Source organism: Jaculus jaculus, chromosome 8 (genome assembly GCF_020740685.1).
Source record: "Jaculus jaculus isolate mJacJac1 chromosome 8, mJacJac1.mat.Y.cur, whole genome shotgun sequence".
NCBI lineage: Eukaryota > Metazoa > Chordata > Mammalia > Rodentia > Dipodidae > Jaculus > Jaculus jaculus.
The window spans coordinates 1,396,031-1,457,500 of record NC_059109.1 but is presented as its reverse complement, the minus strand read 5'-3'; the positions used below and the strand labels follow the sequence as shown (position 1 = coordinate 1,457,500).

Genomic DNA, 61,470 nt, shown 5'->3' with positions numbered 1-61,470 from the left:
GTGCCTTTAACCATGGAGCTCTCTCTCCAGCTTCAGGATGACTTTTTTCTACATTTGTAAGCTGAGTATTAAATGAATAGAAAATATTTTCTATCCAATCATTTCCCAGCCAGTTTCAATGTCCCAAAGCTTAATTGACAGAGCAGGGATGATCAGGATGACTTTATTTTAATAAATATTTTATTTTTGTTTATTTTATTAGAGACAGAGAGAGAAAGAATGGGCACACAAGGGCCTCTAGCCACTGCAAACAAACTCTAGATGTATGTGCCACCATGTGTATCTGGCTTACATGGGACCTGAAAAAGTGAACCTGGGTACTTAGGCTTCGCAGGCATGCACCTTAACCACTAACCCATTTCTCCAGCCCCAGGATGACTTTTTATCACACATTTAATCATGCTGATCTGGTGGCCTCATTCCCTCCCATTCTAGACAGAAACAGGCTATGGTCAGACAGAGCTCCCCAGTGGGTGTCCTCTGGGCTTCTCTGGATGCCCAAGCCTGGGTAACATACTCTGGAATCTTTGCCCCAGCACTTGTTGAATACGTTTTGTTAAGACACATATCTGGTTCTGAGATAGTTCTCTTGGTAAAACTGGGATAAGATCTTTGCAAGGTTGCTGTGAGAACCAGATTTCAAAGAGCTACTAGATCACACTTAACCTATGTGAAGCACTCAACAGTTGATAACTGTTAATAGCAATAGCAGGAAATGATCACCAGACCTTTACTGATCACTTGAGGGGACCCCAAAACATTACCCTGGCTCATAACACAATGCTGGCACCTTGGGGCTCAAGAAACAAATAAATGCCCAGGCATGGTGGCACACACCTTTAATGCCAGCACTCAGGATACTAAGGTAAGAGGATCACTGTTTGGGGCCACCCTAAGACTACATAGTGAATTCCAGGTCAGCCCGGACTAGAGCAAGAACCTACCTCGAAAAAAACAAACGAAGGAAAAAAGAAACAAATAAATGCACAGACCAACAAATGAATATGTCAGAATAACATAAGCTAGGAAAAACAATGATAAATGGAAAAGATCAATTGACAGAAAATGGAAAGGCCAAAGGGAGTGAACCCAAGAGAATGGCCCACTTAGAAATGCAGAAAGTTGATTTCAGTCAGAGTTGATGGCTGAACAAGAGACCGTTGGCTGTCATTAGGTTACATATAAAGCACTATGTATTACAAAGAAAACTAGTGACAGTAGCTGCTGCTATAGCGCTTCTCAAGGTAGATGGTATTGGCTGCAGAAATGGTGAATATACTTAAAACTATACTTCAAAAGGGTGAAATTTATGGTCGATTAGATATATCTCAAGTCGGACGTGGTGGCGCATGCCTTTAATCCCAGCACTTGGGAGGCAGAGGTAGGAGGATCGCTGTGATTTCGAGGCTACCCTAAGAATACATAGTGAATTCCAGGTCAGCCTGAGCCAGAGTAAGACCCTACCTCAAAGAAAAAAAATATATATATATATATATGTGTGTGTGTGTGTGTGTGTGTGTGTGTGTGTGTGTGTCTCAAAAAAAAAATAAAACAGTAGCTGTGCATGGTAGTGCATGCCTTTAATCTCAGTACTCAGGAGACAGAGGGAGGAGCACTGCTGTGAGTTTGAAGCCACCTGAGACTACATAGTGAATTCCATGTCAGCCTGAGCTAGAGTGAGACCCCACCTCAAAAAAACAAAATAATTACACGCCTGTAATCCCAGCACTTGGGAGGCAGAGGGAGGAGAATCACCATGAGTTCTAGACCACCCTAAGACTACATAGAGAATTCCAGGTCAGCCTGAGCTAAAGTGAGACCCTACCTCAAAAAAAAAATAATAAATAAATAAAACAAAATTGCCACCACCCCTGTAATCCAAGCACTTGGGAAGGATATGCAAGAATATTGCAATGCGGGCTGGGGAGATGGCTTAGCGGTTAAGGCCCTTGCCTGCAAAGCCAAAGGACCTAGGTTCTATTCCCCAGGACCCATGTTAGCCAGATGCACAAGGTGGCACATGCTTCTGGAGTTAGTTTGTAACAGCTGGAGGTCCTGGCATGCCCATTATCTCTCTCTTTCTCTCTTTTAAATAAAAATAAATTTAAAAATTTTTAAAAAAGAATATTGCCGGGCACAGTGGCACACGCCTTTGATCCCAGCACTCAGGGAGGCAGAGGTAAGAGGATTGCCGTGAGTCCGAGGCCACCTGAGACTACATAGTGAATTCCAGGTCAGCCTGGGCCAGAGTGAGATGTTACCTCGGAAAACCAAACCAAAAAAAAAAAAAAAAAAAGAATATTGCAATGTATTCCAGGTTGGCCTGAGGTACAGAGACCCTGTCTCAGGAAAAAGCAAGCAAAAGAAAGAGAGAAAGAAGGAAGGAAGGGAGAAAGGGAGGGAGGGATAAAGAAAGGAAGGAAGGAAGAAAATAATAAAAGAGTAACTCATTTAAAGTTCAAAATTGTAGGAACTGGGGAGATGGTTCAGTGGTTACAGGTACTTGCTTGCAAGCCTGCCGACCTAACTTCAATCTTCCTCAACACCCATGTAAATCTGGACATTAAGTAGCACATGCATCTCTAATCACAATGCACCTATAGTAATGGGAGATAGAGCCAGGAGAATCCAGAAGTTCATAAGCAACAGCAAGAAAGGCCCTGTCTCAGAAGAGAGACGGCTTAGTGGTTATAGTGTTTGTCTGCAAAAGAAGGTGGGGGAGAAAACACCCTGTTTGTGCTTTGACCACTACATATGCACCACCAGGGCACATAAAGTCCATACACACACACACACACACAAATAAATAATAAAAATGAACCAAGCATAGTGGTATGCATCTATAATCCCAGCACTTAGAAGGCTGACGTAGGAGGATCACTGTGAGTTTGAGGCCAGCCTAGGCTACAGAGTGAGTTCCAGGTCAGCCTGAGCTAGAATGAGATCCTGCTTCAAAACTTAATAATAGCCAGGTATGGAGGTCCACACCTTTAATGCCAGCACTTGAAAGACAGAGGTAAGATTATTGTGAGTTTGAGGCCAGCCTGGGAAGACAGAGTGAGTTTCAAGTTAGCCTGGACTAGAGTGAGACCCTACCCCCCCCCAAAATAATAATGATTATGATGATATATAACTAAATAATAACATAGTACAAATTTTAAAGTTCAATATGGTAGTTCCATCTGTGGGAAATTGAGAAGTCAGGAAGGAGCACACAAGGCCTTTCAAGACACTTGAAATGTTCAGTTCCTTCACCAAGCTTGTGGACATGCTGAGCTTAAGTTCATTATTCTTTTTTTTTAATATAGATATTTATTTATTTATTTATATGTTTATTTATTTGAGAGAGAGAAAGAGGTAGAGAGAGGGAGAGAGAAAGAGAGAAGTGGCATGCCAAGGCTTCCAGCCACTGCAAAACAAACTCCAGATATGTATCCTTATGCATCTGGCTTACGTGGGTCCTGGGGAATCAAATTGGAGTCCTTTGGCTTTGCATGCAAACGTCTTAACCACTAAGCCATCTTCTCTCACCCCTCATTGTTCTTTATACTATAGAGATTTGCTTTATTTGCACTATTGTTTGAATATAAAATCATATCTAAATACTGAAGAAAATATCCCAATGGGGGAAAAGAAAGATCAAAAAGTAGAGGGGCCAGATGTGGTGGTACATGCTTTTGATCCTAACACTCAGGAGACAGAGGTAGGAGGATCACTGTGAGTTTGAGGCCCTAAGACTACATAAGGAATTCCAAGTTAGCCTGGGCTACAGAAAGACTCTTCCTCAAAATGCTAAAAAATAAACAAATAAATAAACAAATAGAAGGCTGGAAAATTGGCTCTGTCTCTCTTCTCTCTAAACTTACAAATAAATAAATAAAAATATTAAAAGGGGGCTGGAGACATGGCTTAGCAGTTAAGGTACTTGCCTGTGAAGCTTAAGGACCCAGGTTCAATTCCCCAGTACCAGGTAAGCCAGATGGACAAGGTGGTTCATGCATCTGGAGTTTGCAGTGGCTAGAGGCCCTGGCATGCCATTCTTTCTCTTTCCCCCTCCCACCCCTCTCTCATTCTCTCAAATAAATAAATAAAAATTTAAAAAGCAGAAAATTACCAAGCATGGTTGCTCATGCCTTTAATACCAGCACTCAGGAGGCAGTGGTAGAAGGATTGCTGTGAGTTCGAGGGTAGCTTGAGACTATATAGTAAATTGCATAGGTCAGCCTGGGTTAGGTTAAGACCTTACCTCAAAGGGGGGGGGGGGAGCTGGAGAGATTGCTCAGTGGTTAAGGCACTTGTCTGCAAAGCCTAACAACAAGGTATCCATGTAAAGCCAGATGCACAAAGGGGCTCCTATATCTGGAGTTTGTTTGCAGTGGCTAGAGGCCCTCATTAAAAAAAATAATTTTAGTTGGGCATGGTGGTGCATGCCCTTAATCCAAGCACTTTGGAGGCAGAGGTAGGAGGACTGCTATGAGTTCGAGGCCATTCTGAGACTACATAGTGAAGTCCAGGTCAGCCTGGGCTAGAGTGAGAACCTATCTCAAAAAAAAAAAATTTTAAGCCAGAAGTTTTGGAGAAAAGTGGGATATACTAACCATAGTACATATCTGTAACCCCAGTACTTGGCAGGCATACAGGAACTCAAGGCCAACCTGAACTACATGAGACCCTGACTCAAAACAAAACTGGTGGTTTGGCTGAAGAGATAACTCGGTGATTAAGTGTACTTCCTGAACAAGCATGAGGGGGCATGTGACTGCCAGAGTTCAAATCTCCAGATCCCATGTAAACAGTTGGATGTGATCAAATGCCCTGGTAACCCCAGACCCAAAGTGGAGCAGAGACATGAGAATTGTCAGGGATCCTAAGCCCCAGAATCAATAAAAAGACTCTGGCTCAAAACAAAACCAGACTACCCTCTCCAAGAGATAAATAAGGGATAATATGATCAGAAAAGCACTCATGAACATGCAGGTCCCCAATGTGTTTATGCTGAATGAGTAAGTTGGTTAACCCTTGCATAACATCAGTCTCTTTGCCCTCAACCAGGAATTCAGTGTGAGATTTTTTTTTTTTTGAGAAAGACACACACACACACACACACACACACACATACACACACACACACACACACACGGGGGGGGGGGGGATTGGCACGCCAAGACCTTAGACACTGAAATCAAACGCTAGACGCTTGCGCCACCTAGTGGGCATATGCGACCTTGTGCTTGCCTTGCCTTTGTGCATCTGGCTAAGGTGGGATCTGGAGGGTCAAACATGGGTCCTTAGGCTTCACAGGAAAGTGCTTTAATTGCTAAGTCATCTCTCCAGCCCTCATTGTAAGGATCTACCCATTCTCTACCACATTCCTGGTTTCCTTACTGCCACTAGACATCATTTGACCAGGAAGAGCAGGGAAAGAAAAGTTGCCACTACTTAGTGATGTGCCTGGGAAGGGAGCCTGGGAGAGCAAAGACATAGGAGAAATGTCTACATAATATGCCTTGACACAGGGTGACCTTTCACAAAATACTGGAGCACGCTGTCTGAAAGCCTCATCTCTCCAGTTCTAGACAAACACAGCATATGGTCAACCAAAGCTCCCCAGTGGGCTTCATACTTCTGGGCTTCTCTGAACATCCAGACCTGGCAAAGATTCTCTCTGTGGTTGTCTTGTGTTCCTACCTCCTGACCCTGGCAGGCAACACACCCATTATACTGCTGTCCACGCTGGACTCCAGGCTCCATTCTCCAATGTACTTCTTCCTCTGCAACCTCTCCTTCTTGGACCTCTGCTTCACCACAGGCTGTGCCCCTCAGATGCTGGTCAACCTCTGGGGCCCCACAAAGACCATCAGCTTCCTGGGCTGCTCGGCCCAGCTCTTCATCTTCCTGTCCCTGGGGACCGCCGAGTGCGTCCTCCTGGCAGCGATGGCCTTTGACCGCTACGTGCCGTCTGCCCACCCCTGCACGGTGCCGTCGTCCGTCCCCGCTTGTGCTGGCAGCTGGCAGCTGTGGCCTGGGTCATGGGGTTGGTCCACTCCATGGTCCAGACGCCTCCCACCCTCCGCCTGCCCTTCTGCCCCCACCATCAGGTGGATGACTTTGTGTGTGGGGTCCCTTCACTAATTCGAATCTCCTGTGGAGACACAACCTGCACCGAGATCCAGATGGCTGTCGCAAGTGGCCTCATACTCGTTGTGCCTCTGAGCCCGTCCTTCTCTCTTAAGGCGCAATTGCCCTGGCGGGCGGTGCTGAGGATTGACTCTGCAACAGGGCGCAAAAAAGCTTCCGGAACTTGCTCCTCCCATCTCATTGTGGCCACCCTCTTCTACAGTTCAGTCATTGCTGTTTATCTGCAGCCCCAAAACCCTTATGCTGGAGAGAGGGGCAAGTTCTTTGGTCTCGTCTATGCAGTGGGCACTCCTACACTCAACCCTCTTGTAGATACCTGGAGGAATAAGGAAGTAAAGAGGGCGTTCTGGAGGTTGCTGGGGAAGGAAGTGTAGCCCAAGCAAAGTTTATAGCTTCTTAGTTAGCCTTAATACTCAAAGGAGATTTTGCATATCTTTTTAACTTTCATTTTAAATTTTTATTTAGTTATTTGCAAGCAGAAAGAGATAGAGAAGAGAAACAGAGAGAATGAGAATAAGCATGCCAAGGCCTCCAACCACTGCTAACAAGCTCCAGACACATGTGCCACATTTGCATATCTGGCTTACATGGGTACTGGAGAATTGAACCTGGGTCCTTAAGCTTTGCAGGCAAGCACTTTAACATTAAGCCATCTCTCTAACCCTCTTTTAAAACTTTTTTTATTAACAACTTCCATAATTACAGACAATAAACCATAATTCCCTCCCCTCCCCCACTTTCCCCTTCACAAATCCACTCTCCATCATATCCCCTCCCTCACTCCATTAGTCTCTCTTTTAGTTTCTGCATGTCTTTTTCAGAAAGTTTTTCTCCTTCCCTTCTCCAGACATATCATGCCACAGCAATAGATGGCAGTTGTGTGAAGTTAAGAGACTAAAGGTTAAGTCAAACAAGAAAACAATCTGCATGTGAAATATGAATCAAATGTAATATTCTTTTTTCTCTATATCAATAGACAAAATACCTCCACAGTCATATTCCTAATTTCATCATGTCCATTTCTAATTACCTCCCTTATTGTATTAATTTTTCACCTCCAATTCTTTTAAAAAAATTTATATTGATTTATTTGAGAGCGGGAAAGAGGCAGAGAGAGAGAGAGAGAGTAGGCACTCCAGGGCTTCCAGCCACTGCAAACGAACTCCACATGCACGCATCACTTTGTGCATCTGGCTTACGTGGGTCCTGGAGAATAGAAGAGGTCCTTTGGCTTTGCAGACAAGTGCCTTAACCGCTAAGTCATCTCTCCAGCTTGTCCAATTCTAATTTCAACTGTTTTTCCCTGCATCTCCTTTGAGTTTCATTGGACTATCTTATTTGCATACTTTGAATACTTCTCATGTTTTATCTTCAATATCAGCAAGGAAGAGAGGAAACTGAAACTAAATTCAAAAACTGGCCTAAATGGACCTATGAGATATCTGTAGAACATTCCAACAAATGCTACAGAATACACATTCTTTTCAGCAGCACATGGAACATCTTTTTGTTGTTGTTGTTTTTGAACATTCGTTAAAATAGACCATATATTAGGTCACAAAGCAAATCTTTTTTTTTTTTTTTTTTTTTTTTTTTTTTGGTTTTCCTAGGTAGGGTCTCACTGTAGCTTAGGCTGTCGTTGAACTTACTTTGTAGTCTCAGGGTGGCCTCGAATTCATGGCATTCCTCCTACCTCTGAGTGCTGAGATTAAAGGCATGCAACACCACACCCAGCTTACAAAGCAAATCTTAACAAATACAGGAAAATTAAAATAATTCCTTGAACTCTATCTGACCACAAAGGGATTAAATTACATAAAGGAGCAAGAAAAACTATAGAAAATACACAAAATCATGGAAACTAAATAGTACACTATTTAGATGATGAATGGGTCATTGAAGGAATCAAAAAGGTAATCCAAAAATCCATAAAATTAAATGATAAAGATAACACAACCCACCAAAACTTGGGAACCAATAAAGGCAGTCCTAAGAGGTAAATGTATAGCTTTAAGTGCCTATATAAGAAGTTAGGATACTCAACAGTGGGCACTGCAAGCCTTATATTTGGCCAGCCAGGCCAAATGAGCCAATACAATAGTGGCAGGTCTGTCATGGTGGAAACCAAATGCCCTCTAATTGCACTAGAGGCCCGCTCCATGGGAGAGAATACATCCTTGATACTGAAAACTTAAACAGGGGTAGTCATGAGCCCTAGGGGTGTAATGTCTACTGCTATCTGGCTAAATGTATATATTATGCTCATCAAACTGCCCAATAAACACTTCTCTTAATGTCCATGCCCTTATATTAATGCTACTCTCACTTTTGGCAGAGACAGTTTTCTTTACAGATAACAGTGACCTTGGGATGACTCAGAAGGCATCATAGTGCTGGAAAGAAGTGACAGGAGTACTCAGCACTGCAGTATCTCTATCACACCTTCCAAGGCTTAGGGTCTATTGTGGAAGAGGTGGTGGAAAGAATGTAAGAGCCAAAGGAAGGGTAGGACTACTTACAACATGCTCCTCCAGACACAAAATGGCCTGGATATCCATGACCTCACAGTGCCTGACACTACTTACACAAGACCATCATAAGAGGAGGAAAAGATCATGACATCAAAATAAAAGATAGGGTGGGGAGGAAGGGAATTACCATGGGATATATTTTGTAATCATGGAAAATGTTAATAAAAATTTAATAAATAAATAAAAGATAGACTGATTGAGGAGGAAGGGACATGATGGAGAACGGAGCTTCAAAGGGGAAAGTAGAGGGAAGGAGGGAATTACCATGGGATATTGTTTATAATCATGGAAGTTAATAAAAAATAAAGAAGTTAGAACCGTCACAAGTAAACAATTTAATGCTTCACCTAAGGGCTTGGAAAAGAATATGGCAAACCAAAAATCAGTAGATGGGAAAAAAATAATAAAGATTAGGGGAGAAAGTAATGAAATAGAAACAAAAAAAAGATACAAAGAATCAGTGAAATAATGAGTTGGTTCTATGAGTAAACCAGATTGACAAAACCTTAGCAAATCTGACTAAAAGACAAAAAGATACAATTTACCAAAATTACAGATGAAAAGGCACCATTACAACAGATATCAATGAAATTCAGAAAATCATAAGGGCATACTTTAGGAACATATACTCCACTAAGTTTGAAAATCTAAAAGAAATGGATGATTTTTTTGATGTATATGACCTACAAAAATTAAGTCAAGATGAGATAAATCATTTAAATAGACCTATAAACCAGGCGAGGTTGTGCAGGCCTTTAGTCCCAGCACTTGGGAGACAAAGGTAAGAAGATAGCCATGAGTTCAAGGCCATCCTGAGACTACATAGTGAATTCCAAGTCAGGCTGGTCTAGAATGAAACCTGCCTCAAAAAAAAAAAAAAAAGAAAAGAAAAGAAAATATGGAGAGAGAGAGACCCATAACAAGTGCAGAAATCAAAAGTTATTAAAAAAAAAAAAAAAACCTGGGCTGGAGGGATGGCTTAGCAGTTGCCTGCATAGCCAAAGGACCCAAATTCAATTCCCAGCACCCAAGTTAGCCAGATACACAAGGGGGTACATTCATTTGGAGTTTGTCTGAAGTGGCTGGAGCCCTGGCACGCCATTTCCTCTCTCTCTCTCTTTCCTTCTTTCTCTGTCAAATTAAAAAAAAAAAAAAAAAAATCTCCCAACTAAAAAAGTCCAGACCCAAATGGATTCACTGGTAAATTTTACCCAGACCTTCACAGAAAAACTAAAACCAATGCTTCTCAAACTTTTCCATGAAATAGAAGAGGAAGGAATACTACCAACTCCTTCTATGAAGCCAGCATTACCTTGATATCAAAGGCTATTTATGACAAACCTATAGCCAACATAATATTAAATGAGGAAAACTTGAAACTTTTCCACTAAAATCACAAACAAGGTTGTCTAATTTCCCCATTTTTATTTATTATAGCACTGGAAGTCTTAGCTATAGCAATAAGGCAAGAGACACACATAAAAAAGAAACAACTTGGAAAGGAAGAGATGAAATTATCATTATTTGCAAATGATATAATTCTAGATGTTAAAGATCCTAAAGACTCTACCAGCAAACCTTTAGACTCTAAAGACCCTAAAGATTCTACCAGCAAACTTTTAGTAACATAGTGGGATGGTTGAGCAAGTATCTCTAAGGTAGTAAGAAAAGTCCTTAGGATATATGCCTAGGAGTGCTATAGCTGGATCATATGGTAAATCTATTTTTAGATGTCTCAGGAAACTCCACACTGATTTCCACAATGGCTGTGCCAGCCCACATTACTCACCTACATTTATTGTTTTTTTGTTTTTGTTTTTTGATGATAGCCATTTTGACAGGAGTGATATGGAATCTCAAAGTAGTTTTAATTTGTATTTCCCTAACGGCTAAGGATGTAGATAGAATGTGGTTTTTTTGATGTCTATAGGCCATCTGTAATTTCTTCTTTTGAGAACTATTTAGTTCCATAGCTTTTTTGTTGTTGGTGGTGGTGTTCAGAAAGTATTTTATTATTGTTCCAAGTTTTAGGATTTTCTCTGGTAACAGAAAGCCAAATCTTTCAGGCCAACTCTTGCATAGCCTTGCTCAGTTTCTGAATCTTAGTTTTTGCAGATATATCAACATATTTCTCCCCCATAAATCATTCCACCCATGATTGAAGGATCAGTCTTAACCTTCAATTTCAATGTTTGGTCTTGCCTCAGGAAGCTCTTCAGGAATTTCAATTTTTCTGTATTTGTTTAGATTTGCTTTATGTCCTAATATATGGTCTATGTTAGAAAATGGTCTTGGGCTGGAGAGATGGCTTAGCGGTTAAGCACTTGCCTGTGAAGCCTAAGGACCCCGGTTCGAGGCTCGGTTCCCCAGGCCCCACGTTAGCCAGATGCACAAGGGGGCACACGCGTCTGGAGTTCGTTTGCAGAGGCTGGAAGCCCTGGCGCGCCCATTCTCTCTCTCTCCCTCTATCTGTCTTTCTCTCTGTATCTGTCACTCTCAAATAAATAAATTAAAAATTTTTTTAAAATGGTCTATATGCTGCTGAAAAGAATGTGTATTCTGTAGCATTTGCATGGGATGTTCCATGTGTATCTGTAAGGTCCTTTTTTTTTTTTTTTTTTTTTTGAGGTAGGGTCTCATTGTAGCTCAGGCTAACCTGGAATTCACTATGTAGTCTCAGGGTGGCCTCAAACTCATGGCAATCCTCCTATCTCTGCCTCCCAAGTGCTGGGATTAAAGGCATGCACCACACCTGGCTTTAACGTCCATTTTATTTATTTTATTTACTTATTTATTTTGGCCAGGATGACCTGTCAATTGACGAGAATATTTAAGTCACCAGCTACAATTGTGCTTGGTATTATCTGAGACCTTAAGTCTAATAGTGTTTGTTTCATAAAATTGGGAGCCCCCATGTTAGGTGCACATATGTTAAGAATTGTAATGTCTTCCTGTTCAATTTGTTCATCAATACAAAGTAACTTTTTTATCTTTCCTACTGTTGCAGTCCGGTTCACGTTGTTGGTAGAAATCACCCAACCAAGAGCAGTTTCTGGGAAAAAGAGATTTATTTTGGCTTACAAGTCTCGAGGGGAAGCTCCACGATGGCAGGGGAAAATGATGGCATGAGCAGAGGGTGGACATCACCCCCTTGCCAACATAAGGTGGACCACAGCAATAGGAGGGTGTGCCAGACACTGGCATGGGGAAACTGGCTATATAAAGTCTATAAGCCCACCCCAACAATACACTCCCTCCAGGGGGCATTAATTCCCTAATATCCATCAGCTGGGAACCTAACATTCAGAACACCTAAGTTTATGGGGGACACCTGACTCAAACCAGCACATCTACTAATACTGGTTTGAAGTCTATCCTGTCAGATAGAAGGATAACAACACTCGCTTTTTCTCTAGACCCATTCGTTTGAAATACTATTTTCCATCATTTCACCCTAAGATAGTGCCTGTATTTTATGGAGAGATGAGTTTCTTGGAGGCAACAAACAGAAGCATCCTGCTTTTTAATCCAGTCTTCAAGCCTGTCTTTGGTTGGGGCATTGAGGCCAGAGTTGTTATTGAGCCATGGTGCCACACACCTTTACTCCCAGCACTTGGGAAGCAGAGGTAGGCGGATCACTGTGAGTTCAAGGACACCTTGAGACCACATAGTGAATTCCAGGTCAGCCTGGGCTAGAGTGAGACCCTACCTTGGAAAACCACACACACACAAAGTTATTGAAAGGTATTTATTCTTGCCATCCTTGTTTTGTAGTCCTTTCTCGTATTTCCTTTAGTCTCTTTATTAACTATTATTTAAGTATGGTTTATTTTTTCCTGTTTCTTCATATGTGTCCTTTCCTTTCTCTTCACTGTGAAGGATTCCTTAAAGTAATTTCTGTATAGCTGACTTAGTGGTTATATATTCCTTTAGCCTGTCTTTGTTGTAGAATGTTATTTCTTTCTATTTGCATGGGTAGCTTTGCTGGATAATCTTGATTGACAGTTATCTTTCAGAACTTGAAATACATCATTCCAAGACCTTCTGGCTTTTAAAGTTTACATTGAGTAATCTCCTGATGGACTTGCCTTTATGATGTGATTTGATGTTTCTAACTGCTTTCTACATATGCTGTTTGGTTATAATATGGTAAGGGGAGGTTCTTTCCTGGTTTTGTCTGTTGGGTGTTCCAAAGGCTTGATGTATCTGTACTGGCATCTTTCCCTATTTGAAAGAAATTTTCTTCTATTTTTTTGTTTGTTTGTTTTTCAAGGTAGGGTCTCAATCTAGCTCCGGCTGACCTGGAATTCACTATGTAGTTTCAGGGTGGCCTCGAATTCGTGATGATCCTCCTACCTCTGCCTCCCAAGGGCTGGAACTAAAGGCATGCACCACCATGCCCAGCTCTATTTTTTTTCTTCTACAACTTTGTTGAAAACACCTACTATGCCTTCAGAGTGAAATCCTTCTCCTATAGTCCTATAGTCTGAATTCTTATGTCCGATCTCTTTACAAGTGTCCTGAATGTCTTGAAATTCCCTTCCCTTCCTTCCTTTTAGCTTATCTTTCTCTTTGTTGGACAATATTAGACCTGCCATCTGGTCTTCTAGTTTAGATACTTTGTCTTCTCCTTGATCCATTCTACTGATGAAACTTTCTACAGAGTTTTTTATTTGACTTTCTTTTTTTTTTTTTTCCATTTCTAGTATTTCTGATTGGTATTTTTCTTTATTTCTATTTCATTACTCATCTTATATTGACCTCCTGATTTCATTAAGTTGATTCCCTGTGTTCTCTTGGGATTCCTTCAGGAGTTTGTTTTCTTCTTTGACTCATTTGATTTCTTCTTAGACTTTTTTGAACATAGATATAATCATTCTTTTGAAATCTTTGTCAAGCATTTCATCTAAATCAGTCTCACTGCAGGTCATTTCTGATGGATTTATAATTTTTGGTGGACTTATACTGTCTTGAGTTTTTTGTGTTTCTTGTATTATAATGTAGAGTTTTTTTGTCTTGAGTTGATTTGATGTTTGGGTTTTCCAATTATTTGCAGTATTCTTAGACATGTAAATCTGACATTATTTTCAGGGTAGGAGCTTAAGGTGCCAGGTGTGGCTCTCACATTACTCCCACAGTAACAGCAGAAGTGACCCTAGGTGTTGGGTTTGCCTGCTACATAAGTATTCCAGTAGATTTGGTGGAACAAAACACAGGAAAATTCTGTAATGTATACACTCAATCAAAACCAGCAGAGTATTCATGTAAGTGGGGATCAAAACAAACAGATAACCTCACAAAGCCAAAGTCCCTAAGGGTGTGTTTTGCCCCACACCCTTAATCCTGTCAATTGGGAGGCTAAGATTTCTGGTCTGTAAAGGGTTCCAGGTCAGCCTAGGGCCAAGTGTGACCCGGCCCCACAAGAGTGACAGAAGACAGCCAGGTGTGGTGGCGCATGCCTTTAATGCCAGCACTTGGGAGGCAGAGGTAGGAGGATAGGATGATTGCGGTGAGTTCAAGGCCACCCTGAGAGACTCCATAGTGAATTCCAGGTCAGCCTGGGCTAGAGTGAGATCCTAACTCAAAAAAAAAAAAAAAAAAAAAGAATGACAGAAGACAAAGGAACTATAAATCACAACCCCAAAATGCAGCCAACCATCAATCGAACTTAACCTACCCTGACATGGAGGTGCAACTGGCACTTCCGGTGCAAGCCTATGCCAGGCTTTGGGGCAGGTACTGACCCTGTCTAAGTAGCTATTACCTTTTGGGGTGACTTCCAGTTTCCCCTATGCTGCATGCCCACCTGGGTCCCTCTTTGTTGTTCTGTGCACTGGGTTAGGCTGGTTGGGTTGGTGGATCTGCTGTTCCAATCAGCTATCCTGGATCTGTGTGGCTGAGTGCCCTTCCCTGGATCACCAGTCATTCCCGCCACTGGCTGCTGGGGGAGGGGAGGCTGTGTATAGTGCCAGAAGCCATACCACAGCTGCCCAGCTGGTCCCTGCTGTCCTTTCTCTCAGGATTCCCTACTCTGCAAGGGTCCTGGTGAGTGGTTTGGTTCCTTCACCATGGTTCTGCTCAGGCCAGTCCAGATTTCCACGTAGCTCTTCCCAGGAGACCGCAGGTGCAGAGCTGCAGCGGTGCCCGATTCTGGCTGGTTACACGGTTGCTAGAAGCTTTGGGTCTCTCCTGCTTCTCTGCTATGATGGAGAATTCCTTCACCTTTTGTTAAGACTGTATTGTGGTGTTTTTCGGCTCACCACTCTCCCCAGCCCCCAGGCCGCTTTGGTTCAGCCACCATGCTCCCTTCTTAACCAAGTCTTATTTATCTCTTTACTTATTTGAGAAAGAGAGAGAATGAATACGGTTATGCCAAGGTTTTCAGCCACTGCAAATGAACTCCAGAACTGTGCGCCACCATGTGCACTGGCTTATGTGGGCTCTGAGGAATGGAACCTGGGTCCTTAGGTTTTGCAGGCAAGCACCTTAACCACCAAGCTACCTTTCCAGCTCTGCTCTCGCTTTTGGTTAAAGAAGCTTTTCTTTTCAGATGGTGGTGACCATTAGGATGACTCAAAAGTCACCATAGTGCTGAGAATTTACAGGGGAGTGTTCAGCACTGAGACATCTCTATCACACCTTCCAAGGCTCAGGGTTCATTGCTAAAGAGGAAGTGGAAAGAATGTAAGAGCCAGAGGAAGGGTGGGACTGCTTGCAATGCACTCTTCCAGTTACAAAATGGCCTGGATATCCATGACCTAGTGGTGCCTTGTTCTATCTACACAAGACCCCAGACCCTCATAATAGGAGGAAAAGATGATGACATCAAAATTAAAGACTAATTGAGAAGAGGAGGGGATATGATGAGAGTGGATTGTAGCTGGGTGTGGTGACACACACCTTTAACCCCAGTACTTGGAAGGCAGAGGTAGGAGGATCCTTGTGAGTTCAAGGACACCCTGAGACTACATAGTGAATTCCTGGTCAGCCTGAGCTAGAGTGAGACCCTACCTTGAAAAACAAAACAAAACAAAACGAGTGGATTTGTGAAGAGGACAGTGGAGGAGGAGAGGGATTATCATGGTTTATTGTCTGGAATTATGGAAGTTGTCAATAAAACAAGTTTGAGGGCTGGAGAGATGGCTTAGTGGTTAAGCGCTTGCCTGTGAAGCCTAAGGACCCCGGTTCGAGGCTCGGTTCCCCAGGTCCCACGTTAGCCAGATGCACAAGGGGGCGCACACCTCTGGAGTTCGTTTGCAGAGGCTGGAAGCCCTGGCGCGCCCATTCTCTCTCTCCCCCTCTGTCTTTCTCTCTGTGTCTGTCGCTCTCAAATAAATAAATTTAAAAAAATAAAATAAAACAAGTTTGAGGGGGCTGCAGAGATGGCTTAGCAGTTAAGACACTTGCCTGTGAAGCCTAAGGATCCAGGTTCAATTCCCTAGTATCCACATAAGTCAGATGCACAAGGTGGCACATGCATCTGGAGTTCATTTGCAGTGGCCACAGCCTCTGATGTGACCATTCTATCTCTATCTGCCTCTTTCAAATTAATAAACAAAATATGTTAAAATGTTTAAGTGCTAGAGAGATTGCTTAGTGGTTAAGGCACTTGCCTGCAAAGTCTAAAGACCCAGGTTTGATTCCCCAGCACCCACGTAAGTCAAATGCACAAGGTAGCACATTTCTGGAGGCCATTTGCGGTGGCTAAAGGCCACAGCACACCCATTCTCTATCTGCCTTTCTCTCCATCCTTCCCTCTCAAATTAATTTTTTTAAAGTGTTAGGGGGCATATCTAAAATCTATACCTCATGACTTCCATTCGAACAATTCCCAAATGTATGCTGTTACTTTGGTGCCATAATCAAATATCATAATGCACTTAGGCTTGAAGCAGAACAGAGCCTTAAGAATAACCAGAACTAGCCATGCATGGTGGCGCATGTCCTTAATCCCAGCCCTTGGGAGCAGAGGTAGATGGATCGCCAGGAGTTCAAGGCCACTCTGAGACTATATAGTGAATTCCAGATCCTAGACTAGAGTGAAACCCTACCTCAAAAAAAAAAAATTTTAAATAAATAAATAAATAAAAATAACCAGAACTTCATTCCTAGGATTTGGGATTACTTGTTTTACCAACACCCTCAACCACTTCAGAACTGAAAATTGGAGATTTGGGGGGTTTGATGCCATCTCATGGCCACATGTGGAACTGCATGGCAACTCCATGCTCTTCACCTAAGACTTCTCAATGGACATAACATAAACTGCTTAGAAGCAATTAATGTTCATATAAAATATCTACATAGGAACTATTGTAGTGTGGCCCAGTCACAGAGTCTGAAAGCTCAGCTGTCATCATCTTTTGCAAGCCCGACTTAGGTTCCTGGGACTTGGGACAGCTGAATGTGGATTTGCCAGGCTGGGTGTTTGACTTGATCTGGGGTTTTCACCTTCTCTTTCCCCTAAGGACAGCTTCAGTTCTTCATGAAGTTGATGGGATTTGGACCTTTTCCTTTTTGCTTTATTTCAAGATATACTGTATATAAGCTTTGGTTCTCCTGAGTAATCTGTGAGATTGAACATGAGGAAATGAGCATTAGAAATGCCTGGGTATGGTCCTTACCCAGCAACAGATTGGAGGTTGAGGTGAGAAGGATGGTTTGAAATCTTCATGGAGGACTACATCATTTCAATCCTTGATATGTATTTCCGTATTGAACTACAACTGTACTAAGTGTCTCAAACCGGGCATGGTGGCGCGCGCCTTTAATTCCAGCACTCAGGAGGCAGAGGTAGGAGGATTGCTGTGAGTTCAAGGCCACCCTGAGACTCCACAGTGAATTCCAGGTCAGCCTGGACTATAGTGAGACCCTTCCTCAAAAAAAAAAGGGTCTCAATCTTAGCCCCAGTGTGGGGCACACACCTTTAATCCCAGCACTCAGAAGTAGGAGGATCACTGAGTTGGAGGCCATCCTGAGACTACATAGTGAATCCTAGGTCAGCCTATACTACAGTGAAGCCCTACCTCGAAATCCACCCCCCAAAAGTGCCTTAATCTTAAAAATAAAAATCCACCTAGGAATTATATTCCAGGTAGTGTTTAAAGTAACTCACACATATTGACACATTTAATCCTTGTAACATCATAAAGCATATAGGCTTCATCAGAAGCAAAAACTAAGACAGGGTTCAAGCACCATCTTTCAAATGTCTGAGCCAGACACGAGCAGATTTACAGATCTATGAGGAAGAACCCTATCTCCCATAATTGCTTTGGACCCACTTCTAATTTCCCTAGTAGCACACTAATTTGATCTTATCAAGAGGAAAAATCACAATTTTCCTCTTTAGAATTTGAAATACCATGTGGAAGGGAAAAGGATGGAAGGGAGCAGGGCTTTCTTGAGGCCCAGTAAGGAAACAGAAGCTACTTGGTAAAGGATGGCTATTTCATAGATATGTCTTTTTTGTTAATTCTTTTTAATCTACATCTTTTTGGGAGGTTTTCAGACTGAGTCTCATGTAACCCAATTTGGCTCTCAATTCACTGTGTAGCAGGGGATGACCTTGAACTTCTGATCCTCCTGCCTCTACCTCAGAAGTGTTGGGATTATTTGCATGAACCACCACTCCCAAAGTTCTGGGGATCAAACCCAGGATAATAACTTTACCACTGAGCCACATCCCAACCCAGTCTAGGTTCACAAGACTTGGCTGAAAGAATGAGATCTGAGCCCCTGCAAGGTCTTTCAACCTGGCTTTGCACAAAGTACAGCTCCAGATAAGGGTGCCTGCTGGCCCCACCCAACTGCTGCACTGCGGAAAGACCTGAAGATTGTGATCATGGTGACTGCAGCAAGACACCTGCTGCTCACTATGTACAGCCGGGGCTTCTTTGGGTGTTTTGAAGTGTTTAGCCTGTGAGACAGTTCGCAGCAAGGAAACGAGCCTGAACCTTTATAACAAAGCTGGGCTACGATGGGTTGTGGCCCTCCTCTTAACCTAACACCCACCTCCTTCCCGTCTGCTGTGATGTCACAAACCCAAAGGCTCCCACAGCACTCATCAGCTATAAGGCAGAGCCGAGGAAGGACAAGAACAGCTTTGGAAGCTCCCCACCCCCTCCTGGCTCAAATGGAGCTTGTCACCTCCACACAGGGTCTGGGGGCCTGGAACAGAATGTTCCACCCAGTTTCTTCAGGTCCTCAGCTCCCTGAAGAAAGTACAGCAGCAGAAATGATGCCATCTCTACCTACTGCTGTGACCCATGACAGATAACCCTGCAGAGACCCCAGGATCCTCTGCAATTCTGCCTCATGCCCAGCCAGTCTATGGCTACACCCTTGGGACATCCTGTCACTCTCTGCTGGGTTCACGTTGAAACTCAAGTATGGTGGTGAGTGGGGTACCAGACCAGCCCCTCCACTCTAAGAGCAGCATTTGTACCTAGGCCTTCCTAGGGCTCTTATTACAGGCCCCACCCCACCTTCATCATGTGTGCCTTTTCACATGCACAAGATGGTACATGTGTCTGGAGTTTAATTACAGTGGCTAGAGGCCCTGGTGTGCCAATTCTCTCTCTGATTAAAAAAAAAAAGTAGTAATTGTTTAAAAAAAATTTTTTTTAGGGCTGGAGAGATGGCTTAGCGGTTAAGCGCTTGCCTGTGAAGCCTAAGAACCCCAGTTCGAGGCTCGGTTCCCCAGGTCCCACGTTAGCCAGATGCACAAGGGGGCACATGCGTCTGGAGTTCGTTTGCAGAGGCTGTAAACCCTGGCGCACCCATTCTTCTCTCTCCCTCTATCTGTCTTTCTCTCTGTGTCTGTCGCTCTCAAATTAATTTAAAAAAATATTTAAAAAAATTTTTTTAAAAAGCTCTGAATGGGATACAGTTAAGGAATTCCTTTATAAATATCTCTAGCCTGCAAAATTTAGTCATGTGAGAGCCCCCATCTACCAACTGTAACAAAGAAAGGGACATCAATCAGAACTTTGGAGCCATAGCTGTCTAATATATCTAGTCACAACTTCACTGTCTTTGTTTTATTTCCCAGAGGTAGGGACTCACTGATCTGGAACTTAAGTCTGTAATCCCAGGCTGTTCTGGAACTCACATTGATCCACCTACCTATGCCTCTGCTGGGATTAAAGTAGCGCACCACCACACCTGGCCTCACAAATCCACTTCTGATGAGCTCTCTGAATCAGGAATACAACTGAGCGACAGTCCCCTACAGTGCAGAATTAATCACTACTTATGGATCACCTTGAGCTAAAGGGTACTAGGAAAAACTCACCAGGAAATGCTCTCCAACAGGTACAAGTTTTCCTTTTAAACAGGTATTTACATTTGTAAAAGAAGTTTCAGTAAAGAGGAAATCACACTTATGTTATCTCCATAACAAAGTTTGCAGACAAGTATTTAGCATAATTCCAGTGGTCACCTCCTCCCCTCTACCCAAAAACATAAAGATCCTTCTCTTTCATACAGCGGTATAGAAGACCCGGTTCCTGAGTTCACTAGGTACTCACACCCACACACAAAGTGCACTAGTAAACTTCCATTTGTTCTTGGTTAATCTGTTACTTCACTTACAGGAAGGAGCTCAGATGTAGAACCTAAGACAGGTGGTGGAAAAACTTTTCTCGCTTCGACCTCTACTCCTGTCGATGTACATGCGTGGTTCATGAGTGTTGCTTCCATACACACCTGTTTCTGTTTTTCTGTACCACAAAGGCTGTCTAGGCTCACACCTGCGTTCCCCTGAAGCTGACATGTGCTGAGGTGCACCTTCTATGAGACTCTAGTCTCCCATTTTGGCTTTAGAGGACCACAAAAGTGAATGTCATGTGACAGTTTTCAACATGACCTGTCTGAGGAATAGCTGTCATGAGACATGAAATCCATTTTACAATTGCCCTTAGGTAAAAAAAAAAATCTCCTGCTACACACAGTTCAATGGGAGAAATACCACCAGTGAAGATACTCAAGAATGGACACTGCAAGCCTTATAATTGCCCAGCCAGGAGAAATGAGCCAACAGGTGCAATAGTTGCACATCTGTCATGGTGGAAACCAACTGCCCTCCAATTGGACTGGAGGCCCGCTCCAAAACACATACCTGATACTGAAAACGTAAAACAGGGTAGTCATGAGCCCTAGGGGTATAACATCTGCTGATGTCTGGAAAAATGTATATACTATGCTTATCAAACTGCCCAGTAAGCACTTCTCTTAATATTTATACTCTTATATTAATGCTACTCTCACTTTGGGTACAGAATCTTCTCTTTTCAGATGGCAGTGACCTTGGGATGACTCAGAAGGTATCATAGTGCTGGAAAGAAGTGACTGGAGTACTGAGTAACATCTCCATCACACCTTCTAAGGGCCAGGGTCTAATGCGGAAGAGGTGGCGGGAAGAATTTAAGAGCCAAAGGAAGGGTAGGACTCCTTACAACGTGCTCCCTCCAGACATAAAATGGCCTAGATATCCATGACCTCATAGTGCCTGACACTACCTACACAAGACCATCATAAGAGGAGGAAAAGATCATGACCTCAAAATAAAAGAGAGACTGATTGAGATGGGGAGGGGATATGATGGAGAATGGAATTTCAAAGGGGAAGGTGGGGGACAGGGAGGGTATTACCATGGGATATTTTTTATAATCATGGAAAATGTTAATAGAAATTGAGAAAAAGAAATAATAAATAAATAAATAAATAAAATACTTAAAAAAAAAAAAAGAATCTCTTGCTCCAACAACCTGAGTGAATAAAGCAATATTCCTGTCCAGGGTAGTCTAAAAGTACTATGATGGTAGCTATGAATGGCAGAGCCATCTTCAATGACACAAGTAGAAAAGGCAGGTATGGACTCTCCTCAAGGAATAAAGGACCTGGTAAGAGGCTGAATGCCAAGCAGACAAGACTGGGCTAATCATGTTGAATGTGGTTTCACACATATAATCCCAGCATTCAGGAGGCACAGGAAGGAGGATTACTGAGAGTTAGGAGCTGCAGTGTGAAACCGTCTCAAAAGAAAAGAAGACTGGAGGTGGGGAGTAATCAAAGAGAGAAAAATAAGTGGGATGATGAGGTAGTGAATGAGAAATTTTTTAAAAAAGCTAGCTTCTTCCTAGGCAGTTTCAGTTAAAAATTGAGGCCCGGCCCTGGGCTGGAGAGATGGCTTAGCGATTAAGTGCTTGCCTGTGAAGCCTAAGGACCCTGGTTCGAGGCTTGGTTCCCCAGGTCCCACGTTAGCCAGATGCACAAGGGGGCGCACGCGTCTGGAATTCGTTTGCAGAGGCTGGAAGCCCTGGCGCGCCCATTCTCTCTCTCCCCCTGTCTGTCGCTCTCAAATTTAAAAAAAAAAAATTGAGGCCCTGAGCTGAAGAGATGGCTTAGTGGTTAAGCGCTTGCCTGTGAAGCCTAAGGACCCCAGTTCGAGGTGCGACTCCCCAGGACCCACATTAGACAGATGTACAAGGGGCGCACACGGCTGGAGTTCATTTGCAGTGGCTGGAGGCCCTGGCACACCAATTCTCTCTCTCTCTCTCTCTCTGCCTCTTTCTCTGTCACTTTCAAATAAATAAATAAAAATAAAATTTAAAAAATGATTGAGGCCCAGAGAGAACCAGGGTGTGCCACCCAACATGCCAACCCTCCTTGACACAAATGGTACTCTTGGCAGGAATGGAGTTTGTGTCTGACAGACTCATCCACAACCAGCTACAGCGCCCCCGGCTACCCACAATCTAGCATCCTACCTGGCTCTGAGATCGGCCCTCCAAATCTACAAACCAATCAGGTCTTCCCCTTAGCTAAATCTGACGAAATACATTATTTTCATACTGTAAAGACGACAGTCTTCTTCCTGTCCCTCTCTACCTGTCTCTCCTTGCTATGGTCACAGGAATACGGGTGAATCTGGCCTTTCCTCCCACCCAGCTTGGCTGGGTGCAAGGGGTAGTATAATACTATTTCTTGGTCTAAAACTTTTATGTGTCTGTGTTATAGTTTGGGGTAAACTTTTCACTTTGATACATGCATGATTTTCCTCCGGTCTCTAAATATACCACTCGTACATACTCCTTACACTGCAGCTCTTCCACGTGGAGGCCTTTGCCAACTGCAGGCCTGCTACCTACGTAACTTCTCTAAGCTGAGGTGACCATGGGTACAACTCTGCTATCCATTTCTCGTCTGAATGTCTTGATTTCTGCTTTGCTATTTTCCTTCTGTTATTCTTCCTTAAGCTCCCACTCTTTGCCTTCTTAATTTCCTTCCATGAAGAAGCACAAGGCAGATGCTATGTATTTCTTATAAATCTCTCTACATATACACCTAAGTTCTATCTTCCACATATTTGTGGCTCTACTTCAGTCTGTCCTTAAGAACCTCAATTCCGCCAGGCATGGTGGCACAACGCCTTCAATCCCATCACTCAGGAGACAGAGGTAGAAGGATTGCCATGAGATCCAGGCCACCCTGAGACTACATAGTGAATTCCAGGTCAGCCTGAGCTAGAGCGAGACCTTACCTTGAAAAACCAAAAGAAAAAGAAAAAGAAAAGGTTCAGAAGCAGTTTGAGTTACAGGGTTTGGATGTGCATTCATGTTTACTGTTGTGCTCCAAATTGGCCTGGGCTAGAGCGAGACCCTACCTCGGGGGTGGGGGGGGGACCTCCATTTCTATTAAATAAACTTTATGAACTATGCAGTTTTCCACCTGAGTGTGTGTTTCCCACTTTCCATATGCTTATACCTCTGCTCTAGTCTTCTTCCTAGTTCCCAATATCCCTTAAATAAACCCCACAATTTGTGATTTCTCCCTAAATAAACTTAATAATTCATAATGTATCCTTCTTGAATACATTTTTATCAATTTTTTAAAATAGAACAGGACCCAAAATTGGGGATCATAAACTTGGGGGATCCCTCCTAAGCCCCCAAATCCTAAATCAGTAGTGAACTGGCCTTGGAGTAGGCCACCTAGATAAATCTGTGACAATACATTTGTCCCATTTCACATTTGCTTTTTCTAGGCTGACAATTATGCTACATGACTACCAAGGTTTTGCTGGAAAAATCATCTGTATCTGTCTCTCTCCATTTCTCTCAAGACACCTTTGAATCTAGTTACCACATCAGGAAGGTTACCACATAGACTACAAGAAAATGCCACATAGGGTGTAGGAGCTTCAGCCCACACTCAGCTGGGAAGCCAGCTGGACCGCCACCACCTTTATAATGAGGCCCTGACCTGTCAATCCCGCCCTGGCCTCAAACCTCCTTGCTCTTGTGGAGTCGGGGAACTCCCACCACCGTAGCCTGTCTTAATTCCTGACCCACCAAGAAACAGCTGCTCTGACTTAGCTGTTGTAGAGTACATGGTTACATGGCAGTCACTGATGCACCGTTTGGATGCTGGCTCTATCCTGACTGGCAGTAACAGACAGGACCCATCTTGTTCCCCTAGCTCCAGTCTCCTTGTCAGAAATAAGCGCACCACCCACACCCCCTAAGGCTGTCTGCAGTACCAGTACCCCAGGACATGCTCTCAAGCCGTCTCACTCTTTTCCTACCTGCTTCTTGTACATCATCCCACCTTTAAGGTTTGTCACACGAAAGCCACATCACTCACTGCTCTGTCCCCGTGACTAGATGCATACTTGCCACAACAACTTGTTAAATCCACATTTGCTGAAGGAGCTAGATGTGGTGGCTCATGACTGCAAGTCACAGCACTTGGGAGAATGAAGCTGAATTGCCATAAATTCAACGCCAGCCTCTAACAGTGAGCTGGAGGCAAACCTGAGCTATAGAATGAGAGAATCGGTCTCAAGCAAGAGTCCTGTTGATGGAGTACAAAGGTAACAACAGTCACAATAGCAGAGTGCTCAAGAAACACTTGTCACTGCAACAGAGACCTGACAGGACCTGAAGCCTACAGAATCCACCTGAGCCAGGGCAGGAAATGCAGTGTGCTCCACCACGCAGAGGAACAGCTGCTTCCTGAGCTGCCAAGGAGCAATCCACTCCCTCCTGCCCTTTGCAGCAGGTATTTCTGTCTGCCCAATCACTTGACGAGGCTTTTGTATTCTATCAGTCTGCCTCACCCTTGGCCATAGCATTTCTGACCCTTTATTTACTATCGACATACCACCTAAGCATAATGCAGATTTGAGGGGTTATTTGGGTCTAGCCAGGGCTGGTATGAAGTTCCAGTTGCTATTTCTGAAGCCAACTGTTCATTTTCAACACTGCAGGCTTCTCAACTCCACAGGCCTCTTCACCTTCCCCTGAGAACATTCCACCCAGGATAGAAGGGAAACTCAAATTAAGTCCAATTGTTCCAAGGTGGATAATCACAGTGCAATGTTTTCAAATGCCAGCCTGAGATTTAACCTATAAGAAAGAAATGACAGGTCCCATCCATCCCCTGAAAGTTTTGTCAAAAAAATAAAAAATAACCAGTGACCAGTGTAAAGGTGTTGGAAAACTGAGCTTGAAAACTGCACATCTTCAAAAGGACACAAAGATATAAAATCCCACGGCTTTTTCCCCCCTCCTGGACTTTCAAACTTTCATCTTGATCAACTTCTTCCCAAGCTGGGCATGGTGGCATACACCTTTAATCCTAGCACTACATGGGAGGTAGAGATAGGAGGATCACTGTGAGTTTGAGGTCAGCCTGAGCTACAGTGAGACCCTACCTCAGGGGGGGAAAAAAAAAAAGGTTTTCCCAAGCTGCCCAGAACAGTACTATAGACAAAGATTTTTCAGTTTGGACCTCATTCAATACCTGGAAGCTGCCATTCTCTTATTGCTCTTTGTTTTTCCTGAGGAATGAGAGTCCTCCTATCTGCTCAGTCATCTGCTCCAGGATCCCAGTATGCACCTACCTCTGTCAGGGAATCCAGAAGGCAGCAGTGACAGAGGCTAATGCCCAGCAGACACCATGGACCAAGCAAGAGCTAGGCACCAGAGTAACCTGCCCTTGCATCCACCCTATGGAGAACTGTGTGCTTATCATTATTCTCATCTTCACAAAAAAAGGAAATAATTTTCCATGTGCCTGACATGCTGGAAGTCCGAGTCTACACTTTTTGTTGGTTTGCTTTTATTTTTCAAGGTAGAGTCTGACTCTAGCCAAGCTGACTTGGGCTTCACTATGTAGTATCAAACTCAGAGATACACTTAACTCAGCCTCCCAAATGCTGGAATTATAGGCATGCACCACCACTACAAATAATAATACTAATCCTGCTTTGTCCTGCTGAGCCCTTCATGGAAAAATAAAATACTTCTCCTCTTCAAAGCTCATCCATTAACATGGAGCCCTGGGTCTCCCTCCCTGGCCTGGAGCCCACTATGTTGACAGTAAAGGGTGAGGTACTGAGTTACACAGTTTATTTATTGAGATTAGGGGAAATCCTTCCCCCAGAGACACGGCAGTGTGAAAGGGATGCTGTCTCCTGCCCCATCAGTCCAATCTGTCCATTCCAACAGCCAGAGATGCATTCCTTTGGCCAGTATTCTTGCCCATTGTCCACTGGAAGCAGCCTAAAATCGGCTCTCATTTACTTTCCATTAGTTCCCACCACCACCCCCCCACCAAAAAAAAAAACAGAAAGATACAAGTGAAATGAAAAGAAAGAAAGTCGTCTTGGGAAAAGACGATTGTGAGTGCAGATTGAGGTTGGTATATGAGTGCACAGGAGAGAGGAAAATGCTTGAGCAGAAATTGTGCATGCTGAGGAGAGAACGTGATGGCCCAGCAAACATGAACTGGGTGAAAATGTTTAACAATGTGCAGGGTAGGTACACATGACTGTTGAAAAAATACAATGATCTAAATCAGGCACACAATTATAATTCGGAGGCTGAGGCAGTCAAGACTGCTATGACTTCAAGACCACTCAGGGTTACATAGAAAGATCCAGTCTCAAAAACAAATACAAATACACACACACACACTCTGAACTGAAAGTGCAAAAGGAAGAGTGTGCACAATGTTCATGGAGGTATGCACAGAAAACAGACATGGATAGGTCTAAGTGGGAAAGTCATGGCCCAACATGATAGACAAACCACGCATGCGTACCCAATCACACTGCAGGGAATACCCATGGTCTTGAGGGCATACACAGTTATGGATATGAGGTATTAAGGGAGCAAAGTGACTTCTTGAAAAAACACACAGGAAAATCAGGCAAGCCCAGGACCACAGCTGACTGGCACAGGACAGGGGAGGATGAACATGTGCTGGGAAGTATGAGTCCTGGTGAGAAAAATTAATCCCTAGAAAAAGCAAAAACATGGGGATGTATAGAAGGGCAAGTAGGATGTAGGGAGATTCTGATGGTGAGAAACTGAGAGGCCCATGCTCAAGTGGAAAGAACATGTGTGGGATGACACCTACAGATGGAAGCTGTAAGCGTTGGCATGGTAACAGGCACAGTGTGGAGAAAGATGTAGTGAGCTGCTGAGGAGTTATGAGTGAGCAGCATCAAGCAAGGTACAAACTAAACTATGAAGCAGTGATATAAAATTATATGAATGAGAAAAAACAGTCTACTTCCCAGAGTATTAGAGACCCCTACAACTCCAGGACTCACAGAGGGACATGTATTTACAAGAGGTGGGACTGGACCGCATGTTCTTCCCAGGGGAGATAGGGATCCCCTGCTTCCTCCCAGTTCCCCACCCTTTCCCAATACCCTTTCCTCCCTCCCCTAGTGCCTCGACCTGACAGTCCTTCACTTATAAAGCAAATGGACTCGACTCCCATCACAGCTAAGCCGGTCAGGGGGTTCAGAAGGTCCCCTGGGAAGGCCCCCAGAGGGATCTGGAGGTGTTGGGGGGTGGCGTCTGGAGCGGAGCTGCTGCCGGGACTGGAGCTGGTGGCGCAGTTCTGAGACACGCTCCTCTTTCTGAGGAAGAAACACAATTGGGATAGAGAAAGGGAGGCCGTGGGAGTGGGAAGAAGGAAAGTGAAGAATGGTAGGACACGGAGGGTATAAGGTAAGTTGAGAGGAAAGAAATCACGAAAAGAACAACAACAGCCACAAAACGTAAGAGTACCAAGAGGAGAGAGATCAGGGGAATAGAGAAAAATTAAAAACAAAAGGAGAAAATGGAGAGAAGAATCAGTGCACACAGATTCCATCCAATAGGCCACGAGATTGACATCAACCCAGTTGGAACACCCTCCTCTCTGGAATTGCACAGGCCCCTAATTACAGCCTAGGGCACAGTGAACACATGGGCAGCTACCCAGACACCCCCTGCAGTAGGTACGTGCCAAACCCAGCGGCTATAATTATTGCTGCTACAGGCGTGACTACTGCCTGGCCCGTGGCTGCCCCCTTTCCTCAGGAGGGTGGAATCTACCATTCCCACTCAGAGCCTCTGCCAGCTCCTCAGGGTGGATTTTAGATTTCAGCTAGGACGGAATCTTGCTCAGCCTTTACCCCTTCCCTGTCCTGCTCCCTTCACTCATGTCATGCCCTTCCAGGTTTTATAGTCTTGGCTTGACTTCCGATAGTCCTCCATAAGGCCTGGGCCTCCTGAACTCTTGCCCTCAGCACATCGCGCCCTCACCCTCATACCTCAGCAATGATCTTTTCTAGCTCACGGTTCTCCTTTTCCAATAGCCGGGACTTCTCTTCCTCATTGTTGTTGGTGGATGATCCTGTCTTCATGGTGTCCTGTGCCTCAGACTGCCACTCCCCTCGGGTGATCAGCCTGCGCATCTGGGAACAAACGTTTGGGCATGGAGTGTCCAAGCAGGGACCGGGTCCGTGGTAAAGATGGTGGGATGGAGTAGGGAAAGATAGGCCAAAACAAGTGAACTAGGGAGATAAGGATGTAGGGAAGGGCTAGGAACAGTTTTGGGAAAAGAGGGCTGGAGGAGAGCTAGGCCTCACCTTGGGCACAAAAAGCACAACCAGAGTAATGTAGGAGGAGAACACGATAGCAAGAGAGGCAAAGGCAAAGGCCGCATCCTGCTGGCTGGAGAGAATCATGGTGACAGGGGCAGTGATGAGACACAGGACCTGGGGAGACAGAGTGTTGGGGAGACTCAGGGCCGCTGCTCAGGTGGGTGCAGGGCTTGTGACCACCATCCAGATTCCATCCCTCAACCATGGACAAGCAATGTAACAAATCCACTTGCTTCCTGAGGACTACTACCGACTTCAAGAAAATTCATGACCTAAGACAGTTAGCTTCCTAAACTTTTATGCAGCTATTTCCTCCAAATTGAAGCATTAAGTCTAGGAAGGAGGAGGCAGGCTAAACTCAGGACAGTTATAACTCACAAGCCCCCTCCTCAGAGTTGTAAGCAGTAGCTAATTGCTGGGGAATAGTAGACTCTCCTGTGGCGCTGCCCGCCAGCTGTTCATGGAGATCCAGGCATGCAGCTTTCATGGGTCATTGCCCATGCTGGGGTGAGCTTTTAACTTTATTTATTTTCAAAAGAGAGAGAGAGAACACTGGGCATGGCAGCACATGACTTTAATCCCAGCACTCAGGAGGCAGAGGTAGGAGGACTGCTGTGAGTTCAAGGCCAGCCTAAGACTACTGAGTGAATTCCTGGTCAACCTGGGCTAGAGCAAGACCCCACCTTAAAAAAAAAAAAAAAGCAGGGTGTGAGGGCGCACGCCTTTAATCCTAGCACTCAGGGAGGCAAAGGTGGGAGTGTTGCTGAGAGTTCAAGATAAGCCTGAGACTCCATAGTGAATTCCAGGTCAGCCTGGGCTAGAGTAAGGCCCTACCTCAAAAAAAAAGGCCGGTATGGTGGTGCACACCTTTAATCCCAGCACTCAGGAGGCTAAGGTAGGAGGATTGCCATGAGTTCGAGGCCACCTTCAGACTACATAGTGAGTTCGAGGCCACCTTCAGACTACATAGTGAGTTCGAGGTCAGCTTGCGCTACAGTGAGACCTTACCTCAAAAATACAAAAAAAGCCAGGCATGCTGGTGCACACCTTTAATCCCAGCACTTGGGAGGCAGAGGTAGGAGGATTGCTGTGAGTTCGAGGCCACCCTGACATTACATGGTGAATTCCAGGTCAGCCTGAGCCAGAGTGAGACCCTATCTCGAAAAAAGGGGAGAGACTAGAAAGATGGCTCAGCAGTTAAGGTGCTTGCCTGCAGAGCCTAATGTTCCAGGTTCAATTACCCAGTGCCATATAAAGCCAGATGAACAAGGCAGTGCATGCATCTGGAGTTCATCTGCAGCAGTCAGAGGCCCTAGTATACCCATTCTCTCTGTTTGCAAATAAATATATAAAAAATAGAGGGCTGCAGAGCATGGTGGTGCACGGCTTTAATCCCAGCACTTGGGAGGCAGAGGTAGGAGGATCACCGTGAGTTCATGGCCACCCTGAAACTACATAGTGAATTCCAGGTCAGCCTGCGCTAGAGTGAGACCTTACATTAAAAAAAAAAATAGAGGGCTGGAAAGATTTCTCAGTTCTTAAGGTGCTTAAGGTACTTGCCTGCAAAGCCTAACGACCTGGGTTCCAGTGCCCAGTACCCACATAAGCCATATGCACAAAGTGGCACATATATCTGGAGTTGGTTTGCAGTAGGTAAAGGCCCAGATGTGTCCATTCTCTCTGTCTTTCTCTCACACTCTGTATTATCTCTGCTTGCAAGTGAAAAAATAAAATTATTCAAAGAGAGAAAGGGTATGCCAGGGCTTCACACAACTGCAGACAAACTCCATATGCATGTGCCACTTTATGCATATGGTTTTACATGGAGAATTGAACCCAGGATGGCAGGCTTTGCAAGCAAGCACCTTTAACCACAAAGTCATCTCCCCAGCCCTGGGATGGACTTTTAGATGATGTAGAAACCCCTAAGTCAGTAACCCCAGTAAACTCATTGGTCAAGTAAGCTATATTTGGGTGGAATTATTTCTCTGGTCTGTCATGGTATTCTATGAGGGGTGAACAGATATCTCCCTATGAAGTCACAGAATAACTATAAATCAGACATTAACAAATTGACCCCTGATTCTCCTATTCCAACACTTTGGGGTACCATAGTCCGCCTACAGAACCAATGCCAATGTCCAAGGAACTTACTGCAACATTGTAGATGGCCATGCCCACAGCTCTGTGGTCATTGATCTTCTCAGTGGATACACTCTTGGTCTCATAAGCAAGAAAAATTCCCAGAAGCAACAGTAGTCCCTTGTAACCATAGAAAATGCCTAGAATGACAAGAAAGGGTCAGTGAGGCAATAAGGACTTTCCTGCTCCTCATTCAACCTTTGTCCTCCTTGCCCTTTTCTCACAATTGCTTTTTGTAGCTCCTCAGTGAAAACAAATCCCTCTTCTCCATTACAGCCCCTTGGACCTAACACACCCTCCCTGGGGCAACTGGAAATAGTCCAATAGAGGCCACATACAGTGTCTCACCCTTCCCGCTCCAGGTGGGAACACGGATTTCCAGGCTGAGGGTGTAGATCACGTATCATGTAGATCAGAGAAATGTTCATCAGGCTGAAGGTAGCTTAAACTCATGACCTTACATCAAATGACCTCTAACTCTAGAGTGCTAACCAGACAGATAGTGTGGGTCATTCCCACCAGTCCCTCTGCTGAACACCCCATTCACACCAAAAGGCAAAAGCTCCTCTATCCTTATAAAAGTGTACTGCAACAACAAAGAGACACATTCAAACTGCATTGAACTATTTTCTACCTGAAAGATCCTTCTCCCCTCAAACACACTGCCATCGGCCACCTCTCCTGCTTCTATCTGTTACTCCCCTCCTCTCACCCACATCACACACACCAAGCCAAGTGTTCATCTTCTTCGAGCTGCAGTGCTCCAGCTGGGGCAGAATGGAGACATCTATGTCTTCTTTTGGTTCCTCTTTGGCAAAAGTCTGAAAGAGAAAATGGACAAAAGAGAGGACTGTACACTTCTACAGTCCTCTGTAGCTCTGCCCTCTTAACCAGGAGCCCTGCCACTTTTTTCCTGATACCCTCAGTACTGATGCCAATCTTATTCCAGGCCTAGGAATATTCTTCTAAGCATGCTAGAAGCACTTGTTCCCCATTTTCCCTGGTGCCTAAAGAGTACACATCCTCCTTGATTCCCACCATTTCCTTTCTTAGATGAATTCAGAACCCTTGGTTGAAGCTCCATTGGGAAAAGACAGAACTTCTAATAGAGATATTGCAATTAATGGTTGCTGGGGAAGGGGAGACATTTTCTCCAGTGGTGAAGCCACTGGTAAGTTGCATGACCACCCATGGTCATGCAAGCAACCCTAATGAAACTGAAAGGGACACACTTTCTCTCTCTTTCTCTCTTTCATGCACACACAAATAATCACAGTAAAAGTGAGAATATGGAAAGGGGATCAACAGAAGTGAAACAAGAAGGTACTGGGGGGTGAATATGACCAAAATATCTTATATACATGGACAAAATTATCAGTGAAGTAAGTTTTTTTGCAGAAGGCCAGAAAACACTCCCCTCTCCTCTGTCTCTCACTGCAAGACTACAAACAGCCACGAGCACACCATGGGCAGAGAGCCCGCCCGGCCTCCTCACTCCAGCTCTGCCTCTTGGTGATACCTCAATAGTCCGATGCAAAGGGTCCACAATCTGCCAGATGGCGAGAGTAAGGATGTCCATGCCCACTAGCAGGCCCACTGTGGCATATAGCTTCCAGGGCTCTAAGGTCTGAGTAGATATCCAACAAAGTCAGGTCAGGAGGAATGCCAGGAGCCAAGGAGCAGAAGCTGGGACCTAGGGAAACAGCTCACCTTCCTCCACTCTTTCTTCTCCTCCTTCTTTGTGAAGACTGTGTGAACCCACCAGATCTTGGTGAACATAGAGCCATAGCCCAGACTAAAGCCCAGGCCCAAGAGCCAGAGACGGGCCTAGAAGGGAAGAGAGAGCAGAGGAGCACGTGGGGCTGAGGCCAGGATGAGTAGGGCCATAGGAGGTAGTGTGAGCAGGGAGCAGATGAAAACAGAGGCAGAACAGATGAACAAGGTCTGGAGATATGGCTTAGTGGTTAAGGCATTTGCCTGCAAAGCTGAGGGACCCAGGCTCAATTCCCCAGGACCCATGTAAAGCCAGATGCACAAGGTGGTGGTATGCATCTGGATTCTGTATCCAGTGGCTACAGCCACTGATGCACCCGTCCTCTCCCTCCCTCACTCCCCCTTCTCAAATAAATAAATAAAATATGTTTAAAAAAAAAAAAAGAACAGATGAGCAAGGGAGGATGGAAGCTCTGAAGTCACCCATTCTTCCCTCCCCTCTTTGACCATCAAGGTAATCTTGCTAAATCCTCTTGATCATGCCCAGTGCCTACAGGTTACCACCTGCACACCTCCAAATGTGACAAGACATGGTACATCTACCCATTCCAGCTTATCTCTCAGGCACTGCCAACTGGGTTCCCCAGCCAAGCTGAAATACTCACCCACTCTTTCATGCCTTTGTTAGCCACATGTGCTCCCACTGTCTTGGGAGAACCTTCCTCTATTCTCTAGCTAATGGGTCTTATTCATCCTTCAATGTGCATACACCACCTCCTTCTGAGGACCATCCAAACACAGCCTAAAAACTACTTCCTTTCTCTGCGCCCAAACACTTTGTATAGATGTATTCTGACACCCTCACCCTGCAGTGAGCTGCATGCCTCTCCTTCAGCACGTAAATCTCACTGGAACAGAACGCATGTGCATATATGTGCAAATGTGTGTGTGCAATGCATGATCAGAACAAGAACATGGCAGAGGAAAGAGCAACAGTGGGCAGAATCTGGGGAATAGTGGGTGTAATAAAGAAACATTCAAATATAACCTTGAAGTCAGCCTTTCCCTACAGTCTCAGAAACTTCCATGCACCATAAGTCCCAGAAGCTCTCCTCTTTGTGTGATGGTGTCCCTTCCCCCAGCTGTCTCTTACCTTCTGCCTTTATCTCTCCTAACCCTAACCAAAGCTCCCACAGAAAGCCTGCAGCTATTTCTCAGCCCCTACACCACAGACAAGCCACCATTGTTCAGGGGTTCTTTGTGCAGACCCCCTTCCTTTGTCTTCAGTACCTCCTTCCTTTTTTCTGCAAGGCATGCCATGGCAACCTTGGGGTTGGCAAATGAACTACAGAATAGAAAAGGTCTGGAGACCAGAAAGGGACAAAGACAGGGGTCTATGAGGAATATAAGAGAAACAGAGGCAGGGAAGGTGCTCCTGAGAGGGCTGGAAGAGCCTCATTCTGCAAGGTCTAAGCCGACGACCTCCTCACCTGGCAGACAAAAGGGAACTGGCCGATTCCGATGTGGTAACCATCCAGGCCAAGGGGGAAGACAGCAGCCAATGCCAATGAACAGCCCACAGCAGTCAGATTGTTCAGGTTGGGCTGGGAGTTCTGGATATAACTAGGGCAAAGGTAGAGAGAGTGGGAGAGGGAGAAAATTATAATTACTCCTTTCCTCCAGGAAAGCTCAACTCTCCTAATGCCATGCAACAGTCTGACCCCACCACCTTCAGAGCCACAGACTAAAGGAGACAAGTTTGGAGCAGGCAGCAGAGCCTTTCAGGCAGCATGGCTCAACCATAAGGCTGGGGATGGCACTACAGAGAGCTTACTCTGCATAGGGCCCCACTGGAATACCCTATTTAAAACCTAAGACTCTGAGTAAGGCCAGCCTGAGGCTACATAGTGAATTTCAGGTCAGCCTAGGCAACAGTAAGACCCTACCTCAAACAGCCAATAAAAAATACAGCAGGCGTAGTGGCACACACCTTTAATCCCAGCACTTGGGAGGCAGAAGTTGGAGGATCACCATGAGTTCAAGGCCACCCTGAGACTACCTAGTGAATTCCAGGTCTGCCTGGACTAAAGTAAGACCCTACTTCGAAAAACCAAAAATAAATAAAACATGATCAGTACCTCAGAGAGGCAGCCAAGACAAAGATCTGGTCAGAGGAGAAACTTACCGGACATGGGAGTTGTAGATATTAAAGGACAGGCAGACAACAGCAAGGACAATGCCCAGGCTGGAGAGAACCGAGACGGAGATAAAAAGTTTCTGTGACAGGAAGCGGAAGGTCTTGATGACCAAGGTCTGGTCAGCTGGGGGAGCCCCTCCTGCATGATACAGGGAAGAGGAGGGGAAAGAGAGAAAGGAAGGTGGACAGTTGAATGAAGGCAGGATAGGAGAATGGGACAAATGACAAACTGCCAGTCAATACTGTCTGGCTAAGGACATGAGATCCCAATGCACTGAGGGGCTGTGGCAGGAAGAAAGAATGCTCACTGACACTGAGGACCTTGGAAAGCAACTGGAAATGAACCTAAAAGATAGGATGGGTGCTGAAAGTTTCATTCTGTGATTGTTTGGTTTTTCTATTTTTCTGTTTTTCTTATCACAAAGGAAAATGGGAGATGAAAGAAGGGGGCACCTGAGAAACAACCCTTAAGAAGTCACCTATCACCCCATCAAAAGTAAAAAGGAGGGCTGGAGAAGATGGCTTAGTGGTTAAAGCATTTGCAAGGAAAGCCAAAGGACACCGGTTCGGTTCCCCAGGTCCCATGTAAGCCAAATGGACAAGGGGGCGCATGCATTTAGAGTTCGGTTGCTCTGGCTGGAGGCCCTGGCACTCCCATTCTTTCCCTCCCTCCCTCCCTCCCCCCCTTTCTCTCAATAAGTAAATAATATATATATATATATATATATATATATATTTTTTTTTTTTTTTTTAAAGTAAAAAGGACAATTACAGAAGCAGAAAACCAAAAGAGCCCCGAAGTACCAAGTATGGTTTTCTAACCTCAGGCAAAACACACAAAAGTAAACATAAAGCTTAAACCTGATGGTGTGATTTTTTTTCCAAATATTTTTTGTAGTTTTTATTAAGGGGATGTTCAAATTATCAAACCTATTAAAAATTTAATTTGCTTCACTTCAGAAAAAGCTAATTTAGGCATGAAGCATTTAGAACATTGCCCTAATTTAAGCTAAAATAAATAAAAAGTAAAGCATAGCCAGACATGGTGGCTTACTGGGAAATTGTAGCACTCAGGAGGCAGGAAGATTGTCACAACTTTGAGGCCAATGTGGACTATAGAATTAGGGCCTGTCTCAAAAAAAAAATAAACCAGTAAATAAAACTCCAACAGTGTGGGGAATTACAACGCGTCTCTGGACAAAGGAGGCAGTAGCTGATCCCAACAGCCACATGACCTCACATTCTCCAGGTGGTGAGCCATCTTTATCAGTAGGGACTTCCTTTGGCTTACCTCCAGTATCTTTACCACCTCCTGTCATCTACACCATCAAGCACTCCAAAAAATAATTGCTATTGCTGGGTACAGTGGCACATGCCTTTCATCCCTGCACCCAGGAGGCAGAGGTAGGAGGATCACTATGAGTTCAAGGCCACCCTGAGACTACATAGTGAATTCCAAGTCAGCCTGGGCAAACATGAGACCCTACCTCAAAAAAACAAAAAATAAATAAGTAAAAATAAAAATAAAAACTTTAGGGGGCTAAAAACATGGCTCAGCAGTTAAAATGGTATTTCTTGCAAAGTGTGCCAGAATGGGTTCAATTTCCCAATATCCTCATAAAGCCTGATACATAAAGTAGTGCATGTGTTTGGAGTTTGTTTGCAGTTTAAAGAGACCCTGGAGCTGGGTGAATCACTCTCCCTCAGCCCCCATCTCTCTGTCTTTGCAAATAAAAAAAAATCTTTAAAATAGTAAAAACAAACACTTTGAAAGAAAGCACATGGTAGCCAGTGACAGTGATGAAATTTTGCCTCTTATAGTTAAACAACTGTTTTTCCCTGACAAAGCCAGATGGCTCTAGGCTTGAAGTCACTGGTTTAGACATATCAAGGTACCAGAACAACTAGAAACTCAAATGGAGTTTCATTTCCTACCCACTCTATCCCTGCCTTTAATCTCTAGACACCAAAGCAATACTATTAAAAACAAACAGGAAAGCCAGACAGGTGCCTTTCATCCCAGCACTTCAGGAGGCAGAGGTAGGAGGATCATTATGACTTTGAGGCCAGCCTGGACTAGAGTGAGTTCCAGGTCAGTCTGGGCTAGAGTGAGACCCTACCTTGGGGGGAGGGGGATAAACCTAATTCCTAGTACTTCTTCAAATAAACTTAACACCCCTCCCCACTTGGATGGTGGTCATGCTTGCTCTCAATTTTCCTAGCCATTTCAACCTAAAGCACCCACCCTCATTCAATGTAACAATTTTCCTTCATTACCCAGAAGTGTGAAGGGCAGACTTACCAATCCACTTATCTGTTTTGGACCAGGAAAGATCATCCTTGGTGCTGTCATAGTAACCAATCTTTTTGTAGCTGCCACCTGAGCAGATGACAATAGTAGTAGTCACGGGTGAAAGAAAAGCCATCCCAGGCATATCCCCACTTCTCTCCAGCTTCTTTCCATGGTTGCATCTATTTTTGTTTGTTTTTTCGAGGTAGGGTCTCACTCTATCCCAGGCTGACCTGGAATTCACTATGTAGTCTCAGGCAGGCCTCAAACTCATGGTGATCCTCCTACCTCTGCCTCCCGAGTGCTGGGATTAAAGGCATGTGCCACCACGCCCGGCTTACATCTATTTTTTTTTTCAATCTTTGTACATGAGTGTGTTCAGGTGTGTACATGCCACGGCACATGCAGAGGTCAGAGGACAGCTTCCAGTGTTGGCCCTTGCCTTCTACCTTGTTTGAGGCAGAGACTCTTATTGCTTACAGCTACATATGCCAGCCTAGATGGCCCATCAGGAATTCTCACGTCTCCAAACCCAACCTCACCATTGGAGGGGTGAGATTACAAGCATGTCCCACTTAGTCTAGCATTTACATGGGTCCTGGGAATCTGAACTCAGGTCCTATATTTTCACAGCAAGCACATTACCCACTAAGCTATCTCCACAGTCCCCATTGTTTGCATCTAATGTCACTTCACATAAGCAGTTCAAGGCTACGTGGAAGTACTCAGCAACCTAACCAAAAGTGATACAAGGAGGTTCCCAAGGCAGCTCAAGTAAGAAAGACCATAATAACTCTAAGTGCTTAAAGCTCCTCAAAGAGAGAGGCACCACTGTATGTCTGCCACCTATTCCACTGCCTCACACCTCTCTCAGCAACATGTCTCTCACTTTGATTCTGACTTTGAAAGCTTTAAACTATTTTTGTCTCTTGTGATGGACAGAATCACAGAATCTATTTTCCAAGTTACTTTAATTTTAGAAATGTCTCTTTGGTTCGGGTTCTAATGCTTTGGATAAGTTACATCTCCCTCTTAAAGAGCCACTAAGTGAAATTCAGTCACTCCTAAGATGTTTCTTCTAGAACAGTCCAGTTAATTCAGGTTTTCTTCTAAACACCAACCCCACCCATTCTGCCCTGGCTGAAATCCATTCCCACTTGTACTGTATACAAAGAGCTGAGAGGATGTGGGGTGCAGAAGGGAAGAAAAAAACTTTTCACAGGAGGCCAAGAAACGGGTCTCTTGGCCAAGCCACAAGAAAGAAAGAATGGAGTGGTGTTAAAACATTAATTCACTGAAGTTCTGAAATTTCTGTATGCTAAGTCATAGAAAATGCAATCTAGAAAAGCCCAACTATACACACTATAGGACTAACATTTTTACATAGCAAGAAATTCAGCACAGTCCCTTAAAAGATAGCAGGCTTTCTTTACTCACCCCTCTCTCCTTGGGTGTGTATATGTTTTGTTCTTAACTAGGTAGGTAGGGTTTCACACAGGACAAGCTAATCTCAAACTCACAGTGATCCTCCTACCTGTTTCCCAAGTGCTGTAATTAAAGGTGTGTTCTGCCATATCTGTAGACCCTACTTCAGACCAAAAAAGAAAAGAGGAAGGAAGGGAGGGAGAAAGGCAGGCAGGCATGGTGGTGCATGGCTTTAATCCCAGCACTTGGCAGGCAGAAGTAGGAGGATCACTGTGAATGCAAGATCAGCCTGAGACTACACAGTGAATTCCAGGTCAGCCTGGGCTACAGTGAGACCCTACCTCAACAAAAAAGAAAGAGAAAGAAAGAAAGAGGGACGGAGGGAGAGAAAGAAAGAGGGAAGGAGAAAGGAAGGAGGGAGGGAGGCAGAGAGGGAAAGAAGAAAGGAAGGAAAAAGAAGAGATAATTTCTCAAACTAAAATGGAAGCCACTGGGAAGATAGGACACTTGTTTTTAACCTGCATGCCCCTCTGAAAGAACAGAACCATTGCAAGAGACCCACTCATGTCTATGCTTTTTATTATTATTTAAAAGCTTCATGAACTCAGTTAAAGGAAGGACAGGAGGGGAGGCATCAGGCGGAATTATTGAGTCTCTGGGCTTTCTCCTCCCAAGTAACGTCAGCCCAGCCCCAGCCTGCCCCCACCTTCGCCACCCCCATGCTCACCCTGCAGTTGTTCAATAAGTGTCCATGCCATCCGGGAGCCGCTGGCATCAAACACCACGTGGCCCTAAGGGGAGAAGCATGGGGAGGCAGAGGGGATAAAAGTGGGAACGAAAAGAGAACATCAAGGACTTTGAATCCTTCTGTGTTTGATGTAATTGAGCTTCTGAATGAATGCTATTTATGGAATTTGCCTGCATATAGGACACACCCCAGATGCCCATACCCTAGATTCTAGAAACATTATTCCTTTTTTGAGAGGAAACTTCACCCGTGAGATTTGAATGGGGAAGAAAAAAATCACCACAGTTCCAGGAGGCCTAGCTTCTAGCTGTGTGACCAAAGCAAATTACCAAGTACCACTGGACACTAATTTCCCCACTTTAAAGATAAGAAGATGAATTCTCTGGTTGTTTCCTCCTTTAAAACCCTACAATTTTCATCTAACCCATAAACGCCTGGACAGATTTTAAAAATACTAGAACACAGTGATTTTTTTTGGGGGGGGTGTCATCTTTTGTGGGATTTTTCTGGTTTAAGAACCCCTCTTTTGAGCTGGAGGGATGGCTTACCAGTTAAGGCATTTGCCTGCAAAGCCAAAGGACCCCCCAAGTCTGATTTCCCAGGACCCACGTTAGCCAGATGCACAAGGAGGCGCATGTGTCTAGAGTTCGTTCGCAGTGGCTGGAGGCCCTAGCATGCCCATTTTCTCTCTCCCCCTCTCGCTCCCCCTTTCTCTCAAATAAATAAATAAAAATAAAGAGTGTTTGCTTAAAAAAAAAAAAAAATTGCCAGGCGTGGTGGCACACGCCTTTAATCCCAGCAGTTGGGAGGCAGAGGTAGGAGGATTGCCATGAGTTACAGGCCACCCTGAGATTACCTAGTGAATTTCAGGTCAGCCTGGGCTACAGTGAGACCACACCTCGAACCCCCCACCCAAAAAAAGAACTCTTCTTTCATAGTCTAAGAAGACTTTTTTTTGTTTTGTTTTGGTTTGGTTTGGTTTGGTTTGGTTGTTCAAGGTAGGGTCTCACTCTAGCCCAGGCTGACCTAGAATTCACTATGTAGTCTCAGAATGACCTCAAACTCACAGTGATCCTCCTGCCTCTGCCTCCCAACTGCTGGGATTAAAGGCATGCATCACCATGTCAAGCTTTGTTTTTGAGGCATAGTCTCACTCAAGTCTGGCTGAACTGAAACTCACTCTGTATGTAGCCTGGCTGGTTGCAAATCCATGGCCATTCTCCCACCTCGGACTCCAGAGTACACCACACCCAGCTAAGGCAGACTTCTACAGAGAAATAACTGAGAGAGCTAGGAACACGCATTTCTAGACACCCTTTCAGGACATTCCTGTCAATGGAGGAGGATGCTATAACTCACAGAAACACCCTCAAAAGATGAGGAGTTCATGGCCCGGTAGATCTGGTCGGTGATGGTCTGGTTGTTGTAGTTGAAGTCTTCCAGGCGCACACCTGAACGGCCTCCTCCTCCAGATGTCTTGTTCAGGGCTAATGCCAAGGCCCAGATGGCATCATAGGCCAGTGGTGCCTCCTGGAATCCTCCAGTCTCCTCAGGATGTCTTTTGAGCCGTTTGGTTAATTTCTCCACAAACTCCTGGGAGGTCTGGATGAGGGAGGATAAAAACAAGAAGAAAGCAAAGAACCAGGTGTGGGCACAGGGGGAGAGGTTCCCCAGTTCTATCTTAGAAACTGCAACTTGAACAGATGGGTTGTGTTCGTATTGGTGGATGGGCCATATGTACAGTCAAAATCTTTAATGATACCAATGTGTCTGTCTTAGGTTAGAAGCTACTAAAACTAGAGCAGAGATAAGCTGGGTCCAGTGATCTTAGTGTGCAGCTGCTAGTTCAGAGCTACAGAGAACCCTGACGAATAAACACTAGGATAATGAATGGCCAAAGAGAGAAAACAGAGATAGCAAAGAAGAGGCGGGTATTGCAATGCAGAGTTGTTACTTGGCATTCTCTCAGCCTTCTGATTTTCTCAGCAGAGCTGACCCCAGGAGCTAACAGCTCCTCCAGTTCTGAAAGAACCTAGAAAGGATGACAGCACAGCCTTTCTCATCCTGCTTGCCAACCAGGAAGATTGTTCTTTAAGATGCTAACTTCCTGCCATCCTGGTATGACTTCCATTCATGTTTTTAAAAGGCTTTCAGAAGACTGGTGACAGCAGAAATATCACCTTTTTTTTCTTCTATTCAACTTTTTAGAAACATACTGCTGCAATGGAAACAGCTTGGACCTTCAGACACGTAGGCCTAGGCTCAATCACCACTTGGACAGGAACAAGTTCAATTCCCCTCCTAATCATTACCACCCATCACAGTGCCCAGCCCTAAGCAGACAAATAACAAATGCCCCTTGGACTAGGACAGTGAAAATCTGTGTACAATACTGTATGTGAAACTTACTGTAAAGGTAGACATGGAGTATTTCCCCAACTCATACAACATACAATAGCAACAGGAGACTAATGGACTTTAGGCGATAATGGTTTGTCAATGCAGGGTCACCAACTTAGTAATGTTAAATTGGTGGTGGAGGAGGCTGATAATGGAGAAGGTTATTCATCACAGGTTATAAGAAACCTATCTTTATTTCAATGTTGCTATGTCTGTGACACAAAAACTTATTTAAAAAAAACAAACCTCATTAAATGGATAAGTAGATGGATGGATTCTAATGCTAATTAATCCACTAACTACTATGAAATTTCACTGGCTACTTATCTTTAAAATGGGAATAATATTGCCTATAAAAATGAAGTAAGGCGGGTGTGATGGTGCACGCCTTTAATCCCAGCACTTGGGAGACAGAGGTAGAAGGATAGCCGTGAGTTCGAGGCCACTGTGAGACTACTTAGTGAATTCCAGGTCAGCCTGAACTACCACAGTGAAACCCTACCTCAAAAAAAAAAAAAAGAAGTAGGGCTGGAGAGACGGCTTAGTGGTTAAGGATGCAGGGTCGATTCTGCAGGTCCCACGTAAACATCTGAAGCTTGTTTGCAGTGGCTGGAGGCCCCAGCATGCCCATTCTCTCTCTCTCTCTCTCTCTCTCTCTCTCTCTCTCTCTCTCTCTCAATCTCTCCCTCTGTCTCTAATAAATATTTTTTTTTAATTTTTATTAACATTTTTCATGATTATAAAAAAAATCCCATGGTAATTCCCCCCTGACATTTTCCCCTTTGAGATTCCATTCTCCATCATATTACCTCCTCATCTCAATCATTGTATAAACAAATAATTTTTAAAAATAAAGTAAGAACATGTACAACATGCCATGTATATGGGCTGGAGAGATGTCTTAGTGGTTAAGGCACTTGTCTGCAAAGCCTATCAACCTGAGTTCGATTCTCCAGTACCCACGTAAAGCCAGATGAACAACGTGATGCATGCATCTACAGTTTGTTTGCAGTGGCTAGCAGCCCTGGTGTGCCCATTCACTGTCGTCTCTCTAGCTCTCACTGCTTGCAAATGAATAAATAAACATATTAGGGAAAATGTTCCACGTATAGAGTAAGTTACACCTTCTGTGAGTTTCTCTGGTCGCACCCTCATCTTTGTTCTTAATGTACAGCTCTATTAGTTCTGGTCAAATGCATTACATCATATGGCATTACTTATTCCATTGCTTTGTAGCTGCATAATCATTAATCTCAAATTCATGCCAAGCACAGTGGAGGCATATTTCTAAATTATGTAGGAGGCTAAGGTACTTGACCCTATGAGTTCAAGATCAAGATCAGCCAGGAACATACAGTAAGACCAGTATCAAAAAAGAGAAAGGGGGACTGGAGAGATGGCTTAGCGGTTAAGCGCTTGCCTGTGAAGCCTAAGGACCCCAGTCCAAGGCTTGATCCCCCAAGACCCATGTTAGCCAGATGCACAAGGGGACACTCATGTCTGGAGTTCGTTTGCAGCGGCTGAAGGCCCTGGGGTACCCAATCTCTGTCTCTCTCTATCTGCCTCTTTCTCTCTTTGTCTGTTGCTCTCAAATAAAAAAATAAAAATAAACAAAAAGTAAATAAATAAAAAAGGATGGGGGTGGGGGTGGTGGTACACGACTTTAATCCCAGCACTCAGGAGGCAGAGGCAGGAGAATCGCCATGAGTTCAAGGCCACCCTAAGACTACATAGTGAATTCCAGGTCAGCCTGGACTAGAGTGAAACCCTACCTCAAAAAAACAAAACAAAAAAGTGTCCAGGCATGGTAGCACATGTGCCCTTAATTTTAGCTCTTGGGAGGTAGAAGTAGGAGAATCACTATGAGTTAAGGCCAGCCCAGAACTACAGGGTCCCATGACAGTCTGGGCTACAGTAAGACCCTACCCTTGAAAAGTTCAGTATTTGACAGCAAACTCTAGGTCAGCCAGGGCTTTACAGTAAGACTATCTCAAAAAAAAAAAAGGAAAAGAAAAGAAAAAAGAAAGAAATCACTTAAATTCAAAATTCAAGACTAAGCTCATTTGTTCCACAGCCTTCAATACTGTCCAGTGTATGGGATTGAAACCTTGAAATCACATTATGCACTTTCAAATCAGTAAATCCTCTTTAATTCTTTTGTTGAGATGTTTCATTATTATCATTCCTCTCTATACAGGATGATGATGATAATGATGATGACAGCTAACATTATGTCCTTACTATATTCCAGGCACAACAATATATTGAATCCTCAAACAATCCAATGAGTAAACAGTATTATTATCCCCATTTCCGAGATAAGGAAACACAGACACAATGTCATGTCATTTGCCTGAAGTTACACTAGTATTGAGTGGTGGATCTGGGATTCCAACCCAGGGCTTCTGGTACCAACATCAATGCTCTTACAGACTATTGTATACTGCTTTTGTGCTGAAAAGCCTCTCCAAGCGCACCTGCTCGACAGCCGCTAAGCTGACATTTTCTGAGTAGTCAGCCCCTCAGCTTCCAGGTCTATCCAGTCCTCAGTTCAAAGTAAAGATTACATCAGAAAATCACCCAGATGGGAAGGGATTAATCTGCTCGGCATGATGTTATCCCCAGCCCAGATCCTCAAACTCTCACACCACTTCTAGCCTGCCTGGCCAATGAGCACCACTGACCCCCCCCCCCTACAACTAAAATTAAGAGAAAACAAAAATCCTTCTCCTTACGTCAGTAAAAGATTATGGTCACACTTTTTCTTTTTTTTTTTTTTTTTGGTTTTTCAAGGTAGGGTCTCACTCTGGTCCAGGCTGACCTGGAATTAACTCTGTAGTCTCAGGGTGGCCTTGAACTCACGGCGATCCTCCTACCTCTGCCTCCCGAGTGCTGGGATTAAAGGCGTGCGCCACCACGCCCGGCTTTTTCTTTATTTTTTAATATTTTATTTATTTATTTATTTGAGGAAGAGGGGAGAGAAAGAGGCAGAAAGAGAGGGAAAACAATGGGCATACCAAAACCAGGCAAGGTGGCGCATACCTTTAATCCCAGCACTCAGGAGGCAGAGGTAGGAGGATTGCCGTGAGTTCGAGGCCACCCTGAGACTACAGAATGAATTCCAGGTCAGCATGGGCTGGAGTAAGAATCTACCTTAAAAAACCAAAAAACAAACAAACAAATAAATAAATATTTAAAAATTTTAAAAGTGGGCATACCAAGGTCTCTAGCCCCTGCAAATCAACTCTAGATACATGTGCCCCTCCTTGTGCATCTTGCTGTATGTGGTACTGGGGAATTAAACCTAGGACCTTAGGCTTTGCAACTAAGTGCCTTAACCATTAACCATCTCTCCAGCCCCTATTTTTTTATTTTATTTTTTCATTTTTCCTTTTTTTGGAAGGGGGTTGAGGTAGGGTCTCCTTCTAGCCCAGGCTGGCCTGGAATTCACTATGTAGTCTCAGGGTGACCTGAACTCTCGGCTATCCTCCTACTTCTGCCTCCCAAGTACTGGGATTAAAGGCATGCACCACCATGCCCAGATCTTTTTAGTTTTTTTCAGATAGGGTCCCACTCTAGCCCAGGCTGACCTGAAATTCGCTCTGTAGTCTCAGGTTGTCATTGAACTCATGACAATCCTCCTACCTTTGCCTCCCAACTGCTGGGATTAAAGACATGTGTCACCACACCCAGCCTATTTTTTTATTTAGGTAGCATTTTACAGTGGAGCCCAAGCTGGCCATGAACTCATTGCATTCCTCTTGCCACAACCTCCCAAGTACTAGAATTACAGATACAAGCAACCCTGCTCAATCTGGTTACACATTTTTGTTTAATATTTTCATTTATTTACTTATTTATGTTTTATTTTATTTTAGTTTTTTTCGAGGTACGGTTTCACTCTAGTCCAGGCTGACCTGGAAATCACTCTGTATTCTCAGGGTGGCCTCAAAGTCACAGTGATCCTCCTACCTCTGCCTCTCAAGTGCTTGGATTAAAGGCATGCACCACCATGCCCAGCTCATTTATTTATTGATTAATTTATTGATGAGAGAGAGAATGGGTATGCCAGGGACTTTAGCCTCTGCAAACAAACTCCAGACACTTGCACAACTACATGCATTTGGCTTATGTGGGATGTGGAGAATCAAAACTAGGTCCTTAGGCTTCACAATCAAATACCTTAACCACTGAGCCATCTCTCCAGCCCCAATGGTTATTTATACATTTTCAAAAGAAATTTCACTGTACTGTTAAAGTGAACAATAAAATGTCCTGTCTGGGCTGGAGAGATGGGTTAGCCATTAAGGTGCTTAACATCAAGGCCAAACAACCCTGGTGCAATTCCCCAGAACCCATGTAAGCTAGATGCACATGGCGATACATGTGTCTGGAGTTTGTTTGCAGTGGCTAGAGGCCATTTATTTATGAGAGAGAGAGAAATAATGGGCACACAAGGATCTCTAGCCACTGCAAACAAACTCCAAACATATGTACCACCATGTGCATCTGGCTTATGTGGGTTCTGGAGAGCCAAACCCGGGTCCTACGCTTCATAGGTAAGCACCTTAACCGCTAAGCCATCTCTCCAATCTATATTTTTGTTTTGTTTTGTTTTGTTTTTGCAAGGTAGGGTCTCACTCTAGCCCAGGCTGACCTGGAATTCACCATGGAATCTCAGAGTGGCCTCGAACTCATGGCAATCCTCCTACCTCTGCCTCCCGAGTGCTGGGATTAAAGGTGTGTTCCACCACACCCAGCTATACTTTTTTTTTAATGTCCACAATCCATAGACATTAATAAATAAATAACTGAAAATGTGAAAATGAGCAGCAGGAAAATGTTTAACCTGGCCCTGGCTCCCTCTACACGAGAGAATAAATGGTCAGTAGTGACCTCAGATATGTCCGGAGGTGGCTAATAGCTTGTTCTCTATAGGTCTCATATATTCACAGTCATCCAGGGTACCCCACCTCCCACCCTCACACTTCTCTATCCCAGATATAGTCCTTATCTCTAAACTCCCTATTTCTGATGTTTTAGGCAGGATTGCCTTGTTGCCAGGGGCCAAACTGTGCATTATAGTAAGCATCCTTATCCTCTACCTCTCCAGAGAGTTTAACATCTGCTGAAAACCACTGTCTGCATGGTTCTTATGGGTGACCTCCAAACCAGCAGCATTAGAACCACACTAAATTTGCTAGAAATGTAAATTCTCCGACCCCATCCCTGATCTCCTGAATCAGAACTTCCAGGGAAAGGACGCAGTTATCTATGCAGTTACTTTGCAGGTGGTTCTGACTGCACTCACATTTGGGAACTGATGATTTAAACACACCTGAGGCCATCCTCTGGGGTAAAAGCAACTAGTTTCTTTTCTGTCTGCATGGTTCTGCTGACCTCATCCCCAGGTCCAGCTCTCACTTCTGATCCACTTCTCTTGAAGCTGTTTGACTCATCTGTCATTTTCTCTAGTCACTTGTGAAGGCTGCTTCTCTACTTTAATGAAAAATCTCCATTTCTCTACCTGACATTTTCAGCTAATGACACAAAAGCCCTAATCACTTGAATGCAAACACCTTTTCTCTAGAAACTGAAAACCAGAAAAGGCCCCACATCCTCACCCCCTCCTTTAGCTTTCTGCTAGGAGGCAAAGGCACTGATTGATAGATCCTAGGTGAAGGGCACCTACAAGCTTTTCTTTTCTTTTTTTTTTTGGTTTTTCAAGGTAGGGTCTTACTCTGGTCCAGGCTGACCTGGAATTAACTCTGTAGTCTCAGGCTGGCCTTGAACTCATGGTGATCCTCCTATCTCTGCCTCCCGAGTGCTGGGATTAAAGGCGGGCGCCACCACGTCCTGCTCCAACAAGCATTTCTGACTTCAGTAGCCTGCCCCACTACTGCAGGTTCTGGAGTGTGACTCAGCTCTTAGGTTCTCTGCAGGGAAGTAACTGTCCAGAATTTTTTCATTTTTCAACTAAGATTCATTAAACACAGCATCCCCTTAGGACAGCCCAGGACACAGTCTACAACCAAGAGTCCATGGGGCAGCTGACTCTTCATCACTAGCCACTGCAACGTCACCTTTTGAATCTCATTTCTCCTTTGCTCAAACACGACCATCAGTTGAACAATTTTAACTTGCAAAAATGCAAATATTTTAGTTAGTCTTTGTGCTTTTCTAGGGAAAGTGACAGGGCAGAAAGGGGTTTCATTCAACTATGGGGACAAGTCACTAAACCTCTCCAAGTCCGATTTTCTAGTCCATTTGGAGTAAATGATAAATCTATGTCAGAACTGGGCACACTAGTGCACTTGGGAAGTTGAGACAGGACTACATAGTGAGTGTCATGTTGTAACTAGAGTGAAACCCTGCTTTAAAAAACCAAAAGAGACCGGACGTGCTGGTGCACGCCTTTAATCCCAGCACTCGGGAAGCAGAGGTTGGAGGATCCCTGTGAGGTCAAGGCCACCCTGAGACTACATAGTTAATTCCAGGTCAGTCTGAGCTAGAGTGAGACCCTACCTCAAAAAAAAAAAAAAAAAAAGAGGGCTGCAGAGATGGCTCAGCAGTTAAAGAGCTTGCCTGCAAAGCCTAAGGACCCAGGTTCAATTCTCCAGGACTCACATAAACCAGATGCACAAGGTAGTGCATGCATCTGAAGTCCATTTGCAGTGGCTGAAGCCCTGGTATACCCGTTCTCTATCTGCCTCTTGTTTTTTGTATGTTCGTTTGTTTTTCAAGGTATGGTTTCACTCTAGCTCATGCTGACCTGGAATCCACTATGTAGTCTCAGGGTGGCCTCTAACTCACTATGATCCTCCTACCTCTGCCTCCCGAGTGCTGGGATTAAAGGTGTGTGCCACCACGCCTGGCCCTATTTGCTTTATCCTGTCTTTCTCTCTCTCTCTCAAATAAATAAAGAAATAAGCTGTCCTTCAAGTAACAAAAAGGGGGCTGGAAATATGGCTCAGCCATTAAAGGCACTTGCTTGTAATGCCTGACAGCCTGGAGTTCCGTTCCCCAGGACCCATACAAAGCCAAATGCACAAAGTGGTACATGCACCTGGTGTTCCTCTACAGCAGCAAGAGACCCTGGCCCACCCGCCCATTCTCTCTCCCCACCCCCAGTCTATTTTGTTCTCTCTGTCTCAAGTAAATAAATAAAAAATATTTTTTTTAAAAGCTGGGCATGGTGGCATACACTTTTAATCCCAACACTTGGGAGGCAGAAGTAGGAGGATCACCATGAGTTCAAGGCCACCCTGGGAATACATAGTGAAATCCAGGTTAGCCTAGGCCAGACTGAGACCCTACCTCAAAAAAAAAAAAAAAAAAAAAAAAAAAAGGCAGCATTAGGAGGAGTGCTGTGAGTTTGAGACTGCCCTGAGACCCTGAGACTACATAGTGAATTATTCCAGGTCAGCCTGAGCTAGAGTGAGATACTACCTCAAAAAGAAAAAAAGACTAGGTATGGGTGGTGCATGCCTTTAATCCCAGCACCAGGAGGCAAGTGTAGGACGATCATGAGTTCAAGGCCAGTCTGGGACTACACAGCAAGTTCCAGGTCAGCCTGAACTAGTAAGACTCTGCCTCAAAAAAAAAAAAAACTCTCAGAACACTGCTGTTAGGATCAATGAAATTATGTATCCTAGTTCCTCATTTCCTAGATAAAATCAACCAATTTGGGCAGGAGAGATGGCTCAATGATAAAAGCACTTTTTTGCAAAACCTAATGGGCCCATATTCAATTCCCCAGTATCAATGTAAAGCAAGATGCACAAAGCAGCTCATACATCTGGAGTTCATTTACAGTGGCAAAAGACCCTGGCACACTTATTCTCTCTCTCTCCTGCTCCCTCTCCCTCTCTCTCTATCAAATAAAATTAATTACTTAAAAAACAACCAATTTTATTAAAACAAATCAGCCCTACCAAAGCAGGTGTTCCACAACTAAGGTTAGCTCTGGTGTAATAAACAGGGTTCCTTACCCAGCTCGCTGAGACGCCTGCACTGATGTGGTGCTAAGCAGCCAGGGCCTCTTCCTTCTTGGCCCACACTCACACTAACTCACACCCTCCACCTACAGGGCTACCCAGGCCCTCCCAAATCAAGACAGTGAGCCTTCTCTTCTATCTGCACCTTTGTCACTAGCCAGCAATCTGGGGCTAAATGATTTCAATAGACTTTTACATCTAAAATTCTAAAAAAGAGAATCATAAAAAGGAGAAGGATCGAAGCTAATTTCATACTAACAATGAGTGAATGACCACAAAGCAACTCTGAGGTACTCACCTAAGTCACCAAAAATATAAAATATATTTCTTCTAGTAAGAGCTCTCTGGTAAAGGTGTGTTTGCATATACAAGCATCTATATTATCATTAAGGCCTCTCCCTCACTTGTCTTCTCACCAACTGCTCCTAGTTTCCATGGTAACTCATCAGAGGCATACTGAACATACCACTCTGTTTCTCTCCTGCCCAAGGAAATCACAGCAGAGGTAGAAGCTACAGGAGATATGACGCAAACAAGCAGAGTAAGCACAGGCCCTTCCCCTCCATGGTCTCCAAGTCCCCACATACTCACCATGTTGGAAATGCTGCGGGTGTTGGCAGGGTTTAGCATGACGATCTCAGTGGTGATATGGCCCTCCACTGCCTCCGTCATCTCATCCACTGTACAATTGATTGATGGGTCATAGATCTTGAACCAATTGTCAGCATACCACCCAATGAGGAACCAGACATACTTCTTCCCAAACAGACGCTCCTTATAGACCTACATGCAAAGGAGGTGGGGTAGGATGCAGTCTGGGGTTTGATTTTGTTTTAGGGGGAACTGGTGTTTTCACTGGACACTATTCAGCTTCTTGTGAATTAGAAAACAGCATATTGTATTTTTAATCTTTAATGAAATCTTATTACTTTGTATGCTAACTTTAAAACTTAATAATTTATTTTAAGTCTTCAAATCATATCATGCTATGAAAGGCTCAATACCCTCCTCCTGGTCCTCCCCAGACCCGATATTTCTGAGTGGCTTTTTCAGTCAGGATATATGGGGATTCATGGACCACTCAGAAAACACAAAGGATAAAAATTAGAAAGAGTGTGTATGCATGTGTGTGTGTTTAGACAAGGAATGGAGTAAAAGCCAAGAAACAAAATTAATCATCACCTCAGATCATTTGCTATCAATCTGAGCACAGATATACTGAGGAAGAACCAGGAGAAAATCAAATCAAAGAGCACACCCAGTCCCATCCTCTCTCCAGATTCCAACTCTACCTCACAGAAAACTTTCCGGGCTTCAGTCTCATAAAAAAGTCCCACAATGATTCGAGCATCCTGGCGCTGCAGAAAAGAAATAAAACATACAAATGAAGGACAGGCAAAAATACCTAAGGGGTTAAGCCTCTGTGTTCACTGATTTGATTTCCCAACCCCAAGTGCTTAGTGATGTGGTGGGAAGGGAGTAATGGGCAATGGATAAATGTCCACTGGAAGTCAGAGCTAAACTTCTCTAGGAAACACTGCTACCTCATAGAATGAGTCTGTCTCTACATGGCTCTCCAGCCAGTCAGCATGCCACATTGTGCCCTTCTACAGGCCAAGTCCATCATGCCTAGTAGCCTACCTTCAAGTTTTTGACAGGAACAGCTGGGTCTGAGAAGAAACTCTGACGGAAAGTGATCTCAATTCCAGCCTCCTTCACTCGCTCCTCTAGGTCGTCCAGAGTCTTGGGTGAGAATAAGAAGCAAGTAGGAAACATGTGGAATGTACACAGAGTAATGCAGAGATAGTGAGTGGGGACTGCACTTGGAGCCAAGGAGCAGTATTATGACCCTTTCTCCAGCAGCCCCTGTGAGAAATTGAAGGAAAGCACCCGCAGTCTCAGGAGGCAGCTTCCAAGATGGCATGGTAAGCCAGCCCCTTCTGAAGGTCTGGGTCCAGGGATGCCACTCCACAGATACATGGTGAGTACCTCAAGAGTGTGTCTCCAGGGACACTGCCCCACACACCCTGTTCCTGCCACCTACCCCTGCCACTGTTAGGAAAATAAGAAGGAATCTGAAAAGGACAGGGCAGGGAATAGAATAACAGAATAATACCAACTCGAGGCAAGAGACAGAGACAAAAGGATCAGAAACAAATGACCTGAGTCACTGAGAAAAAGTGGGGAAGGAGAATCAAAGGACCATTAAACATAATGAGTATATATAACACCCAAAGAATAGAATAAAAGGGAGGAATCTAACTGCCTTCTTCATAAATGAAACCATTTATTTCCTCTCTACCAGTACAAGCCTCCCTGTTCCCTTGTAACCTCTTTTTTGTCCATCATTTTCCCCTGTCAACTACCAGACCCACAGACTGTCACTTTCTTTTGTCTGTCTACCTATGTCCCTCTATCCCCTTCTTCCCCAACTCTATCCACACCGTTCTTAATCCTCTCCCATCCCTGAAGTGCTGGAATCCACTACATCCCTAGATTCCTCTCAGTTGAGCTTGGAGTTGAACCTACTTTCATAGAACTGAGTCCTGATGGGTCTATCTAAGGACTAGTACACCAAAGTGGAGAAAAAGTGCTGAAGAGATTGCTCAGAAGTTGGGCACTTGCCTGCAAAGCCTAAGGACCTGGGTTCAATTCCCTAGTACCCATGTAAAGCCAGATGCACGAAGTGGCACATGCATCTGGAGTTTGTTTGCAGTGGCTAGAGGCCCTGGCATGCCCATTCTCTCTTTTTATCTGTCTCTTTCTTTTTCGCTCTCTCTTGCAAATAAATAAATAAAATATTTTTTAAAGTGAGGGGGAAATCACAAAACCAAAACTATGGAGAGGATTACAAAAATATAGTACATTCATTCCCCAAGCTGCAGAAAGAACAAGCATTTCAGCACTTGGAACTGTTTTTTGTTGTTGGTTGTCTTTGTTTTTTTTTTTTTGTTTTGTTCTGTTTTTGGTGTTTTTGAGGTAGGGTCTCACTCTAGTGAGGCTGATCTGGAATTCACTATGTAGTCTCAGGATGGCCTCGAACTCAGAGATCCTCCTACCTCTGCCTCCCCAGTGCTGGGATTAAAGGTGTGCACCACCAAGCCCAGCATTTTTTTTTCCCTAAAGAATCATGATCTCCACTAGCAGGGCTCTGAGTGGGTGTCTCATGCCTTAGCCCCTCCCACTCCTTACCGATGTGAAGACCTCCGTGGTCTGCTGGATGGTGGCAATCTTCTTCCAGCCCCACTTCTCAAAGAGTTTCACCCTGGTGGGGTTGTGGAGTGTGGCTGAAGGATGTGTTCGGAAGAATGTGGGAAAACGCTGCCGGTTTGACAGTGCTGGAGAGCTGGAGCCATAGGACAGCTGAGGTGCAAAGATGGAAGGCGTCCATGGCAAAGCCCACTAAGGGGAGCTAAGGGCATCTTTAGCCCTTTCTTGGTCTCTAGGGGCCTCCTCTCCAAACTTCCCCACTTTTGTTGTGATTCTCATGAGCCCTCACCTCCACAATACAGATCCCCCCTCAGCTCCTTCTGATGAAGGATATAGGTCAGTGGTCAGGTATCAGCTCTGGTCCACAGAGAACTGAGTCCTAGAAGTGTGTCTCTCCCCCTAGTCCTCTCAAACATACCATAACCCTCTCCACGTAGCACAGGCCAAAAGGTAATAATCCTACCTCTGACCCCACCACCCTGCTTACCACAATGAGGTTCCACATCCTTGCAGCCTCAGCCACAAGCGTGGAGACAGAGCTGCAACCAGGCATGAGGATGATCTTGATGGGGTCATTGTAGAGCAGTTCATACAAGTATTTAGTGGCTTGGCCTGGGTCACACTGAGAGGAGGGAAGAGATGAGCAGCCTATCCCAGCATCCTTCCCTCGCACAATGCCTACTGTCTTATCTTTCTTGAACAGCACAGTTCCTTCCTGGATTACTGACTTTTATCATTATTACCATATTCTTTTCCTTCAAGTTTCTTGTTTCTCTTTCATTAAGCTCCCTTTTCTTGTCCTCCCATCTGGTGCCGCATCCCTATCCATGGGTGCTGCACCTAACCTCCTCCTTCCAATACCTTTCCTCTGGGTGGTTCACCCTCAGACATAACTTAACCCCTGGGCCCTGTGCCCCACCCCATTTTTCTAGGCTCCAAATATCTACGTAGGAAAGATCCTTCAAGAAAAGGATCACATGCTCCCCAGATGACTTCTTTAATGAAATGTCCTCCTTTGCTTTAATTCTCTTTTCAGGACTAGTAATAAGTAAGGGAGAGAAAACAGGAACAAGACCAGTAGGGGATCTTCTCAGCACCCCAACCCTTCCTGCTGGGTGCTGACATGTGACAGGTTCATTTGGTGGAGGGGTGGAGAACAAGACAAGGGTGGAAGTGAGAAAGAATCTAAAATGAGGAAGATCAAGGAGAATAAATACAATGAAATTCCCCCTAGAAACCAGATGTTATTAGGGTGTCTGGAAGAGAGACAAGTAAGCAATACACAAACATAGAAAGGAAAGGAGGGGAGAGTCGGGAGGAAGAGCCAGTCATGGGTCTCCCACTGTCTGTTTCCCTCCTGCCGAAATATGACATTTCAGAAGCTGCTGGAACCCCCAAAGAAATGAAGACATAGCAGCCAGTGGGGAGTCAGAGCAGAGGGGACACAGACAGGAGGCACAGGGGACTGAAGAGGATGAAGGGGGAGGACAAGTACAAAGGCAGTAAAGAAGGCGCCCTAGGCCTGCTCACTCCCCACTGAGGCCTGGCATTTGGAACACTGTAGGAAGGTGAAGAGAGGAAGCCAGGGAATACTGGCAACTCCAAGGACCTCAAACACAGCCTGACCTCTACTGTCCAACCACCCACCCCTGCCAAGGGCAGAGCTCACCTAAAGTTAACACTCTGTCATTAAGCCTCCCACTTGGCACCTTTGCATATCTTCACCTTTCTGGGTGAAGAACCTTTCTAGCATGGATCACTCCAGATCTTACCCCAGCTTCTCCCAAGACCCCTTAGTGCCCCTCCACTGCTTGTCAGAGAAATGGTTGAATAGGAACCTGCAGTTACATAAAACAGGGCACTGTGTAAAGCCCCAGTATGTGTGCTACTCCTGCTTCTTGCTTCGTCTCTACCTGTTCTGATACCCCTCCATGTCCTTGTCATCATTACAGACTCCCTCCTCCAGGCTAGGTATGGTGGCACACATCTTTAATGCCAGCAGTCAGGAAGCTGAGGTAGGAGGATCACTGTGAGGTCAGCCTGAGCTACAGAGTGAGTTCCAGATCAGCTTAGAACTAAAGTGAGACTGTGCGGGGGGCGGGGGGAGAATAAAAGCAGAATCCCTCTTCCATGGGATTCTGGCTTCCCAGTAGCCAAGAATCTAGACCTATCCTCTGCTTTATTCCTGCTTTTGCTTCTACTATCTTCTCCACTAGCTCCCTTTTCCTAGTCCACCTACCCTCCCAACACTTCTAGGGAATCACCTGCCAGGATATTTGAGTCTGAACTCACAGGTCTCCTCCCCGCCCCATCTCCCTAAGCCGACCCATCCTGAAGCCTGACCCATCTCTTTCCAGACGCCACTCCCTTAGCCAATTATCTCTCTTGCTCTCCCAACAGACATGGCCCCTCTATTTCTCTTCCCGCCTCCCCTCCCCCACGCTGGTTCTTTTTTTCCTGTGGCCAGCTCTTTTTCCCACGGGCACCCTGGGGCTAGCAGCACTGGGGCATCTCCCAGGAGCTTTTCTGTTGGTAAAATGCAGATAGTAGTTGAGTTCCTCACCAAGAAGTTCAAGCCTGTATTTCTTAACAAACTCCCCTGGTGATTCTTAACCATACTGATGTTTGTGAATCACAGAGAAGGTTACAGTACAAAGGGATTTTAGGTTTTCTCTGCAATCTCCTAACTCTGGTGCTCTCCCTCCCCAAAAGCCCTACCTGCAATCTGCCCCTCTTACCAGCACATTGATTATTCTGAGAAGTGGATATAAACCCTCCACACAAAAGTGTAAAATAAGCAAATCCCCATTTGAATTCTATCACCTTAAAACCAACCCCCAAGTCTCTGGGGCCACATGTCAGAAAAGTCCCAAACTCCCCTCCTTCCCTGTGTCATATCTGTCCTCACTTGGGGCTTGGAAAAAATCTTATTACAGAGCATCCTCTGCTTTCCCTGGACCCAAAGTTCCTTGCCTTCATCCTCTTCCTCCCCTTCCCTCTCCAATTCCACTTTATTTCTCTTCTTACATTCTAGAAGCCATGATGATAAAAAGAATAGATAAAACCAGTATCCCGACTTCCACAGAATGCCTCACTGTCTCCAGCTTCCCCCTCCATTCTTTCCGGTTCCCTTCTCTCTAAACCCTAACTCTCCACCCACCCCACCCCATGCTGAGGTGTTTGCTCCGGTGTAGACCATAATCCCGTTCACTTTCCCAGTGCATCAGCCCACCTTAGCCAGTGATCTTTCGTAATGCCATTGGTTATACAGCCTCACAGCTCAGGAATCCTCCACAGGATGGGGATAAGGAGACTTGCTGTTTGTTTTGATAAACTGTAGCCCTCAAGTCCTAATCCTCCCCTTCTCTATTTCTTCCAGCCCAGCCCCAACCTACAACATTTACCTTGTTGCCATGGTAAAAGTAAAGCCCTGGTCCAGCTCCCCACCTCTGACATTCCCTAAACCCCAACCCCATTCTCCCAGCCCCGTTAGTTCATGCCCCCAAAGGAGAAACACTGAGTAGGACCTCCAGTCTCCCACTGCCTGAAAAAGGGTAGGTTTCAAACCTCTAGTCCCTGCAATCTCTCCGGAGCTCTGAACCCCAAGCCTGACTCCTGCAGTCACACTCAGGGAGGGGTCTGCTTCGCAGTTCCTGAAGTGGCTCACAGCCTCAGCCCCTGGGTCCCCCACTCCTTAGCCCCCCGCTACCTTGCTGTCGTGGTGGATGAGCTTCAGCTCGTAGTCCGGCAGAATGTCCCTGCGGCTGTTCACGTCCTCCAGCGCCATCTCCACAGCGGGCTGGCAGGCCTGGCCCCCCGGCCAGCCCCCGCTCATGGGAAACAGCGCCCCGATGTACACTGCGCGCCGTTCTGAGGAGGGGTGCGGGGGGACCCTCGGGTGAGGCCGCGGGAGATGGGGGGAGTGGGAGGCCCAGGCCAGAGCCACCCCTGTCGCCATCACCAGCAGAAGCGGCAGCGGCCACCCCACCGGGGGACTGGGACTCTTGGGGCCCATGGCGGGGAGGGGCGGGGGCGGATGGCTGGGGAGGGGGCAGCTCAGGGGGGACACTTCTCCTGGGGAGGGCTGCCGGGGAGGCGTCGATGAGGCGCCTCCATCCCAATCTCGCGGAGAGGGGGCCTGGGCCCCGGGGTGGCAGGGACGTGGACTTCCTAAGGCCCCGCGGCGCTCGCTTGCGCCTCCGCGGACTCTCCTCGCCGCGGACTGACCGACTGACAGTGGGGAGGAGGGAGAGGGAGAGCTGGGAGGGGGCTCTGACGTCACGGGCGGGGGGCGGGGATGGAAGCCAGCGCTGAGCAGGGGAGGGGGAGGGGACATGAGGAAGGGAGGGGTCCCCGCTAAGGAGACTGGAGGAGAAGCAGCCGAAGGGGTGCGGGAGGCGGAAAGCTGTCGAGCACCGAGCAAAGATGGGGACAGAAGGTGGGCAAGATAGGACACCCGCGGGCGCCAAATCTGAAAGGAGGGTGTGGGAAGATGGGGTGAAAGACCGAGGGTAGTGCGAGCCACCGCGATGGGAGACGCTTTGCAAAAAGAGATGGGCGAGGAAGGGAGGACTGGTGAAGAGGGGTGACAGAAGTATCGGAAGGGAGCGTGGGGTGGGTGGTCAGAAGCCGGAGACACAGTGATGGGAGAGAGAACCGAGAATAAAGGAAGAGAAGGGATCCGGGGTGGGTAGGGGGGCCTGGCAACGGGTGGGACGGGCTGATGTAGCCCGTGGGTGATACCTAGAAAGGGGGCGGCAAAGAAAGGTCCCAGAGAAGGTCGGAAGGAGCCCAGAGGGGAGGCGCGGAGTGCCCAGCGCGTGGCCGCCCCCTGCCGGGCTGCGCGGTTCAGCTGCGGGCGGAGGGCTGAGTGTCCGCGGAGTGGCCGGGGAAGGAGTGGCCGGGGAAGCGCCGCCAAACAGGGAGAGGAGAGGGAATGCGGCCCGCGGAAAACCGCGACCCGCAACGGGAAACAGGTAGGGAGCTGCAAACTGGATCGGTGGGGGACATGGGTGATGGGACACCTACGACCTAGGGGCAGAACTCCCGCAGCTGGAGGGTGAAGACTGGGGGGAGAGGGTGGCAGTGCACGCGGGAAGGGTTTCTGATCTCACCTGAGTGTGGCGTTCGATTCACTGGCAGCAGGAAAGACGGGGATCAGAGAAGAGTTACCACTGGCGCCCAGCTTCCCAGGCCTGATCCCCAGCCCCCTCCCACACCTGTTCATGCCGAAGGGTGCCTGAGGATAAGAGCAAGGTGGGGCTGGGGGTCAGGACTGGTTGCTTGCTTTTATTTTTCAAAGGACAGCATAATTTGTCATAGGAGTGCCAGCGCGGGGGGCGGGGAGGGAGAGGAGGTCCTGGTTCTGTGGGGCTTGAATATCATAAAAGTTCAAGGCCACCCTGAGGCTACATAGCGAATTCCAGGTCAGCCTGGACTAGAGCTCCGAGACTCTACCACGAAAACATAAAAGAAAAGAATACATTCCTAGAGCTTAAAGACAGCCTTGTAATTGAGGAACCCTGAAGCTTAACTTGCATCCTAGGAGAAAAAAAAAAAAAAGGAGACTTTGGATGCCCAGAAAAGGGGCAGACTTATAGAACTTAATGGCATTAAAAGGTGGCAGAAGATAAAGCAATTAGTCCCTCAAGGAATGAGATTGTGAAAGGTACAGAAAAGGACTGTGGTCTTCCCACCCGTCCTTCCTGTCCTTACTTTGTCCTTAATGTTCTGATTATTCTGTCCCAATTTTGCTTCTTCAGTGTTTCCACTCCTAAATCTCCTCATCAATTTTTCTAAATAAAATGTATGACTTAGTCTTACAATAATTCAATTATAGAATGAATGGGTGAGGGATCGACTCCAGATCATCCACAGGAAGTTCTAAGTTTACAGAAAGGGGGTGGCACGAGTCTAGGGAAAATTAGAGTGTTTAAACCTTAAGAAGGTTGGGAAGATTAAGATTCATAAAGGAAAAGGGGAAAAGCAAAGCCCAAGAATCAGAAGCAGGGAGAAAAAAAAAAGACACAAAAAGAGAAAGGAAAGGGGAGAAGCTTTAGCACAAGTAAAGTGGATAAGAGACAATGAGAGGAAGTTTGAGGCCGGTGGTTAGTGGAGTCAGAGCTATCACCTCTGTCTTTCCAGAGCCTTCCCCCACCATTTTCACAGCCCCTCCACCCCCAGGCCCTCCCATCTTCATGCAAGCGTCTTCAGCTACAGGAAGGCAGCTATTCCCCTCACCCTGGCAGTGGGGCTTGGGGGTGCTCCACTGGCCCTGAGTACAGACGCTCCGGGAGCTGCCCACCAGATGAAAGTCGGAGTCACACCGGAAATCCACCCTGGCTCCATCGAGAGCTGGGAGGTCCCCACCGGTCAAGAAAACCTTCCCATTTTCCAGGGTCAAATAAGACTTGGAACAAATTCGGACTGTAGAGAGATAGGAAAATAAGGAGAGGCAATTGTAGAGCTCCTTCCCCTTAGTGTGGGGAGCTAAATCAGGTATAAAAAGGATGTCTCCTGCCTTCCCCTTCTCCTTAGCCCAAGCCCACACCTTCCCAAGGGGGTTAAATAAAAAAGAAAGAAAAGAAAGAGCATTTCCACTGTAGGAACCCAAGATGGAGCTGTAACCGCACAAAATGAGATCTCTTCTCAGCACACTACAATGGGTGTTTCTCTACCTTTGAAATGTGTAGATGCTTATAACTTTGCAAAATCAGATTTGCTTTTCCTACTATGGTTGGTTTATACTATTAAACTGGCTTACATAGTCATTGAGTTAAACGTCATTTGAGTTTAAAACGTGTTGGAAAGTGCAATGAAATGATGTTAGAATTGTCCAGCAGAATCTTCCACTAAAGATCTTCAAGGGATAATTCATAAAATGAGTAATCAAAGTTGTTTCCTCCAATGACCAGTGACCTAATAAAAACGGTGAAATGCGCCGGGGGTCGTGGCACACGCCTTTAATCCCAGCACCTGGGAGGCAGAGGTAGGAGGATCTCAGAGAGTTCAAGGCCACCCTGAGACTACATAGTGAATTCCAGATTCCAGGTCAGCCTGAGCTAGAGTGAGGCCCTACCACGGGAAAAAGAAAAAGAAAAAAAAAATCGGTGAAATGAAAGAGCAAGCTGCTAGATTTGTTCTTTCTAACTAATGGCCCACTGCAACATCCCTCTTCCTACATGGTAAACGTACCTGTCAGTCAGTTTCCGGGCATTTAAAGTGCTGATCTGCAAAGCAGCAGCGTTAAGTTTGACCCAGGGAAAGGACTGGCCTGAGGAGGGAGAGACCTTACAGGCTACTCACCACAGCGGCTGGGTGTGTCCATATCTGTCCAAGAGCCGTTGGCCAGGCACTTGCGCACCTTGGGCCCCACCACCTCGCGTTCACCGCGGCACACATACTCAATCTCATAGTCCACCGGCAGGAAGTTGATGGCCTTCACCTGGTCGCGAGTCAGGCCCCGGTACCTGATGCCCCCTTCCCAAGGCGGGTGTATGATCTGGCAGCCTGAGGGGAGAGCGAGGGCTGAGGAAGGCGGTGCTGCAGTGGAGGCGGGAAGGACAGGGCGTGGTCCACGGTCAGGCCGGGAACAGCGGGAAAGGGACGGGAATGGAGGGTAGGGAGAGGAGACAGGTAAGAACCGCCCCCCAAGCCCGAGTGGGAGTCTCGGGCTAGGGCTAGAGCTAAGGCGAGAATCCCCGGGCGGAGGGGGATGAAAGGGGCGGGGGGCTCGGAAATCGTGCAGGGTGCAGTGCAAAGGGCGGGAGGCAAGGCCGAGGGGCGAGTGGACTGAAGAGAAGGGGACAGGGCACAACCACCGAGCAACAAAGTGGGACCACGTAGTGTGCGGCCTAGAAAGGGAAGGTCTGGGTAGATAATTCGGGGGTCACAGAACAGGCCGGCGTACTGTATAACGTAGGGCAGGGGAAAGGGGTGCCGGGGGGTGATGGGGTAGCAGGAAGGAGGTCTAGAGTAGTGGAGCAGCACCGAGGTGGGCTGCCCGCCGGGACGCCTCGGAGGGCTGCCCGGAGGGGGACGGGAAAGGGACGGCGGGAGCGAGGCCCAGGGCGCCGGAGGAGGGCGCACCTTCCGAGGTGGCGTTGGGGGCCTGCGCCCCGCCCGCGCCCGGGGGGCGGAGGAAGAGGGGCGCCAACAGCAGCAGCAGCATCTGAGAGAGAGGCGGCCGTGAGCGCCCGCCGAGCCCGCGGGCCTGGCCGGGAGCCGGGGCGCGCGGCGGGGACGCGAAGGGCGCCCCGCGGGGGAGGCGGGGGCGGGGCGGGGCCGCGCGCGCGGGCGGGGGGAGCGCGCCCCACCCTCCCCGGCCGCCCTCGCCCCCACCCTCCCGGGACTCCTCCTCCTCCCCGCGGCCCCCGCTCGCGCGAGCCCGGCTTACCCACGCTCCGGGGTCCATCGCTCGCCGCAGCACCCCAGCTCCCGGTCCCCGGCTCGGCTTACGCCCGCTGGCCTCCCCGCGCCCCGTCTCCGGCCCGGCCCCGGAGCCCGGCTCTTACCTCGGCGGCCGGCCCCGCTCCCCGGGCCTCAAGGCCCCAAGCCCAGCCACCGCTCTCCGCTCCCCTTCCCTCCGCCACCTTCCCCTCCCCCGTCCCTCCTCCCTTGGACCCCGGGCTCCCGCCGGGACGGGGTCTCTCCCCGCTCCGGCTTCCTGCAAACCCCACCCCCGTCTCTCCTTCCCCGGGGCGGCGGCGGCGGCCGCGGGAGCGCGGAG

General features: G+C 45.9%; 2 protein-coding genes and 1 non-coding gene across 4 annotated transcripts; 1 reads left to right on the top strand and 2 right to left on the bottom strand.

The window, feature by feature from the left end:
• Window positions 1-52: 52 nt before the first annotated feature.
• On the bottom strand, window positions 53-166 carry LOC123463213. Its single transcript, XR_006638804.1, has one exon. It is a non-coding gene; the product is annotated as a small nucleolar RNA SNORA36 family (small nucleolar RNA).
• Window positions 167-5,589: 5,423 nt separating this feature from the next.
• On the top strand, window positions 5,590-6,512 carry LOC123462948 (olfactory receptor 2H2). The gene is given in 2 exon segments (XM_045157476.1): window positions 5,590-5,950; window positions 5,953-6,512. Coding segments are annotated over 2 exon segments (921 nt in total).
• A 19,560-nt stretch (window positions 6,513-26,072) lies between these two features.
• Gabbr1 (gamma-aminobutyric acid type B receptor subunit 1) lies at window positions 26,073-61,194 on the bottom strand. 2 transcript variants are annotated; one of them, XM_045156089.1, is made up of 23 exons: window positions 61,138-61,194; window positions 60,831-60,912; window positions 60,048-60,251; window positions 58,983-59,168; window positions 57,857-57,877; window positions 56,452-56,612; window positions 53,230-53,364; window positions 52,725-52,895; window positions 51,174-51,275; window positions 50,825-50,890; window positions 50,124-50,315; window positions 40,495-40,737; window positions 39,115-39,178; window positions 36,975-37,052; window positions 34,661-34,811; window positions 33,966-34,098; window positions 32,473-32,589; window positions 32,282-32,389; window positions 31,490-31,583; window positions 30,775-30,902; window positions 28,606-28,734; window positions 28,288-28,431; window positions 26,073-27,609 (listed from the first exon to the last, which is right to left on the bottom strand). In XM_045156089.1, the coding sequence occupies exons 1-23, from the start codon at window positions 61,153-61,155 to the stop codon at window positions 27,436-27,438; spliced, it is 2,901 nt and encodes a 966-aa protein (XP_045012024.1). In that variant the 5' UTR covers window positions 61,156-61,194; the 3' UTR covers window positions 26,073-27,435. The 2 variants fall into 2 exon arrangements, with proteins under 2 accessions (XP_045012024.1, XP_045012025.1); XM_045156090.1 differs by lacking the exons at window positions 32,282-32,389; window positions 32,473-32,589.
• Between the last annotated feature and the right edge of the window lie 276 nt (window positions 61,195-61,470).

What these genes read in the sequence shown, in the direction of transcription:
- Gabbr1 (XM_045156089.1), bottom strand. An exon ending in CCACGGAGGTCTTCACATCG is followed by an intron (nt 51,276 to 52,724) that starts GTAAGGAGTGGG and finishes TTCTCACCCAAG; the next exon opens with ACTCTGGACGACCTAGAGGA. An exon ending in GAAGATGAACACTTGGCTTG is followed by an intron (nt 30,903 to 31,489) that starts GTGTGTGTGATG and finishes TTGTCATTCTAG; the next exon opens with GCATTTTCTATGGTTACAAG.